The following is a 72,089-nucleotide window of genomic DNA, read 5'->3' on the forward strand; positions in this document are numbered from 1 at the left end:
TTTCGTAGAGCCTAGCTTGAGGGTAGTTAAATGAGGCTGACACTGAATTTCCAAAAAATTCCTCCTTGTATTTCTGAACTGTGATCCTTTGTCATCCTTTTCTTAATCTTTTTTTTTTTGCTTGCAAAGATAAACTTAAGCATCATTTGGGTGGCAAAAGTCTATGTGGTATTCCTGGCTTTGTCAGGGCATTTGCAAAACACTGGGAATTGTGATTTGGAGGGTTGGAAGACTGGTATGTTTGGCTTGAGGATGTGACCTCAGTGGCACTATTACCTGTGGCCCTGTTGGGCCTGTGTGCTGGTCAAGAAAATTCCTGTTCCTGAACTTTATTCTTTGGCTTAGGACTCTCTCTCTCCCCCTCATATATATACATGTGGATCTATCTGTATCTATCTTCTGCCTATCACCTGTCTATATATGTCTGTGTATATATCTATCTGTCTCTACTATTCATTTGTCCGTCATCTGTTTATCTATCTAGCATATTTATCTTCCCTCTCCCTCCCTCTCCTCCTTCCCCTCCTCATCTATCTACCTGCAAAAGCCAGCACTATGCTTAATGAGGGAATACAAGAAGCATTTCTATTTTATGAGGTCAGGAACATGAGAGGGATACCCATAACCACTACTATTCTATCTTAGTAGATATGTCGGTTAGTGCAATTGTACAAGAAAAAAATAAGAGAACAACATTTTGAAAGGAAGGGCTAAATGATCAATGTTATGATTGTATCCCCAGAAAAATCCAAGAAAATTAACTATTTATTATCAATAAGAAAATAACATTCCAGCTCTAGAATACAAAACTAAAGTATAGAAGCTAATGTCATCATATAGTTGACCTACTAATTAGAATATATAAAAGAAAAGCTTACACTTATAATAGCAACATAAATAGTATCATACCTATAAGCAAACTTGAGATAAAATGTGCAGAGCTTATAAAAGGAAAACTATAATAAAGTTTTACCACAATACCAATAAATAATAAAGGATACCACAATACTAACAAAAGCGGGTATTTGCTTTTAAACCTTTTTGTTGAAAAGAGGAATGGGTAGGAACTAGACTTCAATTCATACTGCATATGTTTTTATATTGCTTTTATTTCTAGATAACATAAACATGTTATATGTTCAAAAATAAAATAGTATACAACAAAATAAAACTAAGATGAATGTAATTGAAAAAATGAATAACTAAAGCATTATCATATATTTACATCTCAGTATGAAAAAAGTTATTCCAACATGTAGTGCCTATAGGAATGCTATGTGCGTTTTTGCATGTGTGTTATATGTATGCGTGCAAGTGTTCCATTACATATGGTTGTGTATATGGTTTGTGTTGTTGCATGTGTATTGTGTGTTTGTGTGTGTGTGTGAGTATGTGTTTGTGGAGTGCAGGTGAGTTGAGGTGAAGGGAGTGGAAGGTCAACACCTGCAACCCTGGGTGTGGATGAGAGAAGATACTACTCTGTATGATTCAGAAACGGTGGACATATGTTATTAAATGTCTTTCTAAACCCATAGAATGAACAGCACCAGGAGTGAACCCTAATATAGACTGTGAATTTTTGGTAATGATATATCAATGTAGGTTCATCTGTTGTAACAAATGTATCATATTTCTTTGAGGTGTTAATAAGAGGGGAATTTGTGGGGTTGGGTATATTTGGGAACTCTCCATACTTTCCATTCAATTTTCCTGTAAGCCCAGAACTGCTCTCAAACATAGAGTTTGTTAGTCAAAAATAAGGGAAAAAATATGTCTCTTTTCTTACAGAGAGGAAGGATGCCTGGTAACCTGCAAGTAGTCAGGGATTGGTAGGGTCAAAATCACTTCTCTGCATCAGGATCTGGGTCATCTACAGGGTGATGAAGGCAGCCCACAGGGACAAAGCCTACTCAGGTTGGACCATGCAGTGTGAGTCCCAGGGTCTGAGGACAGCAGAGAAGGAGGAGAACCCATGTATGAGGGTTGAGGGGTAGAGGGCAGGAAAGGGGAGCCCAGGAGGCTGGAGATCAGGCATTAAGAATGAGGTTTAAAAACACATTTATGTTTCCCAGGAGCTATTTTTTCCCAGAGATACAAATCAAGGGTGTGATTTTGACTTGTTTCATTATAAAATAAATGTATAGATGTGTACATATCTGCACATTCCGAAGACACGCATGTGCATATCTATACACCATTACAGTTATACACATTTGTATTTACAGTGTTATTTTAAAGTAAAAATAATAGAAATAAATACAAACATAGGCATCCAGACGCAGACATGAGTTTCCATCCCAATCACTATTGGCAGAGGCTCCGCAGGGACACAGACTGTGCTGAGTCATGCTGTCTTTATTAGAAATCAGTGCTGTAGGAAGTTAAGGATGGCTTAATCATTTCCTCACACTCCACATAACTTTTAACCCATGAGGAACAAGGCACATTTCAATCAAGCTTTTACTTATGAGGATGAGCGTCTGGGGCACTCTCATTGCCTCCCTGTGCCTCAGGGGAGAGGCAGAGGGCACTGATTCTAAATCTCTGTCCTTGCATTCTCTTGGGTCTAGCATGAGATGCTTGATAAAAATCAGCCACATTAAAAAATTTGTATGTTTTGTAAAGGGAAATCCGTCTTAAAAAATTTTGTATCTTTCTGTTTTTGCCGTTTTTCTTTGTTCCCCCCTATGTTTTATGTCTATTATTTTAGCCTTGTAGCTTTCAGATCCTTCTAGAAATAGCATTCTGATTTATCCTGAAACCAAACTCCCCATTTTGGTATATTTGGTTTATGGTGGCTTTGATATCTCCCTCAGGTTCAGAGGTCAGCATAGGAGTCAGGCCTGGCCCATCACAGCATTGGATCCTCAGTAGTTCCAGCTGGTCAGGGAGAGGCAGTTTTAGCTGGAGCCCATGAGGTCAGTCTTGGGATCTTGTGGGACTGCTAAGGACAGGAGCCTTGAGGATTGATACCTCAGAGGTCTCTGTAACCTATCTCCCTCTCTAAGGAGGCAGTTCCCTAGGACAAAGCCTCAGCTGAGAGGTGGAGAGAGATTGAATCCTAACTCCAGGTTTATGTTTGTAGATCCAGCTGTACCTGAAGCTTAATGAGGTCTTGGCCACATAAAAATATTGCCTTATTCACTCCAGATTGAGGATTTTGTTTTGTTTTCTGTAGCCAAGAGCAACCTCACTGATGGACAAGAATACCTAAGGGTAGGGGTGGAAAAGAAAATGTTCTGTGATTTCTTGCACTACAAGAAAAACTTGGACTTGACTGGGTATGTTCAAATGCAATTACTTAGTCATAAATATGTTTCCAGACTCCCTTCCTTGGTTTAGGAACAAGTAGAAAAGTTACATTCTAAACATGCCTGGAAATATACTGTGTGTCCACATCATCAACCAGAAAGAGTATGGATTGGGTGAAGGCTGCCTGTCATCAGAGTCCAAGTTTTTGTGATTAATTTATTAATCTATATTGTTGGAGTAAAAGAAAAAATCACTCACAAAACTGACAAATTGTTAACTGGCATTAGACAATATGAAAAACAGAAGAGAGGTCTCTGCAGTGGAAGGTAGAGAGAGTGCCACCTCCTCTGAATCATTCTTTAGCCAGAACATTTATTTCTATTTACCCCTGTGATAATCTTCCTATAAAAACATAGAAAGCAAAGGAAAAACAACAATAGAATTGCTTGTAAGATCACCTTTCTCCTGAGCAACAGCGATAGTGTGGATGTGTCTGTGAACTCTGGGATCTTGACGGCTGGCCTTTTCATTGGTTTGTCACCTGAACATGATAATTGATAGGCTGTATGTCTCCATTTGGTGATGGTAGGTGCAAGATTGAGGATTGAAGGATCTTTTTAATAAAGGACAATGACTGAGTTGCATCTCAAAAGACACCCCTAACAGGATCTCTGTGCTCATCTGTCACTGGGGTCGTATGTAAGTTATGTCTCAGTCGCTAAGAGGACGTCCTGGACTATCATTCCATTGGTATGAGAGGGAATGAGCTGAAGTGCTGCTCTCATGAAGGGGAGGCTGAACCTCAGGATTTCCCTGCCCAGACCCATCACTTGGAGCCGAACCAATCCCCTTCTTCCCCTCTACTGCTGGGAATTTCCAGACAATTACATGAAAAGGATTGTGGCTCAGCGTAGCATGACTCTGCACTTATCTGTCTGGGGCAATGACAAATAGCAGGAAAAAGAAAAAAATAAAAAGGACCATGGAAGTAACAGGGGAGAGGCAGTCATTACTAGATCACTCAAAGCAGCGGGAGACTTTTTTTCTAACTTGAAATTTTCAGCCCAGTGCTAACTCCTAGGGCAGAGTCTCAGGCAGGGCTTTGGCTGGGGATGCTGTAGTACATCTGGCCCCAGCAAGGCAGGGTGTCACTCCAAGCTCAGTATCTTAAGGAAAGTCATGGAGGCTAGAACTGACTTGTCCACTGTGGATTTTGTGGGAAGGGAAGGAGAGCCTAGCCTAAGCAGGTCCCATCCCACCGACATGGCAGAGGCAGGCCTCGTGAGTGGCTTGCTCCAACCACCTGGGCCGTCTTGCAGCTGCCAGACCAAAACCAGACCCTATTGGCAGAGACCCCGGGCTGCTCTTGGTCAACTACAGGGTCACAAATACTCAGGGCCTTGCGCTTGGCACCTTCCGGTAGAGACACCTGTGTTCTAGTCAAGGTGCCCAGGAAAGAAGGGGCCGACTAGCCTATTCCATTACACTTTACGTGGGAACTTGGCCTGGGGTTCTGCTGAGAGCTTTTGTGATCATAAAGGTGTATAGGGTCCTCTATAGTATATTTATCACCTCCAGAAGGCCTGCAGAAAAAAATCTCAGATGTAGAATCTTCCAGTCTTAGCTCAGGGTGGGGTCTGAGTTTGGAATTGGGTCCCTCTTTTGATTAGAGGATGGCTGCTTTTGGGAGGTAAAGACTGAGCCTCGGATTGAGGTGTGGAGGAGTGAGTCCCCACTGTCTAATTATGTCCTTTAATGAGCTGCTACATCAGTGCACAGATTATAGAGCAAACGCAGTGGGAAATTGCTCAAAGTGACACATTTGTGTGGGACACCACAGCCTCGCAGGAGCCAAGAGCCAGAATAAATGGTTTGATGTTTGTTCATTGTGCGTGGGTGTAATGCTCTGAAATACTGTTTCTTCCCTGGGTTGGTGAGGGAGGGGTGACTCTGCTGGCCAGTGGTCTTCTGGCACGGAGATGGCCAGGTCCTGACCTGGGGGGTGGGGTGGGCTGGGGTGCTAGCACATCTTGGAGATTTTCTTACTTAGGTATGATTTACTGTCTTAAAGACTGAACTTGGGCTTTGATTTTTCTCATTTGAATGTGTGTTGACACCATTATCAGTCTGAACATGTAGCCTTATCACCATCACTTTTATTTTTTATTTTAGAAAATTTCCTTTGTGAATATTCCCCTTGAGCACAGCCAAGGAAAAGTTACACGTGTGTTCCCAAGCAGTGATGGGACTTAAGTGCCACTTATTGCCCAGGTCTAGAACTTTCTCGGAGGTGGGGCTTCCATCTCCGTCTTCATGACAACAGTTCTTTTATTTTTGTTTGTTTTTTGAGTTGGAGTCTCACTCTGTCACCCAGGCTGGAGTGCAGTGGCACACTCACGACCACAGCAACCTCGACCTGCTGGGCTCAGGCGATCCTCCCGCCTCAGCCTTACAAGTAGCTGGAACTACAGGCGAATGCTACCACACCCGGCTTATTTTTTTGATTTATTGTAGAGATGAGGTCTCGCCAAGTTGCCCAGGCTGGTCTCAAATCCCCGAGCTCAGGCAATCCTCTTGCCTCAGCCTCCCAGAGTGCTGGGATTACAGGCTTGAACCACCGTGCCTGGCCAACAACAGTTCTTAAATACAGGTCCAGGACACTGCTTTGAGAGGTAATATGTTGTCAGCCCCTGAATTTTGTACACTATTAGGGGGCCAGATCTAGTTCATAAAAAGGTAATCACTGTGCATACGCTGTAGGGACTTTTTCCAGGTTGAGTATTTTCATGAGAACAAATTGACATCTACCCTTTCTCTGGGATCATGTCTCCACTGGTCCAATTTCCTGCATCCATCCACAGCCCCAAATGCCCCCCACTCTGACCACACCAAGCTACCTGGAAATGTGCATTCCATGGCTCCAAGGGGAACTGGATGTGTGAATCTGAATGAATACATGCAAGCCCTGCTCCATGGAAAAATGTACTTGGAGCACACCTGCTTATAGTGGAAATTCAGCAGCACCGCCTTCCCAGAGATAGAATCCTGCAACGGAAGATGCGCACAAGGCCAATGACCTACCTTCTTACTGGAGGCTGACATTTTAGACCCAGGGACTCAAAATGACTTTCTTTTTTTTTTTTTTTAAATTTTATTTTAAAGATGTGAAGTGCAATTCAGGATTAGGTATACAAATGGTCATTGTACAGGTAAAGTTCAGGCCTCGCTTTGGTCCCCACATCACCTGGTGGGAGATCAGGTACCCTTATTGATAAAGTGTGCCCCCCCTCCACTGCTCCCTCCCCTGGAAGTTTCCCACTGTGCCAATCTCTTTCTTATAGTATTATAATAATTGTTCAGGATCTGCTTATAAATGAGTACATGTGGTACTCAGCTCTTTGTTTCTGTGATATTATAGACTCGAAGTCCATCCAAGTTGCTGCGAAGCTCATAATTTTGTCCTTCTTTATGGCTGTGTATATGTACCACATTTTTTTAATCCAGCCCTCTTTCGATGGACAGCACGGTTGGTTCCGTGTTTTTGCTATTGTAAATAGTGCTGCAATAAACATGTGTGAGCAGGTATCTTTTTTTGTAGAATGATTTGAGTTCCTCCATGTATATTCCCAGAAGGGAGATTGCTGGATTGTATGGGAGGTCGATTTTTAGATCTTTAGGAATCACCACTCTGTTTTCCCCAGAGGTTGTACTAGTTTGCACTTCCACCAGTAGTGTAGAAATGTTCCCTTTCCCCCACATCCTCTTCAGAATCTGTTGTTTTTTGTTATTGATGATGGCCCTCCTGACTGGAGTTAGGTGGTATCTCAGTGTAGTTTTACTTTTCATTTCTTTGATGATTAGAGAGGCTGAGCATTTTTTCATGCATCTTTTGGCTGCTCGTATGTCTTCTTTTGAGAAGTGTCTATCACTGTACACAAGAATCAACTTTCAATAGATCAAAGACCTAAATGTAAAACCTCAAACTATAAGAACTTTAGAAAATGCAGGAGACACCCTTATGGAAATTGGAACTGGCAACCAATTCCTTATCAAAATGACTTTCTGAGACCACACAGCTTATTTGTAGCAGACCTGAACTTGTACTTTTCTGTATGGCATCATTTGTAAACTTTGAATAATACCTAAACTCCATTAAAAAGGAAAAATTGTCACGGACCGCCCTTGTTGACTTAAAGCATTATTGTCAATAATGTAATTTTTAAAAATTACTAAGATAAAACTAGGTATGGAATTGTATGCTTATACATGTTATATAACACTATAAATTACTAACAAATTTATTAAGTAAATATAAACAAACCATAGTAAAATTCAAGTAATAATAATATTCATAGAATATGGTTAATGACCTTGATTTGCAGAGATTCAACATGTGGGAATGGAGTAAACTGCTGAGACACAGTATTTTTTGAGTTCTGTATGCTTGGGTACCCTGCATTTTGGAACTTCTGTATGGATACATACATCTAAGCTACTTTTCTTGTACGTAGTTCTCTTCTTTGAAAAAGCTATTTCAATGAAAAAATAAAATAAAAAATTTCATTGTATCCTTCTGTGAAGCTTTCAAGTTGGAATTTAAAGAGCCATGGACTTCAGAATTGTGCTGTTTATTGAGAAAATAATCCCATAAATGTGTTGACTGTTCTGTACTCAGTAAGGAGGAGTTATAGACTTCTTGTTCTTTAGTTTTCAGTACTTTGTGGTGGTCTTTCTCCACAAGAAACGTCCTGCCCTTCATTCGGAGAACCATACGCCAGTGTTGCCCTGGCCGTGGGATGCTGTCCTCCGATATCCTTTGTTTCTTTCCTTCTGTTTTCCTTCCTACTCTGTTTTGCTGCTCTCTATCATGAGGACACATATCCACTGCTGGTGTCCAGGGCCCATCTCAGGCTTCTCTGGAGAATATCTTTCCAGCTGCAAACATGGGTGGAGTGAAGCAGATTATCTTCCTGGCTCTGACCATCCCTGGTGATCGTGCATGCCTTTCACTTTCCTCCTGAGCTTAGCCAACTCTTTTTCTAGGAGGTTACCCAAGCTTTGTGTTGAGCCCTGATATACACATCTGTAGACTCTGCTCATTAGAAGCATAGTGAAATGAAGAGATGGAAACTTATCTATCAAAGTCAGGGTTAGGAATAATCCATAATGTGAGAAATTCAGAGCTTGCTTTGGGAGCAGATGTTGATAGGGCATATGTGATCTGAGTTTTCAGGAAAATGACCTCAAGTTCTTCTGCAGTTTCAACTCAGCTGGAACTCAGGTGACTGGTTTTGTAAACCCAGCCAATCTTTGTCTTAGGTGTGTGCCTTGGGAAATGGTGGGGCTGAGTCATCTCAGATGAGATGGTCTGGGAACTCCTAGGGAGTTGGGGGCACACAGACGTCACCAAGCAATTATTTAAACATCACCTCAGCATGGCTGAGGCCAGTCATTTTTGGCCACTGTTACTTAAGACAGGACATTTCCTGAAACTTGAAAGGATCTGACATTCTGGCACTGAGAAAAATGACATTATGGTCTTGACGGTTGTGATGCTGAATTTCAGTTAACGAGAATGGTTTATGCTGCCCAATCAAATTTGTGATTCTTCCCTTTTATCACCTCTAAGTAGCTTTTTTTGGTTGCTATACAACAAGATTATAAAAAATGGGAATAAAAATATAAGCCAATACTACTTTGGTTGTTGCATGCTTACCTTTAGTGTTTTTTCACATCCTTTCAAATGTGAAATGTCATCAGAGTACGTTTTCATGGGTTCAATTGAAAATTCTTTTCTGTGCCTTAACTGGTTGAGACTGTGTCTAGGTTTGTTCCTAGGACTTTATAGTAAAGCAGCTTTTGTTATGATGGGATGCATATAGTGTTGGCTTACGTAGAGAAAGTTTAGGTTCTTGTCTATGTATCAGAGAACACATAGTTTCATATTTATTATTCCATTCTGTGTTTCAAGGACAATGACAGGAGTACAGAATGGAAAACTTGGAAAGTAAGAAACTCCATTTGGGAATGTCAAAGTACCCAGGAATTTGCTGTGGTGAATTCTTCTTCTGCAAGGGCGTAGAAGTAATGTTATTAATGAACAAAGCCCATATGCTGAGAGACTACTGTGCTTAGACACACGTCTATACCTTTCTTTCCTGACCATTTAAAGTTCTTCCTTTTGCCCATCTGTTTTATGAATTTAGTGTTATCTTGACTTTTGAACGTCCAATTAAATTTCTGTCCCTCCAGATGGTTAACTTTTAAAAACCATTTCTTGGATTCCCTGTAGGATATTTAACGTCTTTGATTCCACATAATTAATAAGAAATTGAGACAGCAGTCAGTGGCAAAACTCTATATTTTAAACTGGCAAGTTACAAGGGATGAGGGTGATTTATTTAGAAGATTGTACTTTAAAATGTTAAGTACATGTTATTTTCTGTTTTGTTTATAGAGATGATATTATCTGCATGATTGCTCTGTTGAGAAGTAAATCTTGGCCCTGTAGATTGCATCGAATAGATATATTTGGTAATGGAAGCAGAAAGGTTTTAACCTGTCTGCTACTTTTGCCTCTGATGGCTTTTTTTCGAGTGAATTATCAAAATAATTCTTCAAAGCTGTTAAATAAGAATTTTACATTAGATTTGTTTTTTGAACTTTTGTGAGATGTTCGGTTCAGGTAGCGTGTCTTCAAGGGCACCTCATACATTAGTAGAAACACTAACGTTCTCTAGGAATCATGCCATGGAGAACATTAATATACCATGAGGATTGTGAGGGGCGTGTCATTTATTAATGCACTGTAAGAGAGCAGAACGAACGAGACTGAAGCAGTGCTTTCTCTAGAAGAAAGGTTTATGCATTTCTTCTTTCCATGGTGATTTTCTGAAGAGAGAGAAGAGGGGTATGGGGAGGCAGAAAGCATTCCTAGTGCACTTTGCCAATTCCATAGTTTTGCCTAATTTATACCAAAATATTGGTGAGATTGTGTGGCTTGCCCGGAGGGGTGGAGTGGGACTTCACCTTCATGTGGTGATGCAGTGACCCGCCACCCTGGTCCTAGCCTCCTCCACATTCTGACCCCATTGGGCTGCTCACGGGGTGCCTTCTGGAGTCTCCAAGGCTGTGTGGATCTGCTGTGGACCCAGTGCCTGCACATGCATGCCCATCGTGATGGACCCAAGGCGAGTGTGGCTCGCCACTCTTCTCTTGGGCTGTGGCTCCAAGGGTCCTCTTGTGAGGGAATATAGGTGTCTTCTGCCTCAGTGCTGGGGTCCATCCCACACATCAGAGCCACTGCATTGACCTGTTGTGAATCTGTTAACCTTTATCTTGTTAGATCTTTTTCTGGTGCTATCAATGTTTTTGATCTGTTGTTTCTTAGAACTCTCCCATGCATGGATGCTGTGAGTTGGAGTTTGGCCCTGGTTTCTGAGGATGTGGCTTTTTCTTCTAACATAATTAGTGTAGCTTTTCTTTTTCTTCCTCCTTCCTCCTCTCTTGCTTCCAACAAGAACATCCTGAGCAGACACAGTTCTCCAAGCCTGTCTGGCCTGTCTGGCCTCCGCTGCAGGGGAGGCAGGTCCTGCAGCGGATTTACTTTCCCCCACCCTGGCCTCCTCACTGACCAGGGTTCACCCCACACCCTCCAGGCGACTGCCTGAGGAACTTCCTCAGTGTGTACACCTGACCTGATTATTGTCAGATTCCGATCCTTTAGTGGAACCAAGCTCCTGGGGAGACTTCTGAACCTGCTGCCCTCTGGGGGCTCCTCCCAGCCCTTCCACACACATGACCGTGCTCAGGGCCAGGTCTGGTGGGGACTGCTGCTTCCTAGTGCAGCCTGACTCACCCTTTGCCTGGCCTCACCCTGCAGGGATCTCTTCCCCAGGATAGTTTCAGGAGGGCAGGAGTGTATCCAGCTCTCCATAAATATTTATTAATCACGAATTCACAGATTACAGGACTTGGGAGTGGGGACTTTCTCCATCCTACCAAAACCTCAGCTGTAGATTAATACCATTATTTTTTGGTAAGAATTTCACCAAACACTTTATATGTATTATCTCAGTTTTTACTAGTAACAGCCCTGTGAGGGAAAGGATTATTATTATCCTCAATCTATTGATTAAAATGCCTCTTTGATGAATGTGCTTGCCCAAGCTCCTACAACCAGTAAATGCCTGGATCTGATTTCAATTCCGGTGTGCCAGGCTCCAAAGCCCAAGGTCTTTGCATACTTGATTTGGAAACATGGAGATATCAAGTGTTGTGAGCAGCACAAGGTCAGAGATAATCAGGTCCACACATATGTGTCTTTCCACAATGACAGACTTTAATGATGCTATTTCAATCATCAAAGCCACGAGCTACAAGGAGGTCCCAAGGAGGCAATTCTCCTCAGCATTCTCCTTTCACTCAGTAGTCAGAGCTGTAGACACAAGGCCACCCCAAGCCAGCCAATATTGCAAGTCACACGTGGTAGTGTATTATACCACTAATCAATATATACATGTTACAGATTAAACATTCCACATGTTACAGATTAAACATTCCACAACAAAATGACATTTGCCGTCAGGAAAAAAAGACATAGATAAAGGGGCTAACAAACCAATCCAGGTAAAGTGGGGTGAATAGAGAGAATTTTCCTGGGCTGACCCAGGTGGCGCCTCAGTGTGTCTTGCAGGAAGAGTCTTTGATGTGGGCAGAGCCTTTGATGGTGGGTGCCAGGTGCTTCTCACCAGAGACAGACAGCAAGACAGTGTCTGTTATGAAGGCGTTTTGAGCTAGTGAAGCCTTGCTCTTTTCAAGGCCACACAGTCCTCTGGTGAGGACTGATAGTTGAAGAGTGTGCTCGGTTATGCCCTCATCTGGTTGGATGCTGTCTCTGTTGATTAGGCAAAACATCCAGTCCCTGCTGGCATGATGCCTTTTAAAATGTAAGATAGAGTATTTTTCTAAGATGGAGTTTCTTGTGTCTGGGGTGCTCTATACATCAAGGCAGATGATCAAAATGGTGTTTCCCGGAGAACCTGAATGAGGACTTTGAGAGGGGCAGCTTGGCCCCAGGGCATTCCCAAGTAGAGAGGGTCCCCATGGTCAGGCTTCTCACTGGTGAGTCCAGGACCCTCTGGGACTGAGAAGTTGCCTTGTGAGGCCTCCAAGCAGCAAGTGGGGCTTGCACTGGCCCTGGGGAGGGCACGTGGAGAACTGACTGGGGCAACCTCCCACGATTGTCAGAAAGCCACTGTCAAGGGTGGCTATCAATAACTTCTCAGACCAGAGTGACCTGTGAGAGGGTTGTCTTGAGGTCAATGCATTTTATTTGCTTTTAAGTCAGGTTTCTTGAGGCTTATTTATATAATGATATAATTTGCATGCAATCAAATTCATTGTTTTGTTAAAATTCATTGTACAGAGTTGGGTGAGTTTGGACAGGGTGCAGAGTCATAGAACCAATGCCACGACTGATGGATGGTACTTGTATCACCCCATAGAGTTTCCTTGGGTCCCTTTGTGGTCAGCCACCTGCCCCACCCACTCCCACGCCCACACCTGCGGATCTGATTTCTGAGCCTGTGCTTTGCTGAGTCATCGTGTCACAACCATGGATTCTGCTATGTGTGGGGGCCTCACTCTGCACAGTGCTTCCGAGAGTCCTCCATGTGGCTGCATGTATCAGTGGCCCATCCCTCCTTACTGCCGAGTGGTGTTCCCTTGTATGGATGTGCCATTGCTTTTTAAAAAATGTATTCTGCAGTTGTGGCAGTTTAGATTGTTTCTGGAGTTTGGCTGTCACGAATAAAGCTGCAGTAAACAAACAATTGTATGCTGGTTTCATGTGAACATATGTTTCATTTCTCTTGGGTCAGTAATGAGGCTGAGTCACTTGGAAAGTCTGTGTTTGCATTTCTGCCACCAAATCTGAGCCAATGACTCTCCCTGTGTCCTCTCTAGCACTTTGTGTTGTCAGGGCTTTCGCCCCTCATCTGTGGGTTTGCTGTGGTGTCCCACTGCGTTTTTCATTTTCTTTTGCACCATGATGTGACTGTCTTTTCATGTGCTGACTTGCCGTCCTTGTCTCTTCTTTGGTGAAGACCAACACATTTTAAATTTAACTCTTTCCCTAGAACTTGTTGAGATTTTATTAACAAAGGCAAGCCCTAACTGTCACCATATTTGTGATGCTCTTCTCAAGGAACATTGTCATTTCAATGGATTTAGTGTTCATGGGATTTAGGAACAGATCTCTGACTCAATTGGGTTTGATCTCACCAGGTGCTCGGGGCCTGGGCGCCTTCTACACTTGACTAGAACGTCTGCCCAGGATGCAGAGGCTTTGTCGGTTACCCACACTGGCTTCTGTGTTCAAGGGGCCTGGACTGTGCCTGTGTCCCAGTTGCCTCATAAATATTTTCCGAATTAGGAAATAAATGAGCAGTGAACTCACAGGACAGTCCCTCTGCTGACATGCCATCCCCGCACCAAGCGTCACACTCGCTTGGTATGAATTCTGGCGAGTTGAGAGGGCAAAGCTGGCTGCGTGGCCGCCCAGTCCCTCCAGATTTGCCTCCTTTCTGGGCTCATGCTCTGAACTGCCGCCTCTCTCCTGCTTGGGGTCTCACTGCCAAAGGGAGTAGCTGAGAGTCAGTCTTCTCTAGGGAAATCTGTCTGCCGCTAGCCCTTGAGGACGGCGGGATTTCTCGTCTGACTGCCCCTCTGCGCACTGGGGCTGCCATGCTCTGTGTTCTTAAGCAGGAGGGGATTTTAGCTTGATCCCTTAATTATTTTATGTTCATGTTTTTCCAGTTAAATTTTATATACAGTAGAAATCCATAGTTCTTAAATATATAATTCTGTGAGTTTTGGCAAATGCATGCAGCGCATAATCCCCTCCTCTGTGGAGACATAGGACATTTACATCATCCAGAGAGTTCTTTGTGCCTCTTTTGCATCAAAACCACAGGCCCACCCTAGAAATGACTTCTCTGATGCTATTTCACGGTATGCTTGGTTTTGCCAGTTCTTCAGCTTTCTGTCAATGAATTTCTGCATGGCACATTCTTTTATTTTTGCCTTCTGCCTCAGCATAGCATCTACGAGATCTGTCCACGTTGTTGTATGTATCAGAGGCTTGTTTTTCTTGCTAAACAGTAGTCCACTGAATGTATATACCACATTTTAAAATCCACTGTCCTGTTGATGACCTTTTCTTTCTTTTTTCAGTTATTGGCTATTATGGATAAAGTCCTTCTAAACATTCTTATACTGTCCTTTTTTTTTTTTTTTTTGAGTTGGCGTCTCACTCTGTCGCCCAGATTGGAGTGCAGTGGCCACCGCAGCCCTCGATGTGCTGGGCTCCGGCAATCCTTCCGCTTCAGCCTTCCAAGGAGCCGGAATTACAGGCACGCGCTACCACGCCCGGCTGATTTTTTGATTTATTGTAGAGATGAGGTCTCGCTGCCCAGGCGGGTCTCGAACCCGCGGGCTCAGGCAATCCACTCACCTCAGCCTCCCAAAGGCACGGGATTACAGGCCAAGCCACTGAGCCCGGCTTACTATCCTTTTTATAAATATATGTTTTTATTTCTCTTGGGCAAATATCTGGGAGTGGAATTGCTGGGTTTTTGAGTAGGTTGTATGTTTATCTTAATAAGCCACAGAGACATGTTAGCAGGAAGGTGTGAAGGCTGGTTGATGTCGATTCTTCTATGGTCTTGCCTCCTGTATCCTCAGTCTTTTAGCTTTGTCTTTCTAGGGGGTGTATGGTGGTATCTTCCATTTCTGTGATCTTTTCTGGTGGTGGTTTTCTATCTTAACAAAGGAACTTTGGGATCAAATCAGTGTCTGGGACCTAGCTCTTCCCCTTACTGGTTCTAGGACCTTGAGCAAAACCACTTAAGTCTGGACTCTGATTCCTTGTTTGTATAGTAGGGAGGATTGTGTCCGTCTCAGGGATCAGAGGGGTTAGCTGCACGAAGCATTGATGCACACACAGGTGCATGGATGTGGCTGTTGCCATTGTGATTTTCTCCTTGGGTGCAAGATTCGTGGTGTTCCACTCAGTTTCCTCAGTATCCACCTAACACCACGTGTGGCATCTTGTCTTCTCATTCCTTTATTTGCTAGTCATCGATGCACCAGGTAGGCAAGAACAGAATGCTGAGCTTGGTGAGGGGGCCGAGGGATGGGCAGTGCTTCTCCTCACTATAGAAGGCAGGCTTGGATTCTGCCAAGGGGAGGGTGTTTGCACTTCCTGGCCTGCCAGGCGTGCTGCTGCTCTGTAGGTGAGCAATCGGAAACACAGTCATTCTTTATTTGACTATTTCCAAGTCCTGCTCCTTCTTCACCTCTCATTTGTTGGGGATTGGCTGCACTGCACATAATTCCTCATTCTAAAGATGGATGAATCACATTAATTTAACGGAAAACAGCAACCTTCAAACCTGAAATAACCAAACGTCTGTGGCAAGAGAGAGACTTCATTTGCTTCTGTGGCAGGGGGTCGATTTTTTCCTCTGAAGTGATTAAGTAAAGTAACGCTTAGTAACTACATGTGTGTTACAGAAATGGTCTCTCAGCCTTTCGGCCCACCAGTTTACTAAAAAGATATTTTTTCTTTCAATCAATATAACTTTACTTGCTGAAGATAAATGTATTTAAGAACATGCTGGGTAATGCTATGAAATTAATGTTATTCATACTCAGCTGGACTAGAAATGCCTTCAACCTTTTAGCAAAAGCAAGAGCAAATTATAGCAAAAATTTCATTTCAGAAGTCATCTTCCTGTAGCATTGGCTGGGCCCCGAGGTCAAGTCATCAATTTGGCATTCTATTTCCATAATACGATTCCACAGTGTACACACGTCATGATGAAAGCACATTTGCTGTCATATTAGTTTTATAAATGCCTATGTTAATACTCTTTTACAGACAAAGCCACCTTGGGGTCATATCAACAGAAGTTTCTTCTGCATGAAAATACTCCCTTTAAGATGCCACAGGGCCAAAGTCTGCCGTTCCTCCCTTGTTAAGCGATTGGCCCTAGCATTCCCCAAGGTTGGCCTAGTCCTGCTCTGGCTTTGGTTTCCCAGAATGGCCAGAATGTCTCTGAGTCCCAGGAGAGACACCCAGAAGCTGTCGTGTTAGGGGATTTCAGCAGCCTCACCTGGTGCGGCAGTTTGGACCCTGCGGTACTCAGAGAAGGGCAACCCAGAGAGCTCTGCTCACCTTGACCGGACTTCTTTTTGGTTTGTTTGTTTAATAGTTTCCTCTCCCCTGCATTTAAAAATAATGCAGGTTGTAAAAAAGAAAAGCAAGAAACGAAAACCAAAAGGAACATGCCAAGGAAGCTGACTCTTAGAGGGTGATGGGAGGGCAGTCTGTCTTGAGGTGAGCTCCTGGGACCGGTGCCTGGGGAGGAGAGAGGCTTGGAGCACATGAGATGCACATGGGGAGCCTCTTTGAGCTGCCTGAGCTGGGATGGGGAGGGGAGTGTCTCTACTGTGCCTCCATGGATCAGCCACAGGGTGCCACTGTCCTTGGAACAGGCTTTCTCACGGGACAGGTACTCATAGACCTTCATCTGGGATGGGGATGGATGTTGAGTGTGCATCCTTCCAGTCTTGATAGTTGATCTTTCTCATTCTTTCAGAAAATAGTGCATATATGACTGTATAGCTCTCTTTTCAATAAATATCATATCATAAGCATTCCAGGCTATCTGTCTTAAACATACAATTTCAGGTACATACAATTTCAGGTTGTATTGTGTCATTTATTTAATTATTCGCCTTTCTTAGGAGTTCCTTTGTCAATATTTGCAGTTTAAATAAATAGACATGCCTTTGCAAATGAACTGCATATCTATTATTTCCTTAGAACAAATCCCTAGAAGTGGAATTTCTAGGTTAATTGTTTTATACTTTTTTGGGAATTGCCAAGTTTTCCTTTAGAGAACTTGTATCAGATTACTCTCTCAGCACAAGTTTCAGGTGCCTGTTGCATCACAAGTTCTCCAATGTGGAATTCTATTACTAAAAATGTTTATTGTGTGGGAGAATATGCCTTCTTGTTTTGGTTTTCATTTTTTAGGCTAAGTTTATTTCTTTTATGAATTTTGTTGGTAAAATTGTTACCATTATTTTCCATTTGTCAGTTAAATTCTTATATTTTAAAAACATATCAAAGGGTAAATCTTTCATGAAATTAAATTAATCTTTTCCTTTATTTTCTTGTTTAGAAAGGCGTCATTATTCTACAATCTGATAACTAAATTTTTTTTCTACCTTTAAAAAAGTTTTATTTTATTTAATTTAAGCTCTCAGGGATCTATTTTGCTGTCGGAGCAAATTGTAAATATACTTATCCTTGTACCACACATCTGACTGTACACCTCTATTTGTTTCTTATATAGTTAATCACACTTCATGTCAAGATTATTTCTAGGTATTTGATAGTTTTGTGGTATGACTGTGAATGAGAGTATTTTTCCCCATATATTTTCTAAATAGTAATTGCTGGTGCATTTTTTAAACTTTTGTCTAACAATTGGCTGCTTTGCTAAAACTCTTCCCTCTTATTGTTCATTTGATTCTTTAAAATTCAAACCCAATTGCATACAAAGGCCTTTTAAAAGTTATTTGTTTTTTTGTGATATTTAGTAAACTCTTTGAATCCTCAGACTAGAATCTGTGGAAGTGGAAGATTTCTTGCAGTATTATCTTTTATTGTTCCTTTTCACATTTTCTTTCCCCCCTCCACCTCTTTTAAAGGCAATTGTCCATATGTTGAATCCCCATTTTCAGTCATATCTGTACATCAATTCTCTCTCAATTTTTATCTCTTTGTTCTTATCACCTGCTGTTAAGATAGCTTTTTTTTTTTTTTAAGTTTGGTTTCCATGTTACTGATTTGACTTTCCACGGGATAATTTTGTTCTTGTGTGTTTCTAATCCAGACTTTCTTTCCAGTGGTCACCTCTCTCGACTCCCTCTTCTTATTATCTCTTTGCATTTCGGTCAGGTGGAGTATATCTGGCCCTTTGTACTGTTACCTCATTTTTTAATGGTTGTTATTTTCTTACATTTTATTTGATTCACACAGGTTTCCAGTAGTAATTTTTAAAAATGTTTTTTCCTGCACTTTCCGTATAGGTTTGCCTTTTTAATATTACAGAATTTTTTTATAACTATAATGTTGTTTTTGGTTTTTGATGTTTAAATTTGTGTTTGTTCATAACTTCATTTTATTCATTTTATTCTTTAAGGAGACAAAATGTATTCAGGCCTGATATTTACCAATAAACAGAATAAATGGATTCTCCTTGGTTCCCTCTGCCTTCTCTCCCAGGTAATGGGGAGAAACTTCCTCTCAGCTCATCAATGTTGTGTGCAGCCTCGAGTCAGAAGCTGGTGGCTGGTGGTATCTATCTAGTGCCTCCTCCACCTTGGGTTAGGGTCCTGCAGTTACCATCCGGCCCCCCGACTGTGTTGGGCAGTTCACTTTTGGACATGCTGGGTGATAGTATAGCTGTTCCCTGGCCATCACAGGTATGAGAGGCTCCCAACACAACTCCTGTCTCTTCACGTTTGTCCTGCAGAGTTTTTGTCTTAAACTTACAGTTCCCATGTGCACCCAGGAAGAGAGGGACTTGGGAGGCTGAAGATGGAGGTGCTGTGTGGGTCTCCAGTCTCAGAGGTGGCCTGAAGGGGAGGGGTGAGCTCTTCCCCTTCCTTCCTGTGACAGTTGGCCTCAGGTGCTCCTGTGTGCTTTGGTTCCTGGAAGTCTTCCCAAGGTGCAGCAGATTGTTGATCCTTGGCTTTTAGGCTTGTCATAGCTTTCAGTGACTGTGGGAGACAGGACGGATTAGGAGCTAACACTTTTGTATGAACTTAACCTAAACATCTACACCGAACTTTTCAAGGTGTGGCTGTTGCTGACATTTATCACAGGTAGAAACCTCGCTTCATCTGCCTGGTTGTAATTGTGATAATTAGCAGCCCAGGGAGTGATACTGGTAGGTATAAGCTTCCCCCCCCAAGAAAATCTGGGACAAAATGAAGTCTTTAAGTAGTTTCTAAGAAAATTCAAGATGTACTTATTTGAAGTCAACATCAGGGGGTGCCACCCATGGGAAGTTGTTGCAGCAGTTAAGGGATCATGATCTTTCTCCCCAGGGATGTTGTCATGGTTCTGTTCTATCCCCTCTGCTTGTCCTGGGAGGCCCTTGCAAGAGCTTGAATCTTGAATCAGCACATACTGTAAGAACTTGTCCTGTTAAAATCATGGGATTATCGGACAAATTATATGGCTTAGATGAGGAGTGATTTTGACATTAAAACCCCATTGATAAGGTTTATATTCTAATGCTCACTAATGGCTTCTGATGTTTGCCACATATTGTTCACTCCTCAGCTCAATTTAATAATTTACTCCTCTGGGAAACTCATAGATGCCATAGGGAAACTCAGGAATGCAGTCTCTAGAAACAAGAATATAGCCTGAAGAGAAGGTGGGACGTTTCTAAATGCTCTTTGCTAAGGTTGAAGTGTTCTGGAGAAATTGTTCATGGCATTGAACCTTTTGAAGGTGAGCTCATTGTGAGGAGTTTTGCATTTCACTGGGTAAGATTTGAGTATCCAAGGGAAAGATCCAAGTCTTCTTCCCATTCTAGTATCTATGGAAGTGTTCAAGATATTTTATTTCACTCTCTGGGGAATTTTTTTTTTTTTTTTTTTGAGACAGAGTTTCATTCTATTGTTCAGGCTGGAATATAGTGCTACAATCCAAGCTCACTGCAACCTTGACCTCCTGGACTCAAGTGATCCTCTTGTCGCAGTCTCCTGAGCAGCTGGGACTACAGGCATGCATCACCACGCCCGGCTAAGTTTTTTACTTTTTGTGGGAATGAGGTCTCCCTATGTTGCCTAGGTTGGTCTCAAACTCCTGGGCTCAAGTAATCCTCCTGCCTCAGTTTTCTGAAGTGCTGGGATTATGGGTGTGAGACACTATGCTCAGCTAAAAAAAGAAAAAAAAAACCCCAACGTTAGTAGAGCTCATCTCATACTTCTTGGTGCTATTCTGAAAGGTTCTAATGTCTAGACTCATTTACAAACTAATTTCTCTCATCCTCCACTCAGGAAAAACTGCGGTGAATTAAGTAGGCTGCTGGTGCTATGTGCCTAGAGCCCAACAGAACTCTGCGTGCCAAGGCAACTCTGTTGACTCGACTGGCCACAGCCATCTTCTGAGCCAATGCTTCCTTCTCTGAAGGCGAGACGGCCTTCTTCTCTCTCACCCTTGAGTCCACCTGAGCATGACACGACTCAGTTGACAGAAGCCAAGAATCCTATCTCGTGCTGTTCCTTTATTTGACAGATGAAAATGCAGCACTTGGAGCACCTGAGGGGCTCATTCATAGCTACACATGGGCAGTTAGTGCCTGAGCATGATGTTTGCTTTTAACCCCTTTTCCCATACCGTGCAACCTAATTTAGCTGCCATCTGTGACAGGAGGATGGTTTTGCCTGAGTCATATGCTTCAGAGCTTCAGGGTCTGGTTGAGAGTTGAGAAGTCAGCTCTGTGGGTTTCCCTGCAGCCTTGGGCATGAGTCATGGGTGAATGGTCTTTTCCTGGTGAGCTTCCTAGGACTTTTCTGATATCCAGGTCAGCTTTTTTCATCCTGAACCCCAAAAGCTATTTTTTCAGTCCTGATTTTAGGGGGACAGTAATGTCCAGCCACGGTGGGATTCCAGTTGCAGAAACACCCAATAGAATTAAGTAAAGGAACTGCTTTACTATTTTGAATCCTTTTTGCCTTCCTCATGATGTTTTCAGTTACTTTCAAGGTTTATTTCCATTCACAATACCCCTGGAGACAGCAATCAGTTAAATGATAGCAGCTTTGGATCCAGAGGCAAAGACAAAAATTCAGAAACAAGAACCCTAGCCTTAAATGGTGATCGATGTTAGAAAGAAAATGTCCTTAAGATAAGTCCATGCAAGTGTGATAGGGAAGCCACCCACAAGCTTGTTGCCTCCCATCCTTCTGGCAGCATGTGTCTTTGTGGCTGGAGATGCGGCGATGATGCCGTGTTCAGGGAGACGAAGAGAGATGCGGGGCTTGTTCGAGGGTTGCCATGGCAATTCCTCATTATCTCCGAGTCGCAGAGAGAATTGTGTGCAGGGGATGTATGTGCTGTGGCTTCTCCCAGTGATGCTCTGTGTGTGCATGTGCATTAAAGAGAGGACTCCACTAATGCCAATTCTAATGGGTTTTCAACTACATACGAGCACTTTGCCAGGGCGTATGCTGTTTCCTGTGGGAGCAAGCATGTTTTTCTGCCACTTCAGTTGATTGATCAGAATTTTGAATATCAGGGAATTGATGTCATTTTATTTCCCTTGTAGGAGGGAAGGGAGGAGAAACAAAAGGAGAAGAAGGAAAGGGAAGGGAGGGGCAGGGAAGGGAAAGAGAGAAAAGAAAAATCACAGCCTTGTTGATTGTAATGAGCTAAAAAAGACCCCACAGTTTTCAGAAGTGCCAATGAGGTTTCTCTGCAACTTGGTTGACCTTCTAGAGCTCTGAAAAATTTCCAGTGACAGTCCTAATCAGTGGAGACTAAGAATATGGTTTATTTTCTGTCCTTATAGGGGTCATTCTCCACTTGTGTATTTTTTAGTCCTAATTTAGGGGAAACACTTTTTAATCTGGGATGTTTGCAGATCCTATCAGAAGAGTGAAGGCTATATTAGATTAGTTTGGAACAAACCACACAAATTGGCCATTACTTCCGGATGAGAATATGTGTTTGTATGTATATGAGTGTATGTGCATTTGTGTGTTGTGTGTGCAAGGGTAGGAATTTGCAGGGAACTCATTGCTGTCAGCCACCCCCTTCACTGGTGACTGTTCTCACTGCTCTTTCTTTTTTGGGAGGTAGAAGTCAAGTAAGTGCCTGTGACTTTCCAGGCCATGGTCTCTGGCAGGGAGTATATTTAGAGATAATCTGCCCCAGTGACCTCTGTGTGTGGCGAGCAGAGACAAGGAGCAGCCTGGGCTGTAGATGGTGCCCCACACCCACATCAGGGGGCTAGGGAATGACTTCTCAGCTGCAGAAGCAAAGTGTCTGTGAATTGGGGCCCAGACGGGAAATTTGCATGGAGAGGATCACGCGTGGTGTCTTGATGTGATGTCTGATGTTTAATTGAATATTCATCTGGCTTTAATATAAACTTCCTTATTAAACTTACATGTGAATCTCTGCCTCTTTACTTCTATTCTCAGATGTTGGGAGATATTTTTAAAGATTGATGTACTATTATATGCCACAAAAAGAAACATGCTTAGTCAGACTTAACTGAACATACAGTGATGACAGAAGCTCTGAAGAAACCCTCACACCCGGAAGGTGGATCTGTGGTAATGTGGAATGGTTGAGAAGGCAGGCTGCTGGCCATCCATGAGTGATTTGCCTCCTAAAAACTCACTGGCAACAATGTCACCAACTGGGCTACCTTCCAGCTTCCAAAGCGCCTCAAGGGAAGAATGAAATACTCAGAGTCAGATGGGAGGCTAATCTGGTGGAGCATGTATGTGTTTGGTGCGTGCACACACATGTGTGTGGGTGATTCCACTCTCCTGGATTTTTCTCTCTGCCCCACCCTAATTCACTGTGGTCTGACACTGGAGATGCTGCCATCCCCCTTCTCTCCGGTGTCCCTGTCCTCCTGTCCCTGGAGGGGTCTGTGGAGACCAAGATTCCATAGTTCCTGGGATGCCCTTGTGCCTCCTCCCAGGCCGTGTCTGAAGGTCTCCCCAGGTTGCACCCCTCCCAGCCTCTCCCTGCTCTCCCCTTTTATACAGGTGTGATTTTTGTGTCTGTCTGGGAAATAATGATGTGAGCCATCAGGAATAGGTGAGTTTCCTTCCACTTAAAGAAACATCTTCTCAGGCGTTGACTCGTGAACTTCCCGAGTGATTGCACGACCTTTCAGGTCAGAAAATGAGTTCAGAGCCAGTGGGTTGAGTTTCACTTATAGACTTGGTTTGTTCTGAAATTGGACTCAGCGTGGCTCCAGCTGGCATGAGCTTTCATTTTAGAGAGGCTTTTAAGGAGGCAACCCCCCTCCCCGAGTGTCCTCCAATCACCTCTCAAGGAGGAAGTCACATGGAAGGTGACCCAGCTACTGTCCAGGACAGCTGCCCCTCAGTCGCTGGGGAAAGACGCTGTCAACAGAATTATGCTGCACAGGATTCTGCCTCACACGGTCTGGGCACATGATGTGTGTTATCACATGGGGACATGGCAACTCCTTTGAGAGGTGTGCCTCTATAAAACCGTCCCACAGATAACTGGTTCCAGTACCACCTACAACACGAGGGCCAGCTGTGGGGTTGCATGTACAGTGATGTCATTCCAAGACCTTTCTTTGTTTCATTCTGACTCAAGGAGGTCAGTTCTTAGCGGGAAATAAGTGTGAGTCAGTCTTGTCTGGGGGTTTGTGTCTACCGATCCCTTGGTTGTTTGGGCCCCAGAAGTAAACACTTACCCTTCCAAATCTCCAGGGGCAGGGGCACTTTGACCTCCTGCCATTCTCCATGTTCTCTCCACCGGGCTTGATTTCTTTTATTTTTCTGCAGACATTTTCACCAACATTACCAGCGTTGTGGATGAACTGACTTGTGTTTTTATACACACATTCAGTTATCAGAATATATTCCTAGCAGGGAAACTGTTGGGTCCTGGAGTTTGAACATTTTAATATAATATAGCAGAATTGTCCTTCAGAAAGGGGGTATCTAATTGTACCCAACAATATGTGGATGAACCTGTCTCCCCCACCAGCAGTCCAAATTATCCCTTTGCTTGTCTGATGGGCAGAATTGTTACCTTACCTTAATTGGCACATTTTTTGTTTGAGTCAGAGTCTCACTCCGTCACCCAGGTTGGAGTGCAGTGGTACACTCACAGCCACCTCAGTCTTGACCTGCTGAGCAGGTGATCCTTCTGCCTCAGTCTTCCAGGTAGCTGGAACCACAGTCATGCACCACCATGCCCAGCTAATTTTTTTGATTTATTATAGAGATGAGGTCTCGCCAAGTTGCTCAGGCTGGTCTCGAACTCCTGAGTTCAGGCAATCCTCTAGTCTCTGCCTCCCAAAGTGCTGGGATTACAGGCATGAGCCACTACGCATAGCTGTTAGCATGTTTTTAATTACAAGTAAAGTAAATAAAATACTTTCTTCCCTGTATGTGTGTGTATATGAATGATGTTTTTTCTGCATGTGCTTTGGGCCAGTGTTATGCAAGAATGTGTAGGGAGCAGGGGTTTGATCCATGCATCTTCTGGGACGTGAGTTGGTATTGAATCTAGGAGAGACTGGGTCGAGGCTGGTCATCTGGGACAGGCAGAGGAGGCCTCATCCTCAGCATAGCACCACATCTGAGTTGGGAGAGCCTGGGTGGGTGGGAGACCCAGGGGAGGCAGCATGTGTTGGGAGGGGCTGAAACTCCCTGTGTCTCTGGTCTGGGACCAGGCCTTACGTTGACAGAACAGAAGACGGCTGTACTGGGTGGTTGATGACAGCACGGAAGTGGATGCCCAACACAGAAAGATGGAGGAAAGAAATCAAGTGCCCTCTGGGAAAAAGGCCGAGCACTATTTCCAGCAATGAGGTGAAGAGAGAAGTTCAAAGTCAGAGTTCCAGAGTCAGCATACAGGCTCGATGGGAAGAGGTCAGGAAGCAGTAGCCATGGGAGGTCTAGGCTCAGTCAGAAACAGGTGAGTATTGGCACTGCTGGCTAAGGTGCCCAGGAGGGCCCTCCCTCCGCAGTGAATGGGGGTATCCTATGCCCCCTCCAAGAGGCTGGCCTTCCTGGGTCCTCGTTGGCCTTGGGTGGCACAGGATCCTCACCGGCCTAGGAACCCGGGAGGGTCCTGGGACTGCCCTACTCAGGCCCATGGGCCAGCTCCTGCTGAGAGCTTGTCCTGAGGGCAGGACTAACTTCAGCTTCCCTATCTTCTCTGAACAGGATTTCTGCATGTGGCTACTTTGGTCTTAGAGTCTGAATATTAGGAGCCCAGAGCTCAGGAGAAAATTCAAAAAACCAAACAAACAGCAAGGATTCTGTTGATGAGTGCCCATAGTATGTGCAGCAAGAAGGAGCAAGATGGTTTCCACAATGCCCTTCTCCAGGCAGCTGTGGTGGGACCAGGATGTGAATAGGCACAGCATCCAGGGTGGTCCTAGGTGGATGGACATGGAATCCAGGGTGGTCCTGGGTGGATGGACATGGAATCCAGGGTCATCTTGGGCATGGATGGACACAGAATCCAGGGCCATCCTGGGTGTAGATGTACATGGAATCCAGGGTCATCCTGGGTGGACTGACATGGAATCCAGGGTCGTCTTAAGTGTGGATGGACACTGAATCCAAGGTCATCCTGGGTGTGGATGGACACGGAATCCAAGGTCATCCTGGGCATGGGTGGACATGGAATCCAAGGTCATCCTAGGCATGGGTGGACAAAGAATCCAGGGTCATCCTGGGCATGGGTGGACACGGAATCCTGGGTCATCCTGGGCATGGACAGACATGGAATGCAGAGTCATCTGGGTGTGGGTGGACACAGAATCCAGAGTCATCGTGGGTGTGGGTAGACATGGAATCCAGGGTCATCCTGGGCATGGATGGAGATGGAATGCAGGGTCATTCTGGGTATGGACGGACACAGAATCCAGGGTCATCTTGAGTGTGGATGGACCCAGTGTCTGTGAGTTGTCCTGGGTGTAGATGGACACAGTGTTCATGTCCCCTCTTCAGTTGGAGGCTCTTTGAGGACTCCTGTGAGACATTCAGCCGAGTGGACTGCCTTCCCACTCTCACTTCTAGTATCTCGGTGTAAGGTCTTGGGCTCCAAGGATGGGGTTAAGCTAAGCTGCTGTATATTAAAAACTGTCAGAGAAAGGACGTCATTTCGTCAGGCTCCTAAATTAATGAGAGTCTGGCTGCACATCGGGCGCTTTCTTTAGGCATCTGGGCTCTCACATGGGCTGCCATTCTTAATCATTTTAATTTTCAAATAAATTGCTTTCATTATCCTTTCATTTACAATACCATGTGTGCATTACTGCTCATTAATGTTTGTCAGCTACTTTGCTGAGGCTTGGTTTTTAAATAGCCATGGTTGCAACGCAGTAATTAAAGATGATCCATGTTGGTTTTGCAGAAATTATTATTTTTTTTAATCCTTGAAAAAACAACCTAGTGTTGCTGAAATTGGTCCTTCAGACAGAAATTCTCAAAGACCACAAGGATCCTTGGGACAGGTCTTCATCTGGATCTTGGGAGGGTTTCTCTGGGGCTCCAGCATGGTCTGCCCCAGCAGAACTCTGAAGACAGCTTTTCTTCAGGTGACTCTGTGTTAGCCTTGCCAAATGAGCTCTTTGCCAACATGATACCAAATTGAGGTTTTGGTTTTTTTAAAACCACTGTATGAAAAACAAACAAACAAAAAACAAACAAAAAAAAAACATTTCCTTCTTAAGATTTGATCCTGTCCAAATCAGAAGCCAAGATATTTTCAAATGTATTGATGATCTCTTCTGCTAGATTTATTTGTTTCTAATCAGATGAGTGAGTATTGGTGATGTGTTTCCACCTGGGCATGCATCACTTTGGACTTTTGGGTCTGGAGCAGAGGCTTGCCAACTATGCCCTTCTGACAGTGCCTTCTTGACGCTACCTGCTTCCCTGTGGCTGGGCAGCTACATAGTACTTTTACTTTGTGGAATTTTATAGCACAGACTTCTTAAAGCAGGGATGTCATCGCTCCGATTTGGTAAACTTTCTGTCAGTCTTAAAAATTGTGCTAAAATACATGTAACGTAAAGTTGACCATCTTAGCCATTTCAAAGCATGCAGTTCAGTGGTATTAAGTACATCTACATTATTGTGCAACCATCACCACCATCCATCTTTAAAACTTTTTCATCTTGCCAAACTGAAACTCTGTACCCATTAGGCACTAGCATCCCGATCTTGAACGCCAACTTCTGACCCCCACCATTCTACTTTCTGTCTCTGTGGATTTGATGCCTCAAGGGATCTCATATAAGTAGAATGACATGATATTTGTCCTTCTGTGACTAGCTTATTTCACTTGGTGTGATGTCCCCAAAGTTCATCTGTGTTGTAGCCTGTGGCCTTCTTTTCTAAGGCTGTGTAATATTCCACTGTGTGGATAGACTGCAATATGTTTATCCATTCTTCCATCAATGGATGTGTGGGTGGATTCCACCTCTGTAAATAATGCTGCAATGAATGTGGGTGTGCAAATATCTCTTTGATTCTCTGCTTTCAATTTTGGTAATTTTTTATAAAGCCATTTCTTTTCTTTTTTTCTTTTTTTTTGAGTTGGAGTCTCACTCTGTTGCCCAGACTGGAGTGTAGTGGCCGCTCCCAGCCACTGCAACCTCGACCTGCTGGGCTCTGGAGATCCTTCTGCCTCAGCCTTCCAAGTAGCCGGAACTACAGGCACGCGCTACCACGCCCGGTTAATTTTTTGATTTATTGTAGAGATGAGGTCTTGCCAAGTTGCCCAGGCGGGTCTCGAACCGTGGGCTCAGGCAATCCGCTCACCTCGGCCTCCCAAAGTGCTGGGATTACAGCCTGAGTCACCGAACCGGGCCTATGAAGCCATTTCTGTGGGCCAAGCACCAAGATAACTAGGCTATAAAGATGGACTGAGTCTATCTCTTCCTGTCTTGGAGACAGTAAATTGATGATTCTAGAACACAGTGCGCGCTGGGCCTCATGCAGAGCTGTGGTCAAGAGGGACCTGGAAGTGAGTCTTGAGGGACCCGAATGAGGTCCCAGGGCAATGCCAGCTACTGGATCAAGCCCACAGTAGACATGGGTGTGGAGTATCCCTGTGGAGGTGGGGATGTGGAATGGGGAAACTGGGCCTCCATCTCCCACATGGTGGTGGGTCCCCTCCCTCCATCTCCCACGTGGTGGACACAGGGATTGCTGTGTGAGCAGATGCTCCCAGGCATGTCCCAGGGGTCCCCCGGATCTTCTGGGGCAGCTCCCTGGCTCATCTGTGTTTCCTGGGTGCTGGAAGGGTATGTAGGCCCAGTGCGTCTCAGGGTCACCCTAACACTATTTGCAGGCAAATATTGCCTACTGTACACACTGAGAGCAGGGATACCTGTACCAGCAGCAGCTTGGAGGACCCAGGCACACAGGAGTGCCACACCCAAGTCTGTTTCGTCAGCAGATGGTCAGGAACCTATTGGAGGCTCTGGCTTTGGGTGTGCTCTCACCTGGGCCCATGTAGCTGCATAGGGTGTGTCTAAGGAGAGACATAGAACCTGGACTTCTCGTGTCCAGGGCTCTTCCAGGAGGAAGTGGAGATGTTTCCCCTTTTCCCCATACCCATCTCTGGGGGTCATGCGGAAGCCCTTCTCAGCCTGTTCTTCTGAGGATAGAGGGGGGCCCAGGCTCTGCCTTCAGAAAAGGTGAAGCTGAGGTGGGAAAATCCTCCAGCGGTCCCTCCAGTCCACTCTCCTCCCTTTAGTTTAGGAACAGACTGGAATGAAGACAGGGGCATGGGCATCCTGGATTCATGTCCATGGGTGGTCTGAGGCCCATACAGGAGCTGGCATTATGCTGGGTCCCTGGCCTGGATGCTGTGGCAGGTGAGCTCCTCCTGGAGTTGAGGGTTATGCATTAGGGTAACTAATGGGTGGGGCCTTCCATTGTGTGGAGCAGCCTTCAGTTTTGGGGGATGGGTCAGAGAGACAGAGACAGAGAGAGGCACAGAATAACAGCAAGAGGAGAGACCACGAGAGGGAGCCTCAGCACACCTGGTCATGAGTTTTCCCTCCTCTCCCGGGGGGCTGAACTCTCTAGTTGCTGAGTGCTGGCATGGTGTCCCAAGAGCTGCTGCTGTCTCAGCAAGAAAGGTGGGTGGATTCCCCCTCACACACCATGCCCTCTCATCTCATGCAGCTCATAGCCCTGGTATCAGATCCTTCTCTTCTCATCCTGCTTCGTGGAATGTTCTGGGCTGAGAAGAGGCGTGGCTTGGTTGCCTGGCAACAGCTGCAGCAGCTGTGAGGGGCAGTTGGTGCTGCATGAGCTGTCTTCTCCCTTTCCTGCCCTTATTTCTGCCCCCGCAGCTGATGGCACCCTGTATGATGCCCTCTGGGGACTTGGGTGGATCTGAACTCCACAGTAAATGGGGATTGTTGAGTACCCTCACAGTCAACTTTGGGCCAGCCCTGTCCCCATCCATGGTCCCGGTCTTAGGGTGTGTGCATGGCCAGGATGTCCACTGGCAGTCAGCATGGAGGTCAGAGAGGTCAGTCTCTGATGGAAGTGCCTCCTGTCACCTTCACGGGAAGAGTGAAAACTGCTCTGGGAGTTACTAATGTGCTACACTGGCAGTGATGATAGCATGGCTCTTGCCTTTGGGTGGTGTCCTCAGGACCAGGAACCCACAGGCTTGCCACAGAAGTGTGCAAACCAAACACTGCTAGGTTTGTTTTTGTTTTCTTTACCCTTTTTAATTTTTAGAGATAGGGTCTCACTCTGTGACCCAGGCTGGAGTGCAGTGGCACACTCATACCTCAGCGCACCCTCAAGCTTCTGGGCTCAAGTGAGTCTTCTGCCTCAGTCGCCCAAGTAGCTGGGACCACAGGGAGGTGTCATCTGCCTGGCCTGAATTTTTTTTATTTTAAAGTTTTTTCTGTAGAGACAGAGTCTCACTATGTTTTCTAGGCTAGTCTCAAGTGATCTTTCCACCTTGGTCTCCCAAAGCGCTGGGATTACAGGTGTGACAACTACTCCCTGCTCCTTCGTCTTTAATTTGAATTCTTTCTCCCATTAAACTCTCTCCAGTGCCGACGGATTAGCTGCAAATCTATCCCTCACCCTGACCCACTTGCAAACAAACCTTGCATCCACGTCATTCATTCAGTTCTTCCTCCACCCCCAAATTTTGGTTGTTATGTTTCGGTTGTATGTGTAGAACCATTGAATTTCAGAATTGAAAGAGTTGTTCTAGCCATTTGATTCCATTCTGTTATTTTCAGAAAAAGAAACTGCAGTCCAGAGAGGCCCAGCAGTCAGATGGAGGTCACTCAGCTGGTCAGTGGCAGAGCTCACCTGACTGCTCTGGGCTGGGCTTTCCCAAATCTTCCCTGGGACAGTTTTGATGGTGACCATTGTGGGTTTTGGTTAGCCCACAGAAATATTCTCTCATTGAATCAATTTCTCCTCATTTGCCTGTAGAAAATTTGTTTATTGGAAATTGTGTATATGTTGTTTAGTTTAGCCCTTTTTACATTTGACTGTGTTATTTTTATGAATTGTCCACATATTTGGCTGCTCAAATAAAATATGGGCTCCTTGTAGATACAAACTCTTTTTTATTGATCTTTGTATTTTCTTTGTGCACAACACTTAGGACTGTACCTGGAGGGCGGTTCACATTTGCAATCGGTATTGATTGTTTTACTTAGACGGTAGGCATGGGCATCTGTGTGGCTAACACTGGTCTTTACACCAGAATGCTGGCAGCACGGGTTAGAGGTTACTATTATTGTTTATTATGTTTGACTTTCCTCTTCCAAAAAATAAAAAAAAAATTAAAGAAACAACAAGGAGGTATACCATGGGACTGATGAATTTGAAGTTGAACCGTGAAAGGGAAGAAGAAAGAATCAAATGTACTCCCCACTAAGATCAACGGAGTTAAGAGGATTGAGCCTCAAATTTACCTTTGAGTTCCCAGGAGAAAAAAGAAAAAGAGAATGGAGTCTTATAAATAACAACAACAACAACAACAACAACAAAAATCCAGGTTCTAGGCTAGACAAAGGGAAATTCCTTGTCCGAGAGCTTACACATTGCCATGTTAGTAGGGTCAGTCTCTGGTTCCTTGCTTTGTCCTTCCGAGGTTTCAGATAGCCTGTCTTTGAGCTCACTAATTCTTTCTTCTGCTTGAGCCAGTGAATTTTTTAGTTCAACAAATGAACTGAATCCAGAGGAAATATTTTTCGACAATGATGACTAACTTGTATTGTTTTTATGTTTAAAAGTGACAGTCTTTTATGTTAGATGTTTGATATCCCAACCGTGAAGATTTCCATCATGTATTTAAATGCCATAAAGACAGAGCCAAGAAGATGTTTTCCACTGGTTTATATGCATGTGAAAACTCATCATGGAAAAACCCGAATTTTTTGCTAATAATGATAAAAAAGATTGGACTCGGGACTGGATCTCAGTGACCCCATGAGTATGACCCCTAGGCTGGGTTGTGGCAGCTGAAGCAGCATTCTGTTTTGCGAGCCCGTGAACAGAGAGGCAGCAGGAGGCAGCAGGATTGTCATCAGCCTTTGACAATAACTGCCTTTCCGAATCCCTGGGGGGATGGCTTCGAGGCTGCCTGTGAGCTGACTTCTCGCCCCATCATCCCAGGGCCAACGCAGTCCCTCCCACCCTGCCTGTGCATTCCCTGGATGCGTCCTTCACACAGGCTCCTGTGGGACAGTACTTCCCATTGCCATCTGGAGTTTGGATCCATCTAGGGAAGCTATGCAGAGCCTAGCTATTTGGAGTTCTCTGCTCCTGGCTTATAAGGAAAACTCACCGCCCCCCTGCAGGCTTCTCCACCAAGTGCTTTCGGAGATCAGGCTGTCAGACTGCTGCTGCTATTCCTGCCATTCTTTTTTTGAATTGGAGAGTCAGAGTCTCACTGTCACCCAGACTGGAGGGCCACCACAGCCTCGACCTGTTGGGATCAGGCGATCCTTTTGCCTTAGTCTTCCAAATAACTAGAACTACAGGTGTGCGCCACCACGGCTGGCTAACTTTTTTTTCAACTTATTGTAGAGACAAGGTCTTGCCAAATTGCCCAGGCTATTCTCAGGCCCCTGGGCTCAGGTAGTGCTCCTACCTCGGCCTCCCAAAGTGCTGGGATTACAGGCGTGGGCCACTGTTCCCAGCCTATTCCTACTGGTTGTCAGCTCAATGCAGGACTGTAGCTGTGGCACTTGTATTGATTCTTTTCTCTGTTTGACAGTAGTGGACAGATGACATAGTGCAAGCAGCTGGGAGGAGGGGGTGCTCACCGGAAACGATGACCAGGAGCTGGTTGCAAATGCCTCTCTGAGCTTTTCTGGAGGAGGGCAATTCTCACAGCTCACACAAGCTGGATTACAGACAGTCATACTGTGTCCTAACTGTCTTCATGCAAACATAGAACATTTGATTAGAAAAGAACTTAGAAATATTTAATTCAATCACTTTATTTTAGAAAATGGAGGCACAGGAGGTGAAGTCATTTACCCGAGGTCACACAGCAGACTGATGGCAAAGCTAAGAAAAGAACCCATCTGCCTGGTGCTCCATTCCATATTTCTTTTCCCCCTTTCAGATTGAAGAAATATCTGAAGCATTTTTTGTAATATGGGTCTAGTGGTGGTGAATTCTCCTAGTTTTTGTTTGGGAAAGACTTTATCTCTCCTTCATATTTGAATGATGGCTTTGCTGGATACATTATTCTTGGATGACAGTTTTGTCTTTGAGCACTTTGAAAATGTCATCCCACTCCCTCTTGGCCTGTAAGGTTTCTGTTGAGAAGTGTGTTGCTGGATGAATTGGATGGAGCTTCTGGATATGTTATTCTCTTTTATCTTGCTGCTTTTAGGATCCCCACTTTGTCCTTGACCTTTGAGTCTGATTATTATATACCGTAGAGGGTTGCAGCTGGTATTCTCTGACCTTCCTGTACCTGGATATTTATATCTTTATCAAGTTTTAGAAAGTTTTTTGTTTTTTTTAAAAGTAAGCTTTCTACCCCTTATTCTTACTCAGCTCCTTCTTGAAAACCAATACATCTCATATTTGGTCTTTTGAGGTAACTTTCTCTACCTTGTAGGTAACCTTCATTGTATTTCATTCTTTGTTCTTTTTTTTTTTAACCTCTGATTATGTATTTTCAAATAGCCTATTTTTGAGTTCACTAATTCTTTAGTCTGCTTGATCCATTCTGCTTTTGAGAGCTTCTAATGACTTTTTTTAGTTCAAAAAATGTGTTTCTCAGTTCCAAAATTTCTATTTGATTTTTATGATTATTTCAATCTCTTTGTTAAATTCTTGGATCAATTTATTAACTGCTCTTCTGTGTTATCTTGGAGATCACTGCATTCCCATAAAACTGCTATGTTGAATTCTTGGTCAGATAACTCACATACTGTCATCTCATTAGGGTCAGTCATTGGTTCCTTGCTTTGTCCATTTGAGGATATTATGGTTCCCTGTTTACTGTTCTTTCTTGTGAATGTATGTCTGTGACTTTGCATTGAAGAATTATTTATTTATTCCAGTCTCCTCTGTCTGGCTTGTTTTGTTTTTTATTGGCTATGTTTGCTTAGAGATTCTTTGTCATTTACCTTTGAGTTTCTTTTTTTTCCTCTTGCTGGGTCACTGCCTCCTTTTTGGCACTAGATGGTGCCTTAATCCCAGGTCCACTTTGGCTCTAGTAAATGATCAAAGCATTGTCCTTCCTGAATGGGAGATGTCAAGAGGGGTGAGCCTGGCAGTGTGGGAAGCTGGCTTGTGGTTCGTGCCTTGAGGACCTGCAGTACATCCCTCCTACAGTGTGGTCTCCTTTGGCTGAATTATAAAGCAGAGTTTCCAGTCTGGGATGGCTTATCCTCAGGAGTATCCTCCCCGCAGGCCCTCACCATGTCTCCTGTGGGCTGGGGCAGGGACAGGTCCCCTGCCAAGGGGCCCAACACGGTGGGAAAGCTGGGTGTCCACCTCAGTCTCACTTTTCTTAGTGTAGAATCTGTGAGCTAGGGGGAAACCTTTTGTGCGCTTGGTGCTGGGCAGACTGCAGGAAGAGTGTCGCTGATTCTCTTACTGCCTACTTGGAGTTTTTTGCTTCCCTGGGACCCTGGGAACTACCTTATTCTCATGTCTGAGTTCTGGGTTCTTGCTGGTGAGAATCTCGATACTGTGTATTTGCTTTTGGTTTTTTGTTGGGGGTGGGGCAGCTTGCTTCTATCCTGCCATTTTTGAACTGGAAACCCCCATTCAATGTTGTTGTTTTCCTTCTGTCCTTTAATAGAACTCAGAAGACAGCAGAAGATTTTAGGTCTGTCTGGCAAACACCATCTTATGCACGTGCACAGTAAGCTTTCAGCTGCAACTCCAACATTGTACTTAGCAATGAATAGTATCAAATCATTATTTTTTAGGACTTGTTTATACAGCTCAAAGGGATGTGCTGTCTTTTGACATTGACCTTACATTTTATTCTGTTGTTTTCTAGTAAAGGAAAACAGTGAGATGCTCAACTATCTTGCCAGAACCAAAAATGAAGATCACATCTGCATTGCAGAATCGGGTAGTGTAATGGGGTCAGGAGGTGTGCCCAGTGGGCAGCATGACCAGGATAGGTCACTTACACTCTCCAAATCTCGGTTTTCTCATTTATAAAATGAAAGGGCCAGAATGAAATATATACTACTATTTAACACTCAATAATAATAATAAAAAACCCTGATTATTCTAAATACTAACAGGGTGTGATCTGTTGACCTGCTGTTAGGAGATCCTGCATGGGAATAAGGGTGGGTTTTCTGCAGCCAGGCAGCCTGGTGGGGTCTCTAGCATGGCGGGAGCTGCAGTGTTCCAGGAACAGAGTAGCAGGGCAGGCAGAGCCAGTCTGCATCAGTTCAGAAAGGTTAATGTATCCATTTGAAAATCTATTACTGTTCTCACCTGAAACATTTAGATTCAAGTGATTGAAAGCAATATTTGGTAATATTAGGAGAGCATTTTCTTTTCAGGGAAGGGCTAAGAGCTTTGAGACTCAGGTGTGATTCTTTTTTGCCAATCAATATTGCACTCAGGATTACCAATAGCAGCCTACCCCAATCATGCCTCTCTGAAAAGTGTGGGGGCCCAGAACCTTCTATTCCCAGCTGCTCAATGCTTCAGCTACCAGGCCTCACCTTCAGGGGTCAGGAGTCAATAAGAAGCTTAATGTAGCTGCGAATCGTTTGCAGTATTGCACAGGCCTGGCCCCCTTCAGGGTCCCACCATCATCACAGGAGGGTGAAGGAGATTTCTAATGGAAAACACCCATCAGAGCTGACTGCGATCAGCCCAAGTGCTCATGTAAATTTGCTCCCGGATAGCTGGTCAGGGAGAGGAGCCGTGTGCATTTTTTCTTTTCAGCACTGCATGTTCTGTTATGTTTGTAATAACCAGCTCTTTCGACGATCCGAGTTCAAGCCACTACTAATGGAAATTATTTATGTCACGGAGAAGGCCTCTTCTGTGGGGCTCCAACATGAATGGCTCTGGGTGTGGGACCCACTGGTCTCTGTGTGACCAGCCAGGCTGTCTGTGTGCAGGGGTAGGGGCTCATATGGACTTCTGCTGGGTTGCCCCCTCTTGCCCTAGAGAAAAATGGGGCATTCATCTGATAGTTCCTTCTGCCATTTTATGCATAGGTGACAATTTTTCATGGAGTAAGAAACACAGGGCTAAAATGCCTATAATGTTTTAGCATTCCTTAAAAGACCATCTTTTACAAATGGATTAAAAGAATTTTTTTAATTAATTTTTTTTTTTTTTACTTTAAAGATGTGGGGTATGATTCAGGATTAGGTATATAAGTGGTCATTGTATAGGTAAGTTTGGGCCTCCCTTTGGTTCCCACTTTGCCTGGTTTGGGATCAGGTACCCTTACTGATGAGGTGAACCCCAATCCCGCCGGCAGTTTCCCGCCACTGCCAATCCCTTTCTTATGAACATTGTTTAGGGTCTGCTTATGAGTGAGAACATGTGGTACTCTGTTCTTTGTTTCTGTGATAGATCACTGAGTATCACTCTAAATCCATCCAAGTTCCTGCAAGGTTCATAATTTTGTTCTTTTTTCACACTGGCTGCTGCCTGTGATCAGCGAGGGAACGGCAAGTTCAGTTTTTGAGCTTCACCCAGACAGCTGTGACCTAGCAGGGAAGCCTGGTGCTTAGACCCAATGGATAGGGACCCTGATGGAACTCAGGGACAGGGCCCAGCTATACCAGGCCCTGCAGGCCCCAGAGGAGGGAGATCATCATGTGGGCTCGCTAGGGAGGGGAGGTGGAGCCTGCAGGGGTAGACGTCTGCCTCCAAGGAGTCTCCACCTCACCTGGTCTTCTCAAGAGGCAGAACTCGAAGGCTGGGGGAGGCAGCAATACCAGCCCCTCCTGCACCTCCCTACCCACCTCGAGGCGGGCTGCCCTTGGGGAGGTCCTTCTGCGTGTTCCTAAGAGCTGCCTCCCCATAACAATGTGAGAAGGACAGTGTCCCCAAAAGCATAATTTTTCATCTTTTAATGGGATAAATGTGGGTTCTGAGGCTGACTCAGATGTGGTTTGTTTCTCTGCAGAGATTTCCAGGCTGTTGATACAACTGACGCCTGAGACTCTCATGGCAGAGGTCTGCTAAGGGGTGATTTAGAAACACTCAAATAAATAGTATTCTTTGGTAAATATTATACAAATTGTTTGTATCCCAATAACTTTTTTCCTTTTAGAAAATCAGTTTTTTTGTGTGTCTTTTGCATTTTGTCGATATGTCTATCTATATAGCCTAAAATTTAGCGACTAATTTCTGTGTACCTCCATGTCTTCATCTGAACTGTGGGGCTGGGTGAGGTGTGGGTGAGGCCCTGTCTTGTGATGCATGACCAACATGTGTGGACATGAATTGCATGGTCAGCAGGAGGCAGGTTTCTCCTGTGCCCTGGTAGGTCAACAATAACTCTAGGCACCTTAGTTCCTGCAGAGCCTGGTTCGTGGGTGGCTGAGAATCAGATGCGGTGGAGATGAATGTGTTTGGGGACTGAGTCACTAGTGGGTCCCTGCTCCCTCGCACCTAGGAGTTTGAAAGTCATTGAAGACAAAACTGATGGGCAGGCTCTGGATGCAGATGTCGTTCTTGATCCTAGACTAGGCCTGGAAGTGGCATCCTCACAGCCGACTCTATCCCAAGCCTCCCTGCATAGGCTTGGTGAAGCAAGCACCCTGTGCATATCTGTAGAGAACTCAGCCTCAGCCAGTGCCGCCTCTGCTTGAGAGGAGCCTTCTGTTCCAGCGGAAGTTGGTTAGGTTGAGCTTCTCCCATCCTGCAGCTGGCTCGAGCCCACACGCAACACAGCCATAGTCTGGGTGGCTCTTGAGTAGTGATTGGATGAACAAGCCTTGGCCTTCCCTTTACCCAGGCCTTCCTGCAGATCTGATGCTTTATGGGAAGCTTTCTGGGGGAAGATTTCCTCGGGGACTCTCAGAGTACTCAGGCCACTTTGCTGAGTGTCTTTCTTGAAGGAAGGAATCTGTGATACCTGTGGCCTCATTTGGTCTGAAAAGGGATGCACCTGAGAACTAATAAATTACATTCTCAGACTTCAGGAAGATGGGTGGGCCATGGAGAGGCTTGAGATGTCTGTCATGCCCACTGTTGCCCGGGCACCTAAGGAACTGCCCAGGGACACAGTGACGTGGCCCATCTTCAGAGCACCTTCTCAATTTCCATGGAGGAGCAATTATGGAATCTGTCCAGGAGGTGTGGCTCAAGGGTGGGAGATGGGATGAGTCCGTTGGGATCAGCAACCCAGAGCTGCTCACCTTGTCAGGTGGGAGACATACTGGCATTCTTCTGACAGGCCTTGTGATGTGGCAACCAGGATTTGGGTCTGGGTTTGTCATCATGGCCTCACAGTTGAGCATGAAAGTCTTTGTGTTGGAGGCAAGGAGCCTGGGTGGTGGCACCTGCCTGGAGTGAGCACTAAGGATTACATGTGACTGGAACTGGTATAGGCTCATGCAGGGTTCATCACAGCATGTGAGTGAGAAGCACCAGGACCAGGGTAGGCCCTGGGTCCCACTGTCCTGAACTCTGCTGATTCTCCTGGTTGCTTTTATCTCCGGCTGCTCTTCTACCCGTTCACTCCTATTCACCTGGATGAGCAAGTTAAAAGAGAATTTTCCACCAAAGAAAAGCACCAGTTGGAGCAGAGGTGCTCTGGTTATGGATGGGTCATGGGCCTGTCCTTGACCAGGGTGGGGAATTGGGTGTCCTGGGCTGTGAGACTGCAGGTACAGAGATTGCCGACCATCCTAGGACCCCACGAGGGCAGAGGCAGGGAAGGAGAGCACTCAGGCAGATGCCGCAACCTTCACAGTTCACTCCAGCAGACAAACTCAGACCAAGTGCTGCTGCCACGGAAATTGTGTGTGGCTGCAGTCAAAGAAAACAGATTGTAACATGGAGCTCTGTATGGGACTTTATATATTTATATTAGATGTTTGAAATTTTCCATACTAAAGCATTTTTTACGCACGAGTCATTTCATAGTAATAGATAAATAAAAAGCGTGTGACTGAAACACTCAGGAATAAGTTTAGTCAAGGAGGTGAAACCTGCACAAAGAAAACCACGAGTTGCTGATGATAGAAGCTGAAGAGGACACACCTAAATGGAAGACGGCCCATGGTCATGGCTTGGAAGAATTCATATTGTTACAATGTCCCCACGACCCAGAGTGATCTACATATTCAATCCGCTCTCCAGCAAGGTTTCCGTGGTGTTTTTTGTTTTGTTTTTCAGAAGTAGAGAATCCTAAATTCTAAAATTCATATGGAATCACAAGAAACCCAAATAGTGAAGGCAATCTTGAGCAAAAAGAACTAAGCTGAAGGTATCACACTATCTGACTTCAAACTATATTACAAAGTAATTGTAACCGAACCAGCATGGTACTGGCAAAAAAAAAAAAAAAAAAGGCATTGACTAATGGAACAAAATAGAGAACTCAGAAATAAACCCATACCTGTATGGTCAGTTGACTTTTAACAAAGCTGCTAAGAACACACAGTGGGAAAAGACCAGTTTCCTCAATAAATGTTGGCATTGGAGACTACAAAATGTAGGAGGGTGGAGGGAATTGAGAACTGGAAAATTACCTGTCAGGTACAGTGTTCACTATTTGGGTGATGGGTACACTCAGTTTAGACTTTACCACTATACAATATATGCATGTAAGAAGTCTGCACTTGTACCCCTCAATATATTTTTTTAAATGTTGGGAAAACTGGATTTCCACAATTAGAAGATGAAATTGGACCCTTATCTCTCATCACATAAAAAAAATCAATTCAAAAGGGATTAAAAACTTAATTTAAGACCCAGTATTGTAAAACTACTGGAAGAAAACATGAGGGAAAAACATTGGTCTGGGCAATGATTTTCTGGATTTGACTCCAAATGCACAGATGACGAAAACAAAAATAGACAAATGAGATTACATCAAACTAAAAAGCTGCTGCACACAAAGGAAAAGAATTAGCAGTGTGCAGAGATAACCTACTGATTGGGGAAAAAATATTTGCAAGTTATATATCTGATAAGAGGTTAATATATAAAATATTTAATGAGCTCAAACAACTCAATGGCAAGAAAACAAACAAACAAAAATTTAAAAATGGGTAAAAGACCTGCAAGTGGCCAATGTGGAGATAACAAATGCTCAACATCACTAACTGTTATGGAAACGCAAATTTAAAACAACAGTGAGATATCACCTCAATTGTTAGAATGATTACTATCAAAAAGAGGAAAGATGGCAAGTGCTAGTGAAGATGTGGAGAAACTGGAACCCTTGCATATTGTTATGGAAAACTTTATGGATGATGATGCTCTCGTTTCAAGGCTTTGCTGGGTAGGGATTTCTATGTCATTGAAGTTGAGCAGACATAGGCCTGAACCCATTTGGATGGGTCCAGCCGACCCTGGGGTTCCTGCCCAGATTGCTCCCAGGCACAGGGGTCCACCCTCAGAGATAGAATGTTGGGGCTGTGAACGTCAGTGTTGTTGACATTTTATCCTGAAATGACTTTATCCCTCAAAGTTTTTCCATCCTAGTTCTTCCCGTCAACCCCCTGAGATCTTGGGTCTTGGTGCTCTGTGAGGCTGTACCACAACCCATCTGAGGCTCTTCTGCACAATATGTTTTGGAGGAAGGCATCTTCTGTCAGCTGTGGGTTCTCACCTCACATAGCACAATTCACTCACTGGCAGAGGACATGTATCAGCAAGCAGGAAGGGGGTCCACAGGAAGCAGTGATTTCCAGAGAAACAGCTGCACAAGGTGGTGCCCACTTCTCATCAGATGAGCTCAGGGCCCTCCTGGGCGCCCCTCACCTGTACGCCCAGACAGACGGTGTGATGTCCACTCCCCTTTGTCCTGAATCCTGGACCTTCAGTGCGTCATTTCTACTAGAATTGAGCTCGAAGGGAAAGATTACCCACAGCAACACAGACTCACGTTTTCTTTCGAGGTAGGTTATATCTGAGGCCTCTTTGATTTGCACATTTCACTTCATCTTGAGCTAGAAAATATGGTTTTCCATGTTTTCTGCAGTTCCAGATTCCCGTGTTGCATTTCAACCCACACTCCAGAATTTCTTGTATTAAATTCCAGATAGATAGTATATAATCAGCATTCAAAACCGAGGTACAAAGTGTTACAGGCATTAACAATAAATTACATGCAATCATGTTGATGGAGGAACCACACCTTGTAGAGTTTGAACTGGAGACTGCCTCCCTTTGGCTGTGACTAGAGCCGCTGTGCTCTGGTTGGATAAAACGTCCTGACGGCAGATCAGCCCAACCCCAAGATAGTGTTGTTCCTGTTAGAAGCCAGCGTCCTCCCAGGCTGGACTTGTCTGTGGCTTCTTATGGAGAGGTATGGAACAGCCAGAACATCACCTGTCTGTGCCATCACGTGTCCCTTGGGACAAAACCCTGCTCTTTGCTACTGGTTGTTATAGCTTTGACAAACCTGAATACCCTCTCCTTGGTGGTGTCCTGACCCTGGCTGAGGGCATGTGTTGCATTTTTGGAAGGTGCTGGGGGTCTGTTCCTTTGGTGTAGAGGGCTGATTGAGATGTAAGAGGAACTGGCCACCCCTGAATATGAACTTCTTTGGGTGGGTGGATGTAAAGTATGACATGAATGAACTTTAAACTTACTCTGATGCCTGATGATGCAGTGTAGACACTCAACTGAAACCTGTCCCCTGAGTTTCATTGTGGTTGTGATTTCAGTAGCAGTAGCGGCAAGCAGAGCTAATGCTGCTGTGAGCACGGATATACAGACATCTGCTCATGTTCCTGCTTTATTTCTTTGGTTTGGATCCAGAAGTGGGATTGCCAGATCATATGGTAATTCTGTGTTTAATTTTTCCTCATATTGTTTTCCACACAACTGCACCACTTCCACTTCCACTAACAGTGCACAGGTGTTCCACTTTCTCCGCATCCTCACCAAAGCTTGCTATTTTCTGGGTATTTTTGATAGGAGGCCTCCTAATGAGTGAGAAGTGGATCTCATTGTAGTTTTGATTTACATTTCCTAATGACTACTGATGTGAAGCTTCTTTTTATGTGCTGATTGATCAGTTGTATATCTTCTCTGGAGAAATGTCAGTTCAAGTCCTTTGTCCATTTTTAAATCAAGTTGTTGGAATTTTTGTTATTGTTGAGTTGTAGGAGCTCTTTATATATTTTGGATATTAATCCCTTACCAGATATAGGATCTGCAAATATTTTTTCCCATTCCATAGCTCATTTTTCATTCTGTTGATAGTCTCTAATGCACAGAAGCTTTTAATTTTGATGGTTACATTCTTTTTTATTTTGAATTGCTTTTTAAATTGTTCACTTAAAAAGTGTCTATTTGTCTTGACTTCCTGTAGATTGTCGGTTTCTTAAGACTAGGGTTCTCCTGTTCTCAGTCCTGCCCTGGAGGAAGCATCAATGTCACACAGTTATACTGGTCACTTTGCTGTTCATTCTGTTTCACTGGGAGATATGAAGGCAGCTGAGTAGGAAGCCTGTTCCTGTGCCTCAGCATGGTTCTCAGCCACAGGCTGAGCTGGTCGCTGCTGATGCTCACGGATGAACCCACAGGGTCATGACCAGCAGCCCCTGGCCTGAGTGTCTGGAGGAGAAGGTGCCCAGCATAGTGATGCGCTGACCCGCGGACCTGTTTCCATCTGGGTGAGCTCACAGCTGCAGCAGGCAGCCCAGCAGCAGTGGCTTGATGGGAGGGATCCTTCCCAGCTCATTCCTGCAGCAAGGGCTGGGTCTTTCCATTCTGTGATGCTGCCTTTTCTGCAGAGAGTGCCGGGAGGCACATGGGTGCCCAACCCCGTGGCTGTGGGCAGGGGCTGGGAGAAACAAGAGGGGCTGTGATCCCTTCCGTTTCTGGGACACACATAGTAGGCTCTTCTCCGCAGGTGGGACGGACTCCTCCATGGTGCAGAAGTCTATCCAAAGAGCCTCTCGTTGGGAGGCGCGGACTAAAAAGAGCCAAGCAGCCACCCTTCCTTCCTTTCTCCTTCCCTCTTGGAGACCCAAGGAGTTTATCTTTCCAGATCCTGGCTCCAGCAGTCTTGACGATGATGGTTCTTTAACTATTGGATATCTGGAACAGGAAATCCTGCTTCCTCAACTCCCTCATGGGTACAAATTGTCAGTTTCACTTTTCTCTAAGGAAGAGAGGTGGTGGGAGGCGGTCATAAGGAGAGCATGGGCTCTGTAGCCAGCTGGCCCTTCCTGTGTGATCTTGAGCAAGTCACTTGACCTCTCTGTGCCCTGGTTTTCCCAACAGTGGAAAGGAGGCCATGAGAGCTTATGTCACCTGGGGCTATCATAAGAATGAACTGAGTTTAGTGTGTGTCTGAGAATAGTGCCTAGCACATTGCAAAGCCTATGCAAGCTTCAGCTCTTATTTTGAGAGTTGACATACAAGGACCATGCAGATTGTGTTAGTCAACTGCAGAACAAGACCCTCCGTCACTCAGTATATCTGTGGCAACCATATTTTCTAAGTCAAATCCTGGGACTCACATTCTAAAGAGAAGGTGAGGTGCTCAGGGAGGGGCCCCAGAATGGTAAAGTCAGGGCCATGCTGAAAGGTCTTGGGACATGACTCCCCAGCATTGTGTGATGGCTTTTGAGACTTTGGGCAAGTTCCTTAACCTCTCTGTGCCTTAATTTCCACGTGACGTAAATGGGATAGTCATACTTCCATGGTATCTCAGCCTTCCCAGGCTGCTACAGCAATATTCTGCAGACTGGGTGGCTTATACAAGGTAGGCAATTATTTCCCAGTTCTGGAGCCTGGAAGTCCAAGGTCAAGGCAAAAGCAGATCTGACGTCTGGTGAGGACCCACTTCCTTACAGAATGGAGTGAGATTGCTTTCTGGGGTTCCTTTTAGAAGGCACTAATCCTTTCATAAGACTCCACACCATGACCTCGTCCCCTTCCAAAGGCCCCACCTGCTGACACTGTCACCTGAGGGTGAGGTTTTAACATTCAGCCTGTTGCAAATAGTGACAGGTCATAGGCTTGTGTGGGGACTTAATGAGTTATTAGAAGTAAGTGCATAGAAAGTGCTGGGCTTGAGGCTGGATTTGTTCTCACCATCCCCACAGTCCCCCAGTATCCCGTTCCTGACCTCCTGGGTGAGTGCCCCACAAATGCCACCCGCAGCCTGGCCGTGCTGTGTCTGGGTTGTTAATGGGCCAGGTAGATGCCTGCCACATAACTGTGGCTTCAAGGGAGGCCGCTCACTGGGCGGCAGGACTGGGCACTGGCTGGATCTACTGTTCCAGGTCTTGTTTTGATCCTCGGGAGGTGGGAGAAACAGATGCTCCATGACTCACAGAGAGGCCAACTGGCAGCCCCAGGACCGCACAGCCCCTGTCTGTCCCCTGCACACCCTTCTGGCTGTTCATGCGGGTGTCTCCCGGACATGCCAGCTCCTCTCCAGGATGGTGCAGTTCTTGTCTATCCCCCCAAGCCCTGCAGGCCCTGCTGTTTGCACAGGTGTCTCCAGACATGACCACCCCTCTCCAGGACAGCCTCACGCTGCTCTGTGAACACATGGGTGTGCTGGCAGCTCTGCAACAGTTGCCCTGTCCCCTACCGCCTGCCAATGTGCTGCTCTGAACTGCAACAAAAATCCTTGAAAGTAAAGGAATTTCCAATGAAATAAGGCCCTGGCTTATCCATGGGTTTCATTAAGAACTAAACTGCACAGTAACCCCCCTTGGAAGGAGCCCGTAGATCTGACAGCTTCTGAAATCTGGCCCCGGAGTATTTTGAGCTGATGCCTATTGCTTGGACCTTAGAAGCCATTGCTTCTCTCAAGATTCATTTCTGGACTCCTGGGATTTGGGGCAGTTTTCTTGAGTGCCACGACTGCAGCTGAGTTCCCTGAGATAGAAATGCTTTCGTAGTTTCACTGCAGAAATGTGTGTGGAAGATGTTTTATCAACTCAGAGAAAGGATTTTTTCCTTCTTCGGGGGAATCTCTTCAATAGGCTGGTGATTCTAAGCTGTCAAGAACCTTTCCATCTTCAAGAATAGCTAGGAAGCGTTTTTACTCTTGCTGCCACACCCCTGGGGGCTCTGATGGAACAGTGGGTGAGGTCGTGAGAAGCCCTGTGGGACCAAGGGGTCCATGGCAACGCCACAGGCTCCTTGCAGGGCAGAGACTTCAGAGGCAGCTTCAGCTTCCTGGGGGCACTGGAACTTCCAGCCTGGAAGGGACCCGGCAGGGCAGCTTCCACCTGGGAGCAGGGGGAAGACAGGGTCCTGAGGGACCCCAGAAGGGGAGGCAGGGAAGAGTAAAAGGGTGATTTAGTCTGGAGCAGCAGGATACCTGGAGGATGGAAGTCCTCAGCTGGGGTGGGCTCATGCTGATCTTCTCAGTGTGTGAGTATGAGTGTGTGTGTATGAGAATATGTACAAGCGTGAGCATGTGTGAGAATGTGTGTGGGTCTGTGTGCTTGTGTCTGTGTCTAATTTTGTGTGTATGTGCACGTATGCATATGCATGTGCATGTCTGGCAGTGTGCATGTGATTGTGTGCAGTGTGGTTGTATGTATGTGTGTGTGTGCATTGTGTGTGTGCTTGTGCATCTGCATGTGTGTGTTTATGAACATAGATGTTACTCCTTTTGCTGTGCTGAGCACATCTCCTCACCCCCGACGCTGCCCCAGTCCAACTGAGACCAGCGGGGCATCTCAGGCCAGAGTACCTCTGAGCTCTGTATCTGATGAAGAACTAGCATTGCAGGACAGTGGCCACGAGGGGTCACTGCTGCTGCTCTATCCTCTCTGGTCACCACCGGGTGACCACAGCCTGCTTGGTTTGGACGTGGGGAGGGTGTGAAAGTGGTGCTGTGCCTGGACGGTCAGTGGGCATGAGCTGTCATGGCCAAGGGTGCAGGGCACCCTGGGGGGTCAGTTTTTGGTTGGAAGGAAGATGTTCCTGGCCCTGGGGTCTGGGGATATTCTCTGTGGATCTCAGTGGAGATGTCAGGTATTACAGTGAGCGGTATTTCTGTGCAGGTGCACCGTCAGGTTCTGTGGACTGTTTTTCTTGGGGTGTCCTTGAACGCCCGCCTGAGCATATCACCTAAGTGCAGCTTGGCAAGAGCACCTCTCTCACAGGGAGACCGAAGCCGGTTTGTTCAGTCTACAGTTCTCTGGTATTCTGACGTCATTCTGGACTGTCCTCTGAATGTCACAGAAAGCAGAGGTTCAGCATCTCTGAGCACCAGGACCTTCTGGAAGGATCTGGGCAGCACAGCCCAGAACAGAGGTCCACTAGGAGTGCTTGCTCATGTAGGAAACAGAGAATGGAAATGCTGGGGGGCAAGTCATCTCTCTGAGCCGAAGCAGGGAGAGAGGAAAGGGGGTTGGAGGTGACCCACATTTGTGCCTTTATTAGGAGCCCCTACCACCAGCTCCTTTGTTTGGTCTACCCCAGTCTTGTATCCAGAAGGTCTTTGCTGGCAAAGACCTCGAAATCTACGTGAGATTCCAACCAATTAGGCTTCTAGCTGATGGTGTTAATCATTTCCACGGCAGCTCAGTTTTCTTTAGGCAAATGGAAAAGCCCCAGTTAATCAATCACCCACATCTCTTTAACCAGCACTGGGTGTGAGTTGTTGTGCGGGAGGCTGAGGGAAATAGAGCCTGGAGGTGTGATCCCTGCCTCAGGAGCTCAGGTGGAGTCGCAGGGAGAGCGAAGCCCTGAGGGGCAGCAGAGGGAGGTGCTGTCTTGTCCATGCATACATGGTGTCTGCAAGCATGCATGTGAGTGTGTGGAGGACAGTGTGTGCACACGTGTGTTTGTACGTGTGTGTACATACATGTGAGTTTGTGTGTACATGTGTGTGCATGAACGTTTTTGCATTTGTGAGAGTGTGCGTGGGAATGTGTGGCATGGTTGTGTGCATGGGCAAGTGTGTGCAGTTTTATGAGTGAGTGCACACATGTATGAACGTGTGTGTACATGTGTGCATGTGTCAGCATGTGCCTGTGGGCAGATGTCTGTGTAAGTATACACATGTGTGAGTGTGCTGTGCATAAGAAGCGTGGGCAAGTGTGGGCATGTGAGTGCACATGCGTACTTGTGCGCACATGTGTGTGTGATGTGGGGTTGGAGGAATGTGTGCAGCCCCATAGACTGAGGGAGAATGGAACTGGACTGGAATGTTGGTCCCAGAGGAGGCCCCAGACAGGCCTGAGACAGTGTTCAGGGGACAGTGACATTTATGGGTGAAAATGACTTTTGCCTGTGGGAACATGCTCCAAGGATTGCTGGCTAAAGCAACCACATGAATGAGGTAAACAAGCTCTTTTTCATATTCTTCCAAAACTCCAGCAAGAAAGACCCTTAATATGTTGTTTTCTTTCAAGTGGAAGAAACTGACTTTCCAGTTCTAGATTACTGTAAATAAAAAAGGTCCCTAAATAAAGCTTTGTTTCTCAAAACTTTCCTGTTACTGGTACTGAACCCAGTTGCTCTGCTTTCCAGCACCCAGATGTTTCTTCTCTCTTTGGTCCCTAGAGGCAGTGGGGGTCCAGTCTGGGGTAAGAGAATGTGCCATTCTAGAATCCTGGGGACATAGGGACATCCCAGTTCAACCACATTCACTGAGTTTTAGAGTAAGTCATCCTATCAGGTGGTCTGGCTTGCGGTTGCTGCTCTTACTGTGGACAGACGTCTGGGAGGTGCCTCCCTCGAGCCATGTGGCTGTCAAGGGGATGGCCGCATCTCCCACCTCTCCCAGCCAGGGCAGCATGAAGCCTTCCCACCTGCTTAGGAAAACCCATTCCACAGATCATCTTACAGAATATTCCCTTCATCCGAGAGCATCTCTGTGTCTTGGGCACAGTCATGCATGTAAAGGGCCCAGTGCCCTCTGCTGGTAGCAGGATAGTGCGGCATCTTGTGGGCCTTCCTCCCATATGACTCCCAGTCGACCCGGATCTGTCTCCCACCTCCCCACCCCAGATCTGTTTTAAAATGCACATCTAAGTAAGACACTGCCCTGCCTGAAACACCTAGGCGGCCTCCTCCAGCTTTGGGGATGAAGGTGAATCCTCCCAACGGCCTCAGGCTCCACGGGACCTGCCTAGGTTTTCTGAGCAGCTGGGAACTCTCTTCCCTGGGTGTCAGTACTCTGGTGCCGGAGTTCCAACACCCTCCATGGTCTTGGCCCTGCCACCCTCCAGCGTGGGGACACGGCCATCCACAGAGCTGCTCCCTCTTCCCGTCATGTTTTGGTCTCATGGAGGTCATGCTTCATTCTTTACTGGTTGGAGCTCAGCCCACTCGCGGGTTCCCCAGGGAAGCCTGTGACGCTTGGATGAGGCCAGTACCCTCTATCAGGCTCCCTCATGGCCTGCCCTTTCCTGTAGCCTGTATGTAATTATAACTGAACAATCAGTGGCTGAGTGTCTGTTGCCCCACGAGCCTAGAAGCTCTCGAGAGTAGCGCTCCTGGTGTTTGTTTTTCTTTGAGTGTGTGTCCTGCCTATCCGCGTGTGACACAGAACAGAGTCGTGCCTTTTCCGGGACGAGCGTTTGAGGTAGAGGCCAGCAAAGCAGCGTACACAGGCATGGGTCAAAATAGGAAGGGGCTTTGCAAACGTGCAGTGATGTTGGGGCCAGTCATGATGAGACGTGTGCTGAGGAGGCAGCATATAACCCTGCAGAAAGAAAAGGTATGATGCTGCTTATTGAGGAATAAGTGGGGGAAGTGGGTTTCTGTGCAGAGGCGTTAGCAATACTGTTGACTAGATGAATTTATGATTGTTGGAATAGCAGTGTCCTTGGCTTGCTCAGTAACTTTGGCAGTTGAATGTGTTAGAGGATATACGTGTATACGTACATATGTACATGTGCACACTTTTGGTGGTGATAACTAGGGGAACCCACAGTTTTCTTTCTTTTTGAAAATATATTTTTATTTTAAAGATGGGGGTTATAATTCAGGATTAGGTATACAAGTGGACATTTCACTGGAAAAGTTTGGGCCTCCCTTTGGTTCCCACTGTGCCTGGTTTGAGATCAGGTGCCCTTATTGATGTTATGTACCCCCTCCACCCCAGCAGTATTCCGCTACTGCCAATCCCTTTCTTATAGTATTATGGTAAATGTTCAGGGTCTGCTTATGAGGGAGAACATGTACTATTCTGTTCTTTGTTTCTGTGACAGATCACTGAGTATAATAGACTCTAAATCTATCCAAGTTGCTGCAAAGTCCATGTTTGTCCTTCTTTAGGGCTGCATAATATTCTTTCTCGTATATGCACCACATTTTTTTATCCAGTCCAGTTTTCGATGGGCAGCATGGTTGGGTCTATGTTTTTGCTATTGTGAATAATGCTGCAATAAACATGTGTGCACTGGTATCTTTTTTGTAGAATGATCTGAGTTCTTCTGGGTATATTCCTAGTAGAGGGATCGCTGGGTCATATGGGAGGTCAATTTCTAGTTTGTTTAGAAATCACCACACTGTTTTCCATAGAGGTTGAACTAGTTTGCATTCCCACCAGCAGTGTAGAAGTGTTCCCTTTTCTCTGCATCCTCGCCAGCATCTGTTTTTTGTTTGTTTTATTCATGGTGGCCATTCTTACTGTGAAACCCACTGTTTTCATAGGAGTGTTTATCTCTTACCATTTTCAGACAGGATGACTTTGTGGAACGCCCCCAATTTGAACACCATTTCCAGCGGTGAAACTCAGAATCAAAGATGTTATGCAATGGCAACTCTTGAAGAAGAGAAGGGCCCTAGGTTTTGGGAGTCTCACACACAGGCTCATAAATCCTAAGGCTCCAGCCTCGATGGCTGCTATGATGATGTGCTTGGAATTCTGGGTCTTGCATGGACTTGCAGGACCATCGAGCTGGGTAGTTTAGTCCAGGTGTGGGTGAAGAGATTATGTTGATGAGATGTAGGGCTGTGGGTGGAGAACAGTAAACAAGCAGTCAGAAATAGAAGAGGGTCACTGGAAGGCACTGAGCAAGGTTAAAGCCCTGACGAGGTCTTGGCAGTGAGTGCCACCGGGATACGGAGGCAGGAGTTGTGGAGGGGCTTTGTGCAGGAGATGGAACCTGAAGGGCTAAGAGTTTTAGATAGTTTTGAGGGTGGTTGAACAGTCAGTTTGTGAAGTGACTCAAGTTGTGTCACTCCTCAGGATTGTTTTGGAGATGAAACCATCTTAAAGAGTGGTGCTTTCAACCTGGGCTTGTGAGAGCTTTGCTGCTTCTCCTGCCAGCTCCTGATGACTTTGCCGCATGGATTGCCCTGAATGTCATGGCTCAGTTACACCAAATGCTTTCCCAATTCGGTCTTTGTATTCCAGTCTTTGCTATTTTCCTAGAAACCTTTGTGGGTCCTGTCTACCAGCCAAGTGACCTAGAAGAACAAAGAAATAGTTTAAAAGTAGTGACCACTAAAAAAATGAATTCTAGCCAACATACTTAGAAATTTCCTTAATTTTCAATTTAATTATAAGTCATGTATTATTCATATTTGGAGATATCTAGCCACTATGGCCTCTTTAAATCAAAAAGTGTAGTGGTAAACATAGGTGTGATCTGTGGGGTCTTCTAGGCTCTTTACTGCTGGTCATGATCACTGTCAGCAAGCCTTATTGCTGATTGTGTTAGAATAAAGTGCACCCACGTCATGATGTCCTTCAAATACGTTGATAAAGAAGCACTTCATTGTTAAAAAATGCACTGGGTAAAACAACAATGAGATATCACCCTGCACATATTAGAATGCCTAAAATCCAGATCACTGACATCACCAAATGTTGGCAAAGATGTGGAGCAACAGGAACTCTCATTCATGACTGTGGCAATGCAAAATGGTATGGCCTCTTTGGAGGCCAGTTTGGAGGTTTTTTACAACCTCAGCATACTCTTGCCATACAATCTAGCAGTTATGCTCATTAGTATTTACTTAAAGGAATTGAAAACTTACTTCCTCACAAAACCTGCATACAGATATCTATAGCTGCTTTGTTATAATTGCCCAAACTTGGAAGCAACCAGGATGTCCCTTAGTAGGTGAGTGGATAAACTATTTTGCCTCCATACCATAGAGTATCATTTAGTGCTAAAAAGAAACAAGCACTCAGGCCATGAAAATACATGGAGGGATTTTTTTTGTGTGTGTGTGTTGGAGTCTCACCCTGCCGCCAGGCTGGAGTGCAGTGGCACACTCATGACCACCCCAGCGTTGACCTGCTGGGCTCTGGCAATCCTTCTGCCTCAGCCTTCCAAGTAGCCAGAACTACAGGCATGTGCTACCATGCCCAGCTAATTTTTGATTTATTGTAGAGACGAGGTCTCACCAAGTTGCCCGGGCTGGTTTCAAACCTGCGGCTTAGGCAATTCACTCACCTTGGCCTCCCAAAGTTCTGGGATTACAGGCTGAGCTACCAAGCCTGGCTGTGGAGGGATTTTTAATTGCATATTATTGAGTGAAAAAAACAAATCTGAAAAGGCTGCATACAGTATGATTCCAATTGCATGACGTTCTGGAGACAGAATAAAGATTAGTAGCTGCTAGTGAGTGTACAGAGGGAGGAATAGGCAGAGCATTGACATGTAGGATACATGTCTTTATACATCAGTCAAACCCAAGGAAGGTACATAATAAAGAATGAACCCTAATGTGAGCTATGGACTTGGGTGGCATTGGTGTGTCAGTTTGGTTCACCAGTGGTAACAAGGGACCACTTTGGTGGAGGCTGTTGATTATGGGATAGGCTGTGTGTGAGGGTACATAGAAAATCTCTGCACTTACCACTCAATATTACTGTAAGCCTAAACTGCTCTAAAAAATAAAATCTATTAAAAATGTATTGGGGACAGTGTCTGTCTCTACTCCATTACCCAGAGTATAGTCTAGGTCAAAGGCAATGTTCAGTTTATTTCAACTTTCAAATAAAACAAAATTATTAGCTGAGACTAATTTTAAAAACACAAACATTATGTATTATATATACTCTAAGTACATGTGTAAAAGAAAGATTTCAAGAAAATTGAATATATTATTTTGAGAATATATTTATACCATTGCATGAACAAAGCAAACTTAAAGAATGAGACTGTTACACTTTGGAAGAAAACAATTTACTTGGAAATTTCCAAAATCGGTAGGAATTGTCTTTGGACATTTTATTATTTCATGAAAACCTGAATAATTTCCTTAGGAAGGTGGTTTTTTGCCACATCTTGGGAAGCCATCATCATCCATGGATGTGTTGCTCTTACATCTGTGGCCACCACGTGCAGATACCTGGAGAGTGGCAGAGTGGGGCTGAGTCCCGGCCCTGACCCCTCCACACCACGTCTGCCCTGGGGGGCATTTTTCTAATGTGCATAAGATGCCAGGCAAGCTGCAGGAGGCCAGGCAGCTGTTGATCTGGGGACACAGCCAAGAGTGTGTTCACCCACACTGTGGGGAGCTCTGATGCTGTGTGGTGCTCGTGACTTGAGTCTATTTCAGAGCCCTGTGTTCTGCCCTGGGGATGGGGAAGGCTGTGTCTTCCCTGGTGTGGGATTCAGGTGTTCCCTGGCAAGGTCTCTGGCCCGGGAGTCTGGGAACCTGACCTCTGGCTTAGCAACCCACTTGTGGCCTTGGTCCGGCTGCTTGGCCTCGGTTTTCTCATTTCTAGGACACGGGGTGGGGACGCCTCCCTGCACCATCTTGTTTCAGGATATTTTCATTTGAGAGGTAGAAGAAACGTTTTAAGTATGCTTTGTGGAGTTCTTTATTTTTTTCTCTCTTTTGCCCTTTCTCCCTCCTCCTTCCTGCTCCCCTGCAACATGCACAGAGTTCTACGTATTTGACAAAAGCAAAACAGGTGAATGCGTCTGTGTTCCAGCCAAGCCGCCTGTCCATCATGATGGGTGGGGGTGGGAAGGAATCCCACCCTCTGCAAGAACTGTCCCCGAGAGCTGCTCTGGCTTTGTGTGGCCGTCGTGTGGGTTTCAGTAAGGTGCTTGGATGACAGACCACGCGGTAGAGCCCGGCACGAAGGAGGAAGGCAGCAGAAGGTTTAACTTCTCCTGGGCCATTGTCTGCCCTTCTGAGCAGCTGGCGGGTTGTCCTCCTGTATTCTTTGGGCTTTGCAAAGTCCCATAGAAACCCACAAGATGCTTGCAATACTTAAGATTATTTTCTGCTAATCACACGCCCCCATCATCGTGAGCATATATGTAATATCAGACCAGCAATTATTGAGTCAGCCTGGCACTGGGCAAATGTGTTTCTGCTAATTAAACTTGTTGCATTTGAATGGGTTACTTCAGCCATGCTGCAAGAGGAAACTGTATTGAACAATAAAAGAGACCATTTTCCCCTTCCACCCGGGCCTGAAGCTGCAGATGGCCGCCCTGTGTGTGAAGCACTGGTCCCTGAATTAGTCTTTTGTGTGCACCAAAGAAGGCAATTTGAATGTTTGAAACCCCCACAGGAAGCTTGTCTCAAAGTGAACAATTCACCAAATAAAGACTAATTAGGGCCTAAATTAATTAGAAGGTGTGGTTTGAAAGGATGTTGATGAGCAGAGTCTGTCATTTCAGACAAATGGAATAGAGCTAAATAAATTAGTTCCCATTAATACCCATTGTTCTGCAAGCATCTCTCCTTTCCTGTACCACCAGAAAGCCCCCTCGAAGCCGCCTCTGTCCCCATGCAGCCTGGTGAAAGGCATCTCAACAAATCCTCGTGGCTTCTGCAAATTAATATTTATATTTCCTGGGTGTTCTGTTTTTCATCTAGAAAACTGGCTCTGAATGTTATTGACTTTATTTATTTATTTTTGTCACAGTTGTCAGAAGCATGTTTCACATCAAAAATGTGAAATTATGCAAAGGAAGGCTGCAGGGGGCAGGGAAACGCAGGATTCAAAAACTGAAGCTACTCTGGATTCATGGGTCCTTCACTTTCCACCTTGGCGTTCGTGTTTCCATGATGCTTGGTGTTTTAAGCAAGTTGTCACTTTCCAAGTGCTTCTGAATCCCAGAAGTCGTTGGTGACTTTCTGAAGTTGTGTTCCAAATCCTAACCATCGTACATGGTTAGAATATATCACAAGGGTATGTGTAACATCTTTGTACTCTCTGAAAATGAAATGTCACATTCTCTCTTCTCTGCCTTCCTTTTTTCCTAGATGGAGTATTTGGAAGGTGCCAGAAGGTTCCAGCAGTAGACATATACCGCTATGAAGTGTCACCGGTGGTTCTGCAGCACCTGAGAGTGACCTTGCAGAAGCTCTCCCGCACAGGTAAGTGGGCATGGGCTCCAGAGACCTGGTGACTCCCCATCGCTGAGTATTCCCCCTCAATGGTGAGGAATTAGAAATGGACTGGGTTAGCCAGTGTCAGGTGGAGATGAGCTGCTGGAGCTGGGAGCTGGGCTCACAGAAGGTTCCTCCTGGAGTTGACCTGTCCTGGGTCAAGAGCAGCCCAGGTCTGCTACTGTCTGTGCAGGAATCACAGGGGCCCTTCCAGCACCTTGAAGGAGGAGACACCCCAGAGGCTGTGCCTGGCGTGAGACATGGGTCGGGGCTCATCTTGGCCTAAACAGATCTAGCTCAGGGCTGCTCAGCCTGGAGAAAACCTGACCCTGCTGGTCATCATTGGGCTGTTTTATTCTAGGAGATCCCTGGTATTGTTTCACAAGGTGATAATTTTTAAAGTGAGAACCATTTTAAAAGTATACATAATTCTTATTATATATATATAATTTATATGATATATGATTTTATTATACATATAATTTATAAAATTGAGAGAGAAGCATATCATTAGATGCAGCATTATCTCAACCTGTAACTCATGCCGAGATAAAATCTTGCCTCCTCTTGCCCTAGACAGAATGTCTGTTTGTGACTGTGTGCAATGATCACAGCACAGAGCATGAGGGTGAAGTTCTTGGAGGGGGAGTCTGTGTCTCATGGTCAGGACTTAAATGATCTTCACAGGGGAGCTTGGCTTGGTGGTGAGATTAGGGGACCGGCATGACCTTGGACTCAAGTCTTTACATTCCTTTCAGGGTCACAGCCCCCTCTCCAGAGGATTTGCATTGTTCCACAAAGAAAACAACAACAATGTGGTCAAATAAGTTTGGGAGATACTTCTTGTCTTCCTCTTTTTAGAAGTTCACAATGTGCACTGGCTTGTTAAAGATACTAGAAAATTCCACACAATAAATTGTGCTTGTTCAGTCATTCCACCATGACCTTCTTTCACCCCACCAGGTCAGATGTAGAGGGTTTAACTGGGACCACTGGGAGACCCATGTGTAATGGTTAGTGAGACTCACCTGATGCAGTCATGGAGTAGGTGAGCCTCTGTAGGGCTGTTGTCTGGTGTCTACAGCCTGTGGCCTACAGGGCAGGCAGTGGGGAAGGGATGGCGGGATGTGAAGTGGAAGGTCAAGGAAAAGCTGGAGCACACAAGGATGGATGGGAACCAGGTCTGTTCTTGTGGCCTTGACCTTGGGGATGTCCTGCAGTGCTTTCCCCAAAGAGAAGGGAGTTTCTTGTGTCTTTGGGTGATATTCATCCTCCCAGCTGATGTGCACTCACTTTGTGATCCACTGCAGCTTCAATCGTGAAATACAAAGTTAACTACATAAATATTACAGAGCTAATAAACACACTAATGCAAAGATATTAACACATCTTATCTTAGATGGTAAGGGGATGAGAGAAGGGAATAAGAAAAAAGTGTTTAATGATTTGGAATGTATGTGAGCATTTATATCAAAATAAAGAAGAAATCCTCATGATAACGGCAGTTCTTGCCTCTGCAACATAGTCATAGCTGGTGCTGGTCTCTACCTTCTTTTACCACACATTCCACATTCCCTTTGTGCTCAGTACATGATTCAGTTGCTCGTGGTTCCTGGCCAGGTGGATGACACAAACCTTATTCCTGAATGTTCTTGGCCATGTGCAGGCCTGTCTAAGTTGGGTGCTTCTTTTGGTTGACTCTAACTAATCATGAGACATGGGGGTACTAAGAGCACTATGTGTTTCTGACATAATTCTCCTTGCTCCCACTGTGCAGTAGCAACTCAGTCACTCTTGATGGTCAGGGTCACTCCTGCTGGTACCATATCCCCTTCTTAGAGGCATGAGGAGCCCAAAGTGGCTGGGTAGCATCTTAACTTCCAGTTCAATGGAATCATTGCGTCTCCTAGTAAAAGCATTCCTTCTTCTGGAACGAAGATCTCTAGACCATCAGGGCATATATTTGGGGGGACAGGAAGTGAAAATTGTGCCAGTGGGTCACTAGGGGTGATAGTGAGTGGTGCCTCTCCTCATTTCTACTTCTTGATCCTTGGACTCATGAATCCTGGCTGTGGGAAAAATTGTACCAGAAACTGGTTCAGAGACTGTGAAGCTTTCTGGAGAACCTCGTCCCAACCCTGCAAGGTATTGTCACCTTGCTGGTGCTGTAGCTGTGTCTGCAAAAAGTCATTTCACCATTCTAACAAGCCAGCTGCTTCAGGACAGTGGGAAAATGGTAAGACCATGGAATTCTATGGGCATGGGCCCACTGTTGCACTTCTTTGGCTGTGAAGTGAGTGCTTTGATCAGAAACAAGTTTGTATGGAATACCGTGACAGTGGATAAGGCATTGTGAGATCTATGGAGGGTAGTTGTGGCAGAAGCACTGTGTGCAGAGAAGGCACATTTATATCCAGACTGTCTGTTCTAGTGAGGACAAAATGCTGCTCCTTCCATGATAGAAGTTCACCAGTGTAATCAACCGGCCACCAGGTGGCTGGCTGATCACCCTAGGAATTGGTTGCTCAGCGGCTCAGCGGTGGCTGTAGCCAGGTTGGCCCAGGTGAGGGGACGTCCATGTTGCTGAGCTCATTTGTAATCTCCATCCCTGCCATCATGGCTGTTCTGTTCATGAACCTGTTGGGCAATGACAGGCTAAGAAAAATGTTAACTGGTATCCATGACACAGGCCATCCCATCCACTTGATTACTGAAGTCCTCTGTTGAGGTCACCCTTTGGTAAGCCTTCACATGGGACACTTTGTACCCATTCAGAGAGATCTATCCATAGACCTCTTCTCCAAATGCCTTTGTCATCAATTTTCTAATCATTTCCCCCAAGACCCTGACCATCTAACTAAACCATGTCATACGTTTGCTCCAAAATCCTAAGGGTGCTCCTGTGGCTCACCTATGACAGCCTTCCAAAGGTTCCAAATAGCATCTCTGTCTGCCACTGACATCCTTGGCAAGCATCTTACCAATACATGTGGAGTGTTTGCTACTTTCTGGTCACTAGTTCCAGTGAGCGTAGTATTGTCAGTGTAATGGACCACAATGATGTTCTATAGAAAGGAAAGTTAATTAGGTCTCTGAGACCAGATAATGATATAGGGCTAGAGAGCTGATGTACCCCTGATGTAGGACATTGAAGCTGTATTTGCTGGCCTTCCAGGTGAATGCAGACTGCTTCTGATAATCTATAGTACAGATATAGGGAAAAAAGCATCCACCAAATTAATCGTTGCATAGTGAGTACCAGGGGATGTGTTGATTTGCTCCAGCAAGGAAATCACATCAGATGTGGCAGCTGCAATTGGAGTCACCCCCTGGTTAAGTTTATGATAACCCACTATGTTCTCCAAGATCTGTCTTCTGCACAAGCCAAATAGGAGAGTTGAATGGGGGATATGGTGGGAGTCACCACCCCTGTATCTTTCAGGTCCTTGATAATTGTTCATCTCTGCATTCCTTCCAGAAATGTGGCATTGCTTTTAGTTTATGGTTTTTGTAAGTAAGAAGTTCTAGTGGCTTCCACTTGGGCTTTCCTACCATAATAGCCCTCAGTTCACAGGTCAAGGAATCAGTGTGGGCATTTTGCCAATTATTAAGTACATCTATTCCAATTATGCATCCTGGAACAGGCAAAAATAACTGCAGGATGGGTTTGGGGACCCACTGGACCCACTGTGAGATGGACTCGATCTGAAACTACTTGACCAACTGACCTCCACAAGTCCCTACTCTGATTGGTGGATGGCAGTAACACCTTGGGTCTTCTGGTGATAGTGCCATTTGGAGCCAGTGTGAAATAATCACTAAAAGGTCTTATTAGGTCTTTGCTCCCAGGCACAGTCACCCTGATGAGACTGTGGGTCCCTGAGTGGAAGACTGGGAGAAAGATGAACAGTATACATGTTTGCATGTGTAGCAGGGTCCTTCTATAAGGGGACCTGCTCTCCCCACTTCATTCAAGGGGCTTTGGGTCTGTGAGACGATCTAAGTCTGGGAATTGATTGAGTGATTGTGACTCTCTGTTTGCGTGATTCAAGTCAGGCTTCTGTTCAGTAGATCTAGAACTTTCCTGTTTGTACAGATCATAAGACATTAGTAGGCTACCCATCTATTTCAGTTCTAGGCGCACCAGATCAACTAAGCAGTGTCAATGACCTCTCCATCTATTTCAGTTCTAGGGACACTGTGTTCAACTAAACAGTGCCAAAGATTTCTGAGAGTCAAGATCTTCTGATCACTGCTTTGTGGTTGTCCTGCTCACCTTTTCTCTGGCGCCTAAGTACTACCACCTGGCACCTACTGCCCCAGGATCCCATTACCCCCTTGCACTTAGGGATTCCAGATCGATGACAGCAGTGCCCAGTGTAGTTTCTGACCTACAGAGAAACATCACCACAGGGCCTTCAAGGAAACACCCTATGAATTTATTCCTTGTTGTTGTGGTGAAAGGTGTATCCTCTGTACCTTCCCAAGGTCACTAGCAGGTCTTACAAGATCAATCCACTTCATCATTTCAAGGTGCCCAAGACTGTGGACACTTGCCTCTATAATATACCAGGGAATTTCTGACATTTTAACTTCATTTCATGTAGACCCACTGTAGGTCCATATTTATGTTAACCATCCATGGAAACTGTAGAGCCCTTTCTAACAGCTCAGTCTCAAACACTGAATGGAGAATCTGTGTTTAGTGGGCCCATATAAATAAATTTTGCCTAATTCAATTTTTGTTTATTCCATTTTGATCTCATATCCTCTGGATCTATTCCCACATTTATTCCCCAGGTGTCTGTTGATATAAGTTGTCAAAGTCATGCACTTCTTCATATATGTATTATACTCTCCCCTGGGCCATGCTTTGAACCTCAGCCTCTGAGGCTGCTAAGATTTGAGTCCAGTTTTAGGTCTGAATGCAATAAGAGGCCATGAGGTTGTGTCCTGAGGAGGATCAGCAAAGCAACAAGCTCTGTAACTTGCATTACAAGTTCGTTAGGCCACATCATGGTTAACCTCTGAGGCAGGAGAGAATGGATGCTTGTGTGGCAAAAAGTTATGGTGGAATTTAGGGGCTCAATGTTCCCAGCTTCACCGGGATCTGCCCATATGTCCCCATCCCAATTTTTAGGGCTCACCCCTTTCCAATCAGTGCCCTAATGTAATACAAGAGGACTTGTGAAGTTGGGAATTCAGTTTGCATTGGAATTCAATCACACACAAAATTGGACTTTGGGTTTGGCGTTCAGTCAAAGGGAGTTTGAGACATACAGAGATCACTTCATAGAGTTGGTTAAAAAAGGAGGCAAACAAATAATTTATTGGCCTTTTTGATCTATTGATTTTTTTGTTCCTGATATAATTCTCTTTTTATTTTTAAAAATTATTTTATTATAGAGATATGGGGTACAAGGGAGGGTTAACTACATTAGTAGGCTGCATGCTGGTGAAGTTTGGGCTTCTCACTGGCCCTCACTGTTCCTGGCAGTGGACCAGGTACACTTTGTGTTGTCTTGTTCCCTCCAACCATCTTCCTTTCTTCCCTCCCCGGCAATGCTCAGCAACTGTGTGCTGTGTCCCTTGTGCTAATGAGACTAGTGCTCAAGGCCCACTTGTGAGTGCGAACATGTGGTCTTCAGTTCTTTGTTTCTGTGATAGTTCACTTAATATGATGGTCTCCAACTCCATCCAATTTGCTGTGAAGTCCATGATTTTGTTCTTCTTTATGACTGTGTAATACTCCATCATGTATAACGTACCACATTTTCTTTATCCAGTCCACATCTGATGGGCAGTAGGGTTGGTTCCATACTTTTGCTGTTGTGAATAATGTGGCAATAAACATGCATGTGCGGGTGTCTTTTTTGTAGAGCAATTTATGTTCCTCTGGGTATATCCCCAGGAGAGGGATTACTTGATTGTATGGAATACTGCTTTCGTTTATAGAGTGCTTTTGGATTTTATAAAAAGTTGAGCAGAAAGTAATGGAGAGTTGGTGCCTACTCCTCACCATCCCTCCCCCTACGCCCCTGGGGTTAACATCTGTATTAGTGTGGTACGTTTGTTGTAGTTGATGAGCTGATAGTGATCCATTGTTATTAGCTACAGTCCATATTCTGCACTAGAGTTGGTTATTTATGTTCTGTGGGTGTTGACAAGTGCATAATAATGCATATCCACCACTACAATCTCATGCACAGTAGTTTCACTGCCCTAAAAATCCTTTGTGTTCTGCCTATTCCCCCCTCCCTCTCCCCAGCTGCTGGCAGCCACTGACCTTGTTACTGTCTTCATAGTTTTGCCTTTTCTGGACTGTTGTATAGTTGGAACCATACAGATGTAGCCTTTTCAGATTGGCTTCCTTCACTTGTAATATGAACTTAAGTTTCCTCTATGTCTTTTCATGGATTGATAGTGCATTTCTTTTGAACATGAAATAATATCTCATTGTCTGGTTGCACCACAGCTTATTTATCCATTTACCTACTGAAGGACATCTTGATTGCTTCCATGTTGTAGCAAGTGTGAATAAAGGAGCTGTAAACATCTGTGTGCAGGTCATTGTGGGGATATAAGTTTTCAACACCTTTGAGCAAGTACCAAGGAGCACAATGGCCGGATTGTATACTAAGAGTATGTTTAGCTTTGTAAGAGACTGCCAAACTGTCTTCCGAAGGTGGATATAGTGGGAGAAGGAAGTTACTAAACCTCTTTGTGACTTGATTTCTTCATGTGGTAAATGTGGACCATCATATAGGGTTGTTTTGAAGGTCAAGTGAAACAAAAAAAAATATTTTTTAATTGAGCAAATAACCTTTTTTTTTTAAAGATGTGGGGTACAATTCAGGGTTAGGCATACAAATGTTCATTATGCAGGTACCCTTGTTGATGAGGTATGTCCCCCTCCCCTGGCATTTTCCCACTACTGCCAGTCCCTTTCTTATAGTATTATGATAATTGTTCAAGGTCCACTTATAAGTGAGAACATATGGTACTCTGTTTTTTGTTTCTGTGGTAAGATCATTCAATATTATAGACTCTTAAATCTATCCAAGTTGCTGTGAAGTCCATATATTTGTCCTTTTTAATGGTTGCATAATATTCCATTGTGTATATGCACCACATTTTTTTTTTTACCCAGTCTTGTTTTGATGGGCAGCAGAGTTGGTTCCATGTTTTTGCTATTGTGAATAGTGCTGTAATAAACATGCGTGTGCAGGTATCTTTTTTGTAGAATGATTTGAGTTTCTCTGGGCATATTCCCAATAGGAGGATTGCTGGGTCATAGGGAAGGTCAATTTCTAGTTCTTTAAAAAATCTCCACACTGTTTTCCAAAGATATTGCACTAGTTTGCATTCCCACCAGCAGTGTAGAATTGTTTCTTTTTCTCTGCATCCTCTCCAGCATCTGTTGTTGTTTGTTTTACTAATGATGGTCATTCTTACTGGGTTAGGTGGCATCTCAATGTGATTTTGATTTGCATTTCTCTGATGATGAATGAGGCTGAGCACTTTTTCATGTGTCTGTTGGCTGCCTGTATCTCTTCTTTTGAGAAGTGTCTATTCATGTTTTTTGCCCACTTTTTAATGGGCTGTTTGTTTTGGGACTTGATTTCTTCATCTGGTGGACCATCATATAGGGTTGTCTTAAAGGTCAAGTGAAATAAAATATTTTAAAACATTTTATAAATGTAAGTATTTCCAAATGCTACAATTATTTTTAAGTATTCCATTTCCAATTTATGATAGCTATAATATAGACCACATGTTCCTATTGTTTTCCAGTGAGAGTTATTGCAGGGGTTTTATTGCAGTGAGAATTATTGCAGAGCTCATTAGCTCTGTGCCTAAGGTCTGATACCAGAAAAACAATTATATTCCAAAGGATAAGGAAATGTTGCCGTGTACACCAACTCCCTGATAGGTATTTGTGGGTATTATCCAGACATGGACTGTTTCCCTCTGTACCTGGCTTCTTCCTGCTCCTTGCCTCAGGGAGCAGCCTCTGGCCAAGGCTGGTCTCTGAAGAGTATGCATATTCCCAGTAAGGAATCATGGGATTCAGGTGACCAAGCAAACCTGAAAGCAATGTGTTTGACACACTTAATCAATGTAACTGTACATACCAGATAGAAATTTGAATGATTAACTTGATTGCTTTGATTATAAAACTGCTTGCTATACTGCCCTGAGGTGTGGATTCTTCACTGACCAGTCACCATCAGTGCCTCTCGTAATTTTTTTTTTTAAAAACTGGCATAGTGACATGGATGTCACCAGCGACTTTATTTGTTTATTTTTATTTTTATTATAAAGATGGGTACATTTCAGGGTTAGGTATATAAACATTGATCATGCAGGTACCCTTGTTGATGAGGTATGCACCTTCCTCCCCTAGCAGTTTCCCTTAACTGCCAACCCCCCCCCCAGTTTCCCACTACTGCCAATCACTTTCTTACAGCATTATAATTGTTCAAGATCCGTTTGTGAGTGAGAATATATGGAATTCTGTTCTTTGTTTCTATGACAAATCACTGAGTATGATCGACTCCAAATCCATCCAAGTTGCTGCAAAGTCCATATATTTGTCCTTCTTTATGGCTGCACAATATTCCACCATGTATATGTACCACATTTTTTTAATCCAGTACAGCTTCGATGGGCAACACAGTTGGTTCCATGTTTTTGCTATTGTGATAAATTCTAATAAACAAAGTCTGTCCCTGCTGGACCGCCAGGTGACTTCTTTGGAATAGTTAAATGCTATATGCAAGCCCTCTTAGACTTGGGGTCACTGCATTACAGTCTTCATCCTGTGAGGCCCTGGTGTGGGCAAAAATAGGCTGTCAAGTCTTTCACATGCAAGTGTTTAGCATGCCCCGGCAGGATGCCAGGTCATAACTGTGGCTTGGGACAGGCCTCGGGCTTCTTCACCATCATTGTTTTGTCCCCAGTGACATAGCAGCAGTCAGGTCCTGCACGTTTTTGTCAGTGAAACAAGACACATGGAGTGAAAATCTGTTGACTAATGCACTGCAGTTTTCCAGTGTCACTTTTCCAGGTCATGATGGCTTTAAGCTTCTTTTTTCCCCTTCTTACAAGCCATCCATTAGCAGAGATTGGGGTGGGACTGTGTTGGCTTGCCACTTCTAGAAAGATGGCTCAGGGGAGGGAGCAAGTGAGGATGGGCCTGTAGGACACATGTAGATAGTCCTGGTACCCCTCAACAGATGCTCCTTCTTAATTTAAAAAAAATATGGCCTTAAGAAAATAGGAAACTGGGCACACTTTGAGCTGCATAAAACAAAAGCTAAATTAAATCAAACAACATTCAGGCATTTAATTAGCCCATTAGAAGTGCTTTGGTACTGGACTTTGCATCTTAGAGTTAAAGAACGACAACAGCAGCTATAAATACATTTATAATTCAGACTTCATATCCTAGGCTTAGAAGTGGCAAATGTGGATCAATTATACTTTTTAAAAAGCTAAAAACAACTGGGCTTAAAACTATAAGTTGTATTAAGAGGAATTAAATAAAGGGACCTGAGTGAAAGATTAATAAATGATAGGTAGGTGGGATATGAAGATAGATGTAGCTATGGATAGAATGCTATGAAAGTGAAGATATTAATGGAGTTGGTAATATAGAAAAGAAGATTGTGTGAGGTTTCTACTGCATTATCTGTCCCAGGTTTACTCTACTTGTAAGCCTTACTGTATTTGTTCACTTTATTGTCTCTTGAGGGAAAAAAAAGTCACCTTCTTATTTAGGTGAATATTGTCCCCCCTTCCTGCTCATCCAGAAATATTTGGCTAATGCACATGTCCCCTGAGCACATCGCAGTCCTTCCATAGGAACACCCCAGTCCTTTCCCAAGGACCTTGCAGTTCTTCCCTAAGGATACCCCAATCTTTTCCTAAGCGTATTCCAGTCTTTCCCTAAGCACTCCCCACTTTTCCTAAGCTTGCCCAGTTCCATGACTTTTCCTTCCGGCCTATCCTGAGTAGGTGGCTCCTGGCAAGTTGGGTGATGGCTGTGCTGGGTGTGGTCCTTGCATTGGTAGCCACTTGTCAGCTCTGTGGGTTGCTGGGTCACCGAGGCTGTGTGGGAGTGTTTGGAAGCTCACGCTGCAACCAGCAGTCAGCTTGTCCCATGCCAGTGGCGTGTTTCCTTTTTACTGTTGGTGGCAGTGGAGGAGGGTGAGCCCCAGGTGCCTGGAGACAGAAGTGTGGATTGGGGTTATAACCAACCCGGCAGGGTAGTTTAGGGTAGTCTGGTCAGAAGAGACATGTCATGGGGAGCATCCTCTTGCTTTGCTGAAGCGCCTGCTGTGATGCTTTGCTGCAGAGGATTTGCATGTCCCCTTGGGCTTCCCTGAGGCCAGCCCTGGGCAGTTCTCTGCTCTCCTGATCCCACAAACTGCCGCGACTTGATCCACCCTGTGGTCTTGCTCCCCTCCGCCAGGCCAGTGTGACGAACTCCCATGGATGGCCGGTGGACACCCCTTCTGCCCTCATGCCAGGCACAAGACTGGGGTGCTAAGGGCTGGGTCTGTGATTCCAGCACAATTTAATGGTAGTTCTTCGGAGAAAATCAGCATCCAACTGGGAGGAGGAAGAACGGGAGCACGTACGAGGCATTCTTCATCAAGAGAGTTGCTATCCCCCTCCAAGAAGAATCAGGGGAGTTCTGAGCGGAGTTCTTACTGTGGTCCGTGCAAGAGACCCAGGGAAGAGTCCTGCTGGCCTCACCTCCTTCCCGCCACCCTCCTCCCTCCAAGTCTGTTTCTTCTTCTCCAGGGTCCTGGGAAGAAGAGCAGAGGCAGAGAGGAAAAAAGCACTTTCAGGTGGCAACATTGTCACGACTTTTACCTTTCGTGTTGTCCCGCACTGGCACCCTTCTGCCTCTGACTTTTGCTCCAGGCCCTTCCTGGCTCCATCTCGCCTCCTTCCTCCTGAGCCCCAGTGGGAGCTTCACTCAGTGGCTGGAGACTCAGAAACAGGAAGGGCAGCCTCACTGAGCGGTCAGACCTTCTCTTTGTGACCTCACTCAACCTTTCTCCCTGGGAGGCACTCCAGAGATGTCTGACCTTGATTTGTGTGAGGTGAACTTTTACTGGGTTCACATTCCTAGTTTTTGGTCCTGAAGGTGAAGAGCATCTTCATGGGACAGGAGGTCACGGGCAGCCCTGCATCTCCACCTTGCGTGGTTTTGGCTGTGAGTCTGCTTGCAGGTATGGTAGGTGTCCACAGCATGGACAGCCAGCACCTCCTGCCCAGCTCCGTCCTCAGTGTCCTGGGCTGTTGGACTTCCTAGACAGTGGGTTTGGAATGCAGATTCTCAGACCCTTTCCCCGCTGGTTCTCACAACGCCATGGAGTGGGCTGGGTCTGCATTTCCTTTAAGTCCTGGAATGACACTGTGGGGAGAGGCCTCTTGGGTCGCCAGGGCGGTTGGCATACATCAGCCCTACTCCTACACCCAGGCCGGGATGCAGGCTGCTAGAGATGCTGTGTGCTGCCGGTCATGAGACGGAGCCTGCGGGAGACAATAGGCATATACAGGAATGGAAAAGGGCCATGCAAACTGAATTGGTGTGAGTTTAGAAATTGAGTCTAATTTAGATTCTTGATGCCCTTCCCCCAGTGTTAGTCTCCAAACAGCCTTTGTTGTGAGGCCCTCATTATGAACTTTCTTGAAGGGCTGCCACTCAGCCTCATCCCTGCTAACACACACACACACACACACACACACATGCACCCACCTGCAAAACGTTCACAGACACACATATGTACACCCACACGCATGCACACATGTGCCTGTACTGCCTCGTGGCCCCCACCCCATTTATCTTCTGGTCCTTCAGATTTTCAGCCCAGATCATGAGAGAGTCAATTGTGATAGACTCTCCAGGGGTACCGCTGACTGTGTTATCAGGAAGGAATCCGGACTCCCTCTGGTTCCCTGACCTTTGCTAGCCTCACTTGGGGATGTTTTTTGGGCAGATATATTTTTCAGGGTCCCTGAAATCACTCTCCCTTGGTAAGTGACTTTGAAGCAGAGTTGGTTGTATGCTTCTGTCTGTTGTCTTTATCAAGGCCACTTCTGGAAATGTGGTTGTTGGTTTTGGTGACAGCTACTTGCACTGCCTTCCGGAGCCTTTCACACAAAGAGTAAATAGGATTTAATTGTACAACTTTCTCCTTCAATGTAAGTGTATACATCAAGGAACAAAATACGTTCATTTTGTTTTTACTGTGCTTGTCTACTACAGGCAGCATTATTTCATGGGCAGACACATAACTCTCTCATGTATTAATTTTTTCAAAAAACCCCACTTCACTTCTTCTGACAAGCCATTAAAATTCAGCATTTAAATGTCACTCGTTGGCATGCAATTTGCTGTCATGAAAACAACTATGGATTCATTTCCTGGCAAGAATCTTCTGACTTACTGAGCTGCATGTCAAGTGCAAAAAGCAAAAAAACAAAATTTAAAAAAAAAATCTAGCACAGTGTCGTAATTCCATAAAAGAGAATGAAAAGAAATTCTAAACCATATGGAAAAGGACACAGAAAACCAAGGTCAGCTGCAGTGGGTGCCTGCCATGATGACCATCTATGGGAAAGCCAGCTGTGGGAACATGCCCATGCCCGTCCTGCTGTGAGCGGCCCTACCCTCCTCTTTGGCTCTCTGCCTGCAGCCGACCTCCATGTGCTCACCTGTCCTCTCTTAACTCCTACCTTCTGTCCTTGACATTGGAGGGATTTGTTCTTACTGAGATTGAGCTGAGAACATCTCCCCTGACCTCTAAATGCTACAACAGGTGTGGGTAGCTAGAGGGCCACCAAGGGGGAAGGAGAAGGAGGAGTGGGTAGGGATGGATCTGTCTCTGAAGAGGGGCCCGATGGGGCAGGCCATCTGTTCCTCTAATTCTCTGGCGCCCCCTACTCTCCATTACCCGTCAGGATTCCAATTTCTTGACACCCAAAGGTATTTCTGTGAGAGGGACTGTCACGAACACACCACTTTCTACATGGCCAACATTAGCTCTGAGGTTGATGTGCAGTGGTCTCGTGGTTGGTGAGAACTCTACCTGCGGCTCAGGCCATGAGACAACAGGAAGAGGAGCCCTGGGAGCAGGTACACTGGCCCTCTTTGCTCAGCCCTCAGCTCCAGCCAGCTCCACTTGGTTCGGCCTTCGTTGCCATCCAGGGATATTATTTCAGAACTCAGAGTCGCTGTGGGGATGTTGTGTGTGGCATGGCTCAGCACAGTCCCTGACACATAGCAGTGCCACCTCTGAGGAAGGAAGAAACGCCAGGTGATCCTCAGGGAGAATGAGTGCGGCTTTCCCAGGGAGGGGAATGGTGAAGCACCACGTGCACAGCAGGGCAGCTGCTGGAGGCTCACCCTTCAGGAGGCACCAGATGCTGCTTCTCTTCTGGGGGGGGGGGGTCTGACAGACCCTTCTGTGCTCATGGCTGGCATATCTTCCACTTACGGCCTGCCGCACCTGGCTCCAGGCCTGCAAGTTTAAGCAGGGACGGCTTCACTTGTGCCCTTTTTCCAAGCCTGTTCCTTCCTTGGTCTTTGTCTGTCTTGCTGAGTGACATCACCGACCCCCAGGTCAGCTTCTAAGCCCCTCTGGTGCTGTGCCTGGCGTCTCCCTCATCTCTCGTTCCTCCTTCCTACTGTCTGAGCCCCACACCCCACATTCCCTCTTAGGGCCTCTCAGGCATCCTCCCATCTGCCTGGAGTGCTTTCTTCTAGTTCTGCTCAGGATGACTTCTATCTTACAGATTCCAGGTCACTGATGATGTCATTTGTTGCCAGTAAGCAAACTGTCACTCTATCGTGTCACCGTGTGGATTTTCTAACACACGACTTTCAGACACCAGGTTCATAGTGTGGACTAAGCAATGAACTTAGAGACTTTGTGAATTCTACTCACTGTTGCATCTGGCACCTACTACCTGGCATAGCGCTGGTAGCTATCTGAGACCATTGAATGCCTGTAGAAAGGAACAAATGAGGCTGGGGAATTTATAAAGGAAAGAGATTGTTTGGACCACAGTTCGGCAGGGTGTGCAAGAAGCATGGCACCGGCATCTGCTCCGGGGAGGCCTTAGGTTATTTCCATTCACAGCGGAAGGGCAAGGGAAGCTGGTGAGTGCAGATCACATGGTGAGAAAGGAAGTAAGGGACAGAAGGGAGGAGGTACCAGGCATTTTTAAACAACCGGCTTTCAACGGAACTAATACACAAGAACTCACCCCCTCCCTAGTGAGGGCATTCATCTATTCATGAGAGACTCATCCCCATGACACAGACACCTCCCATTAGGCTGTACCTCCGACATTGGGGATCACATTTTAACACAAGGTTTTGGGGAAACATCTAAACTAGCAGCATCTAATGTATACTGCTTGCATGAATGAACTGATGGATCAATAATAAACTTGTATAACCTAGAAGGGCGCCATATGTACTGTTTCCTGCTATGAACAGAGCACTCTCTGATTATGAGTTAGGAAATCTGTATTTTACTTTCATCTTCAATGTAAGCTAGCTCTATGATTATATCACAAAGACTTTTCTCTTTTTTTCTTTTCAAGAAGTTTTTAGCTTTTTTGTTGTAAAATAAAACACAGATACAGAAAAAATCACACAAAACATGTATGTATGTATGTATGTATGTGTGTGTGTCCTCATGAATTCATACAGATATCTCTAATCATATCAGGATTACAGAGTTTTTACTTAACCTTTTTTTTTAAATGAGTCGAGACTTACTCTGTCATCCAGCCTATAGTGCAGTGGCACAATCACGGCTCACTGAAGCCTCAATCTCCTAGGCTAACTGGATCCTTCTGCCTCAGCCTCCCAAGTAGCTGGGACTACAGGCACATGCCACCACACCCTGCTAATTTTTAAATTTTTTTTTGTAGAGACAAGGTCTTGCTATGTTGCCCAGGATGGTCTCAAATTCCTGAACTCAAGCCATCCTTCTTCCTTGACCTCCCAAAGTGCTGGGATTACAGATGTGAGCTACTGGATCTGGCCTTACTTAAAGTTTTAAATGTTATATTTAAATTTTCTTTTGTCCCAACAATAAGAATGGTGGTTTTTCTAGAAAACAGAGAATGATTGAATTATATATAATATGCCATAATTATTCATTTGCTTTATACTAGTTTGTATATGTAATAGTTTCAGAATAACAATGATAATACTACCTCCACCATGAATTCATCACCATGAATCCTAACCCATTAGGATTACTAAAAACAGTTTAAAATTTTGCTTGTGCTATCCCCATTTTTGGATTTTTTTATCCCCATTAATTTTTTTAACGGTTGTCTATATCCACACTGTCAGGTCATAGAGCCAGTATACATTATGATCTCCCTTTTGCCCTCATTTAATCCTAATTCCACATAGAATTATATGGTTACTGCTCACTCTCAGGCCTGTTGTTGATGTCTTTACTCACTTGGTTGTCTGAAGTTTGTTCTCAAATAGATTCCTTAGAAAGGGCTCTTGGGAACCATATTCCCTGATTTCTTGTATGTTAAGAGTTTGTATTCTTCATACTTGAAGGTTAGTTTTTCTAGCTATAAAATCCTGTTTCACATTCTTTTCTCAACTGTCTCAAATATGTTACTGTATTTTCTTCTGGCAAAAACAAAACAAAACAAGACACTGCTTTTGAAAAGTAGGATGATCTGATCTCATTTCCTTCCTAAGCCATGTGCTTTTCTTTTTGACAGCTTTTAGATGGAATTTATGTAAACATCAATGTATAGGATTCAGTGGTTTTCAGTGTATATTCAGAGTTGTACAACAGTTATCACAGTCTAATTTTAGAACATTTCCATCAGCTCAAAAGAAACCTTGTGTCTATTTGCATTAATCTCGTATCCTGCAGCCTTGCTGAATCCCTTTATTAGCTTAAACTTTGTATATGTGTGGATTACTTAGACTTCTCTAGGTTCAAGATATGTCATCTGAGAATAGGGATAGTTTTGTTTTTCCTTTCTAACTTATTTCTTTTTCTTGCCTAATAGCCCTGGCTAGAACCTCTAGCACAATAATGAACAGAAGTGGTGAGAGTAGACATTCTTGTTTTGTACCTGATCATAGGAAAAGTTTTCAGTCTTTCTTCCTAAGTATGATGAGAGCTGTAGTCTATTCATAGATGCCCTTTATCAGGTTCTATTCTTAGTGCATTGGGTGTTTTATTGTGATAGGATTTGGGATTCTTTCAAAGGATTTTCTGTATTTATTGAGATGAGTATACAATTTTGTCCTGTGTTTTGGTCAATTCAGGCTGTTATAGCATAGGTACAATGTACTGAGTGGCTTAAACAACAAACATTTATTTCTGACAGTTCCAGAGGCAGAAGTCTAAGATCAAGGTTCTGGCAGATTCAGTGTCTGCTGAGGGCCCACCCACCTCTATGTTCATGGATGATATCTTCTTGTTATGTCCTCACATGGCAGAAAGGTGTGAAGTTGCTCTCTGGGTCTCTTTATAAGAGCACAGTCTCATATAAGAGAGCTCTGCCTTCATGATCTAATCACTGTCCAAAGGCCCTGCCTACAAATACCATCACCTTGGGTGTAGGATTCAATGTATGAATTTTGGAGGAACACAGACATTACGTCTATAGCATTCTTTCCTTGTCTTCTGAAGTTCATGTCTTTCTCACATGCAAAATATTCATTGAATCCCAATAGCTCATTCCAGCATCGATCTTAAAGTTTAAAGTACAGAGTTTCATCTACATCTTTTCTAAATCATATCTGGTTGAGACTCAAGGTAAATTCATCCTGATGTTGTTGCTCTCCCTCTGTGAAGCTGTGACACCAAACAAGTTGTGTGCTCCCAAAATACAACGGACAAGCGTAGGATAGACATTCCCATTCCAAAAGAGAGAAATAGGAAAGAAGAAAGGGGTGACACATCCCAAAGTAGATCCAAAACCTAATAGGGCAAACAACATCAAACCTTAAGGCTCACTCATAGTCTTCTTTGACTTGATGCTCAGCCTTCTAGGAGCACGAGGGTGGCAATGTCACATCCATGGATGGTGGGATGGCCCAACAGGAACTCTCTGCCTGGGCCCGCCTCTGCAGATGGTCTCTGCTATAGTCCCGAAGCTCTGCTGGCATAGACTCTCATGCCTGTGGCTCTGCTGGGCTGGGGTCGTGGCCTCGAAACTGGGTGGCTCCAGGTAGCCCTGTACTTTGAAACCTAGGTAGTCATCTGAACCTATGTACTCTGATCCTAGGATGGAAGTGGCGAGTCTGAATCACTTTGGGATCATTTTTCCAATGTCTTGAAGAATTCAAGGCATTCTCTAGATTCAGGATATGTCATCTGAAATAGGGATAGTTTTGTTTTTCCTTTCTAACTTGGATGCTTTTTATTTCTTTTTCTTACCTAATAGCCCTGGCTAGAACCTCTAGTACAATATTGAACAGAAGTGGTGAGAGTAGACATTCTTGTACTTGATCTTAGGGAGCGTTTTCAGTCTTTCTTCATTAGGTATGATGAGAGCTGTCTATCCATAAATGCCCTTTATCTCCTGGCTTCTGTTGAGATGACTGATTCATTCTAATCTCCTTATCAAATGATTGTTTGAGCACATGCTTAGTGTTCTTTTACAGAACATACTTTCTCATTTTTTTATAATATGTATAGACTGAGAAGTTTCCAAATCTTTAAGTTTCAGTTCCTTTTAAGCTTAACAGTTTCATCTCAAGTCATTTATTTCTTCTCACATTTTACTGTAAGTTGTCAATAGAAGCCAAGTTGCCCATTCAATACTTTGCTTAGAAGTCACAGCTAAATATACAATTTCATCCCTCACAAGTTCTACTTTCCATAAAAGACTGGAGCATGAACACACTCAGCCACATTCTTTGTCACTCTAACAAGAATCACCTTTTCTCCTCTAACATGTTCCTTATTTTTATCTGAGACAGAGTATCTTTACCATCTCTATTCCTACCAAAATTCTGTTCATGATTGTTTTGT

The sequence above is a fragment of the Carlito syrichta genome, unplaced genomic scaffold (assembly GCF_000164805.1).
Source record: "Carlito syrichta isolate Samal-C Ts95f unplaced genomic scaffold, Tarsius_syrichta-2.0.1 Scaffold309314, whole genome shotgun sequence".
In the NCBI taxonomy this organism is placed as follows: Eukaryota; Metazoa; Chordata; class Mammalia; order Primates; family Tarsiidae; genus Carlito; species Carlito syrichta.